The sequence below is a fragment of the Argopecten irradians genome, chromosome 9, assembly GCF_041381155.1.
Source record: "Argopecten irradians isolate NY chromosome 9, Ai_NY, whole genome shotgun sequence".
NCBI classification, from domain to species: Eukaryota; Metazoa; Mollusca; class Bivalvia; order Pectinida; family Pectinidae; genus Argopecten; species Argopecten irradians.
Genome location: NC_091142.1, coordinates 20,517,170 through 20,589,258, shown reverse-complemented (window position 1 = coordinate 20,589,258; position 72,089 = coordinate 20,517,170). Strand labels below are relative to the sequence as shown.

At 35.0% G+C, this 72,089-nt stretch overlaps 2 protein-coding genes across 4 annotated transcripts in view; both read left to right on the top strand.

Annotated features, from left to right (window-relative positions):
* The window catches only part of LOC138331745 (E3 ubiquitin-protein ligase CHFR-like), a 26,885-nt gene extending 3,701 nt beyond the window's left edge, over positions 1–23,184 (top strand). Inside the window, exons 5-21 of one of the 3 annotated variants that reach the window (XM_069279506.1) lie at positions 293–391; positions 1,021–1,079; positions 2,862–3,190; positions 5,139–5,214; positions 8,232–8,310; positions 8,543–8,607; positions 9,757–9,855; positions 10,091–10,158; positions 11,067–11,132; positions 11,342–11,407; positions 11,519–11,584; positions 11,881–11,985; positions 12,586–12,651; positions 13,020–13,085; positions 13,379–13,444; positions 18,400–18,460; positions 20,002–23,184. In XM_069279506.1, coding sequence (XP_069135607.1) covers positions 293–391; positions 1,021–1,079; positions 2,862–3,190; positions 5,139–5,214; positions 8,232–8,310; positions 8,543–8,607; positions 9,757–9,855; positions 10,091–10,158; positions 11,067–11,132; positions 11,342–11,407; positions 11,519–11,584; positions 11,881–11,985; positions 12,586–12,651; positions 13,020–13,085; positions 13,379–13,444; positions 18,400–18,460; positions 20,002–20,022 — 1,457 coding nt within the window. In that variant the 3' untranslated portion in view covers positions 20,023–23,184. The remainder of the gene's footprint in view (positions 1–292; positions 392–1,020; positions 1,080–2,861; positions 3,191–5,138; positions 5,215–8,231; positions 8,311–8,542; positions 8,608–9,756; positions 9,856–10,090; positions 10,159–11,066; positions 11,133–11,341; positions 11,408–11,518; positions 11,585–11,880; positions 11,986–12,585; positions 12,652–13,019; positions 13,086–13,378; positions 13,445–18,399; positions 18,461–20,001) is intronic. The other 2 variants (XM_069279508.1, XM_069279507.1) reach the window with 2 other exon arrangements.
* A 7,201-nt stretch (positions 23,185–30,385) lies between these two features.
* On the top strand, positions 30,386–70,726 carry LOC138331744 (E3 ubiquitin-protein ligase CHFR-like). Its single transcript, XM_069279505.1, has 21 exons — positions 30,386–30,649; positions 30,790–30,886; positions 31,423–31,471; positions 31,859–31,922; positions 32,290–32,388; positions 34,240–34,298; positions 35,942–36,228; positions 37,058–37,133; positions 38,114–38,192; positions 38,684–38,748; positions 39,332–39,426; positions 42,660–42,719; positions 52,441–52,553; positions 52,818–52,907; positions 53,245–53,470; positions 54,359–54,438; positions 55,224–55,294; positions 57,717–57,804; positions 58,239–58,355; positions 69,688–69,763; positions 70,661–70,726. Exons 1-21 carry the CDS (start codon positions 30,541–30,543, stop codon positions 70,698–70,700), a joined length of 2,040 nt encoding a protein of 679 aa, XP_069135606.1. The 5' UTR covers positions 30,386–30,540; the 3' UTR covers positions 70,701–70,726.
* Positions 70,727–72,089: the final 1,363 nt, after the last annotated feature.

Here is a 72,089-nt window from a genome sequence, read left to right as displayed (position 1 = left end):
ATGTTTGCAATGTGTATGCATTCTGATATTATATTTAGTGACCATTCTCTTGTTGGGCAGTTGCCAGGTACGGATCAATGTTTTTTCTACGGGTACTCCAGTTTTCATTCACTTATAAAACTAGCAGTTCCTTAAATAAATGACCCTGGTTGTTAATAGGATGCTACTCAACAAACCAATACAATCACTGGATCTATAAAACATAATGCAATTACCTCCCCTTATCGAAAATACAAGATGAAATAAAATGAACTATATATATACCTACTTAGCTGTTCAATTTTCCTACAAGATATTGGATACATGTACCAGAACCTGGAGGAGCTACAAAAGGAGATGGACGCTACACAGGAATACAGTTCTGGATTTGAAATAGAAGCAACACTTATAGGTCAGCTTAATACACTATATATACATACATGTATATATAGCTAGTTTTAATTATAACTCCTATAGCCTTGATTTATCCAAACAAAAAGCACCAAATGAAATGAAAACTTTAGATTTATTATTCTTTATCATTTTGATTTTATTCGTTATGTAGTCTGCTTTTGGCTTCAGTTTAGTATGTTTCGAGAAATAAGGGGCCATGACTCTCTGAGTTTCTATGACAGTTTCTTGCAGAGGACCATATACATACAAATTAGTATTAATAATTTTGAATAAACATGTACTAGCTGATATCAACTAATCAGAAACTGTTATTGATGGTATATGGTACATACAAACCTGATATTATTGCCAATGTAGATGTCTGCTTATCTAAATGTTTGCTTTGTCTGTCCTTCGGGCCGAGGTGGCCGAGTGGTTTTAAAATGTCCCAACATATTACCACAAGCCCTCCACCTCTAAAACGTGAGTTCAAATCTCAGGTAGGGCAGTTACCAGGTACTGACTGCTGGTCAGTTGTTTTTCTCTGGGTACTCCAGTTTTCCTCCACCATCAAACCCGGCATCATGTCCTTACATGACCCTGGCTGTTGATGTAAAACCTAACCCACTTTGTCTGTCCTTTTTACAGATGATTGTGTTAACATAGCAGATGAAGATGATGATGAGCAGAGTAAGAAGAGGCCTTCTGTAAGTAAAATTCTAAATAAGTAGAAGTATGTCTAAGTAACACACCAGAACCAGGATCTGTGGGAGAAAACACAAAAACAGAAATGTTTGCATTTATGGCCCCTACGTACTATGATACTGGATGAAGATAAAAGTGTTATTATCACCAATTATTTTTCTTTCATTTACCTTCATTGCTGAGACATGTTTATACATGTCTGTATACATACATAATTATGAGTATATGGCTTCTGGATGAGTGTCAGTGACTCTAAGGCCTATATAAAATTCAATTTGTACGGTTTCTTTTTTGAGTCGCTTCCCTTTGCTTCACTCAGTAAGAGAACGGAGGTAACTTCGGAAGGAACAATAGACTGCACATATACTAACATGTGGTCATGGAAATCATGTTTGTAGAATGTACGTCTCAATAGAAAACTAAATAAATAAAACAATGATGGCTCGCTTTACTCTCATTCATTAAACTTCATTGATTAATTTTATGAATAAACTTTCAGTAGTTCAACGATCTATTTTCAGTTACTTATAGTCACGAAAAATAACTTAAATATGAAGAGTATGTATAAAATGTTAGGAATTACCAATATCTAGCATAAATGGTGGGTCTGGTCCCCCAGAGGCCTGAGGGCGGGGCCCAACAGGGGAAATATAGCTAATTCTTTAAAATCCTTCTTCTTCTGTAGGAATGGGATTGATTTCTTAAGTTAGTCTGAAGCCTTCAGAGGTGATGGAAAACCAATTTTGCTTAAACGGTGGATCTGGTCCCCCAGGAGCCAGAGGGGCGGGGCGTATAGGGGAAATAAAGCAAATACATTTAAATCCTTTTGTAGAAATAAAAAACTAAGTTCAAATCCAAAGCCTTATCAAGTTGGTAGCTTGTGTTCTTAGCCTGAAACAGGTGAACGATACAGGCCCTATGGGCCTCTTGTTAGTGAATCAAAATGTATGTTGTGGACAAAAAAAATCATCCATATTGTAACTCTTTCTGTATTGTTGTCACATTAATCTTTTACTGCAAACATGCATGCCTATGTCTTTTAACCTCACAACCATTCAAGGTCACAGGGGTCAAAAAGCTAAAACCTCTAACAACTTCTTCTGAAGAACCAAAAGGCCCAGGGTACTGATATTGGGCCTGCAGCATGCTGGGATGAAGGCCGGGCTATCATGTTTGTTCAAATGAATGTCGACCTTGGCCTTCATTCAACGTCACAGGGGTCAAAACTGCTTCAGAGGACTGTTAAGGGCCATGGGGCCTGACTTGTTACAAATGCTACATTGTAACTAATTTTCGTTATTTCCCAGGACCGTTTCTATACGTATTTATCATGTTTTGCCAAAATAGGCTAAAATCTTTAAACATCTTTTCTGAATAACTAAGAGGTCTACAGACATGATATGGGGCTTGTGACATGCTGGGATGAATGGCTACCAAGTTTGTTCAAATGAATGACTTTGTGACCTTAATTTAAGGTCACAGGCGTCAAATAGGCTGAAATCTTTTAACGACTTCTTATGAATATCTAAGAGGCCTAGAGACTTGATATTGGGCCTGTGACATGTTTGGACGAATTGCTTTTGATTTATTTACTGATTATATACATTCAATATTATATGTAGACAATTTCCACATATTGAGAAATATCCAATTGGAATGTTGTAGCATATCAGAAACCATTCTGGAATTCAAAACAACATCCGCAGTTTCCAGTTTAGTGTCATATGAATTTGCGGAGTTTTCAAATGTATGGACCTACCTTAAAATGTGTGTTTCAATGATAGGGGGAAGCTGACAGTGAACCACCAGCTAAGCGAGTAAAAACAGAAACGGACAGTAGTGAGTTCCACACCTCGAAAACTGAGGCCAATGTCAAAGATATTCAAGGGAGCAAAACTCCTAAGGGTAAAGAGGAATCACAAACTAAAGGTGGCCAGGAGAAGACAACTCCCGAGGATAAAAGTGATCAGAAAGAGACATCTTCAGCAGACAAAGGAATGGAAAGCACTAGTAAATCTGCGGCTGGGTCTGGTGTCTGTCAGGATGGCCCTAATAAAATAGAGGAAGCCCTTATCTGTACCATATGCCAGGAAATTCTATACGACTGTATCAGGTCTGTATAATCATAGAAATAATATTAACAGTGAATCATCCATTTCTTTAATTCCCCCCTCTCCAGGGAAAGAATTGACCGGCTGATTTCTTCTCCTGGGGTGTCAATATGCTTTATGCTAGTTGCCTTCTCCCCTCCCCCATTATATATATTTCAAGGGGGTGGCTGCTACATAAATTTTTGATTACCCATCCCACCACACCCCCACACGGTACTCTATATATTTCTTGGGGAGAATTTATGGGCTAGCTTTTAATTATCTCCCATCTCAATTTATTCATCTTTTATCTTTGTTATCCCCCGCTTTCTCCGAAATGGGGGATATTAATTTGGGTTTTCCGTCTGTCTGTCTGTCACACTTCATTTCCTTGCAATAACTGTAACAAATGTTAACCGATTTTCTTCAAACTTGGTGACAAGTTTAAATGCCTTAAGGGTTCGATCGCAACTGTCAATGGACCTTATTTAGCGGAGTCAATGGCCCTTTGAATGACCAAAAACTTTATTTTCTGCCATTTCCGTGCAATAAGTGTAACAAATGTAAACTGATTTTCTTCATAGTTTGTAACAAGGTTAAATGCCCTAAGGACTCGGCCTAGTTCGATTGCGACTTTCAACGGACCTTAATAATTTAGTGGAGTTATGGCCTTTTGCTTAAAGTGAACAGTCGGGCAAGGATGGCTAAAGTCGGTAAAATGGTGTGAATGTATCCAGTATAATTTCTTATGAAATGGAAAAATAAAATCTCTCGTCAAAATCTGTCTGCGTACAAAGAAATTAATTTAAAGTATAGAAATTCTAAAACGTCCTCCCGGCTCACTATGTCCCTGGTTACATTTCCACGCAGCCTCGCTTTCAATGCTTTCAACTTTTCTTTACTTTAATGGTCAGAACTGGGAAACTAAGCAGAACTTGACCGTCGTATTAATATGTGAGAACTTCTGGAAGGCCAATGAACGCATTTAGACTGGTTTTCTTTGCCCGACTATTCACTTTAAATAAAAAGTCAGTTTCTGCCACTTCTGTACAATAACTCTAATAAATATTAACCAATTTTCTTCAAAATTTGATAACAAGGTTGAATGCCTTAAGTGCCTGGCCAGGTTCGATCAACTCTTTCAGTGGATGTTATTTATCAGAGTTATGGCCCTTTAATTTACCACAAATTTAATTTTTTGCAGTTTCTGTCGCCACTTTTGTGTTGTCATTTTCTGCCTTTCCCTGTGCAATAATTTTAACAAATGTAAGCCGATTTTCTTAAAAGTTAGTATCGAAGTTAAATGCCTTAAGAGCTCAGCCAAGTTTAATAGTCACTTTCAGCGGACATTATTTTACACATCTTACTTCCGAATAAGGCTTCAGTTTATTTTTTCATGTTTCAACCAAGGTTTAACCTAACCTCAATAATGTTTACCTACAATATGTCCTGGAAGCGGGGGATGGAAATTCCACGAATTTGCTTGTTAATGTTAGGCTGTTCTTGATGGTAAATTAAGGTAGCCTTTTTTCCTAAAAAACAACAACAAAAAACAACAAACAAGTATCACTCAATAACCATTATTTTTGCTAATACTGGGATGTGATTAATAAGACAAAACACAAGAGAACAATTACCCCTCGTATAGTATTTTTCATCCCGTCTATAAGGGACGTGGAGATATCATGTTCACCTGGATATAGTCATAGTCAGGGGTTAAATGGTTCAAGTCTTTCAATAACCTCATTTTGCCATCACCAATGGATAAGAAAATCAAGTTATGATACCAAACCTGATTGGAATATAAGTATTTGGGGTAAACTTATAAAAACTAATATTAGCAAAATGATAATCCAAGCATTACAAGAATTGGATGAACTTTAAAGAATGTATTAATGATATTTAACAGATTGAAGGTTATAAAGTGTGAGCTACATAATACCTAATTTAATTGAATTGAATGTTGTGCAGCCTACAGCCCTGTATGCACTCATTCTGTGCTGGATGCTACTCAGATTGGATGGACAAGTCAAACGAATGCCCCACGGTAAGTTGGATGTATGGAGAGGTCAAACGAATGCCCCACAGTAAGTTAGATGTATGGAGAGGTCAAACGAATGCCCCATGGTACTGTAAGTACTAAAATCAGTACAGAAAATATCTCCTAGACAGAACGTCTATTTCATTGCTTCTTTATGTTCACTCATTATCACTTTACTGTAAACATATTTTATTGTAAACACAAAGGATCACACACAAGTTATTCAAACTTAAAAAGTCGTCTCCTAACGTTACATATTCCATTGACATGTTCATGATGACTTAAAGATGCTCCACCGCTGACAAATGGTATTTTTTCACTTTTATAAACAGGAGCAGACGATTTAGTATTTTTCTTCAGTTACAAAAGTTACTTACTTTAGACCATTACCACCATTGAAAAGTTTCAGCTTCTAATTTTACTTCAAGTGAAAGATATAAAAAATAATTAATTGCATCCCGAAAAAATTCCGTGCCACTATATCCTATATGGAATGAAATACTGATTGCCCATGCAACAAAGGCGAAGTAAATTATTTTATATTATTTTTTGTGTTAATCATACATATATATTCACGATTAAATACCAATTATTGTTCAAATGATGAATATCATTTATGCTTTGTCGGCGGTGGAGCATCTTTAAATGTAGATATCTAATACAGATTAAACAATTCAAATAATATTACTTTAATTGAATTGAATGTTGTGCAGTTCGAACTTCGACATTCAACATTCAGATTATATGTATAACTGACAAACGAACAGACTTTTGAATGTTGCGCAGCTCTACATACGACATTCAACATTCAAAACCAATAACTGGCCAACGAGAACAGAAGTTGAATGTTGCGCAGCTCGACATACGACATTCAACATTCAAAACCAATAACTGGCCAACGAGGACAGAATTTGAATGTTGTGCAGCTCGACCTTCGCCATCAACATTTAGAACTTAAATATAACTGACAAACGAACGTTCTTTTGAATGTTATGCAGCTCGACATACGACATTCAACATTCATAACTTAATAATAGTAATATATATGTTCCGAATGATGAATATCGAATGCCGAGCTGCACAACATTCAAAAGTCCGTTCGTTTGTCACGTATACATAAATTCTCAATGTTGAATGTCGTATGTCGAGCTGTACAACATTCAAAAGTCCGTTCATTAGTCAGTAATATATAAGTTATGAATGCTGAATGTCGAATGTCGAGCTGCACAACATTCAAAAGTTCGTTCGTTAGTCAGTTATATATATACATGTAAGTTCTGAATATAAAATGTCGTATGTCGAGCTGCACAACACTCAGATTTCGAATGTTGAATGTCGTATGTAGAGCTGCACAACATTCACATTCTCGTTTGCCAGTTATTGGTTTTGAATGTTGAATGTCGTAATTCGAGCTGCGCAACATTCAAAAGACCGTTCATTAGTTAGTTATAAATAAGTTATGAATGCTGAATGTCGAATGTCGAGCTGCACAACATTCAAAAGTTCGTTCGTTTGTCAGTTGTATATAAGTTCTGAATGTTGAATGTCGAGCAGCACAACATTCAAAAATCCCTTCGTTAGTCAGTTAGATATAAGTTCTGAATGTTGAATGTCGAACTGCACATCATTCAAAAGTCCGTTCGTTAGTCAGTTATATATAAGTTCTGAATGTTGAATGTCGTATCTCGAGCTGCACAACATTCAAAAGTCCGTTCGTTTGTCAGTTATTCATAAGTTCTGAATGTTGAATGTCGTATATCGAGCTGCATAACATTCAGATCTTGAATGTTGAATATCGTATGTCGAGCTGCACAACAACATTCAAATTCTGTACTCGTTGGCCAGTTATTGGTTTTGAATGTTGAATGTCGTACATTGTATGTCGAGCTGCGCAACATTTACATTCTGTCCTCGTTGGTCAGTTATTGGTTTTGAATGTTGAATGTCGTATGTCGAGCAACGCAACATTCAAAATTCCTCTCGGTGGCCAACAATATTTGAATGCTGTATGTCGAATTTCGTATATCGAGCCAACTTCAGAAACCTCTAACAGTAAAGTCGATACAATTTGACATTGTACTATCAGTTCTTTGATGTTTTGTCAAAAATAGGAGGTAGACAACATAAATCTGCTTTGCTGTGTAAACAATTTTGGGGTACTCGAGTAGTGTTACTCGTTCTGGTTCTCAAACGAAAAAATAAGACAATGACTTATTTGCAGTCAAATTTGATATTTACCTTCGATTTGTGATAGAATGATATCTGATACAGTCAAGCGCGATATGGTGTTATAAAAGCAATTTTATGTAGTATTTCAGTCACAACAAAAAGCGATATTAAGTGTTTTTACTATGACTTATGCCCGGTAAAAGGCCTTATAGGCTTTGAATTTACCAGTGTTTACCTATGTGTATTAATGCAATTAACTAACTTAAATTCAAAAGTCGAAACTTTATCGTGGGTGGATTTTCTTCCACTATGCAACACCTCCTTTGCTCTATCTCTAGGACTCTTAGACGTTATTGCTAATTTCCTTAACATGTCTCTTAATTTCATGTTTTTTTTTCTTAACTCAGAGTTCATCCATGGTTTATCATAAGGCCTGATAGTTACTTTTTTATTTGGTATACATCTACTTGCAAATTCAAGACAAAAAATTGTAAAACTAAAACAAGCAAAATGAACTGAATTACAGTTTTAAAAAGAGAGTTCCAATCATAATCCCTAATCAAGTTATTCAGAGATTCAGTGTGGATGGATATACTTCTATATTTATTTTGATGTGTCATTTTAGAATTATAATACTTAAAGTGGTCACTCTGGCCTCAGACTAGCTACTACAGTAGTATTCATTAACAGAGAAATATGTGCTTTGACATCCTTCTTACTCATTAAAAATAAAGATCATTTTTCTCAAACAAATGCAATATCGAGTTGAGCAATACAAGCCTTCTTTGCCTCTTGTTTGACAAATATGTAAATATTTGATTGGTGTCATATTGCTGATTTTGTTTTCTATAAAGTGTCGTATGAAGGTGGAGAGAATCAACAAGAACCACATCGTCAACAATCTCATAGAGGCTTATCTACAGGATAACCCTGGTAAGTCTGTTTGTAAGGATAATCGTTATTTATTTTTCTAAGGACATATATATCTGCATCATTGATTACTCTTTATAGTTATCTTCCTATGTCAGATACAGGTATGTCTGTTCAGGGCAAATCAATACATCATCTTTTTTGTGTAAGTGATTGTGTCATCTATGAAATTTTATAAAGGATGATAAAAACAAACACTCAAATGGAGATGTTCTGTGTTGACTTTTATTTACAGGTAAAAGGAGAGATGAAGAGGATATTAAGGAGTTAGATGCCAAGAACAAAATATCAAGAGACATGGTATGCAAAACTGTATTAATATTTGTCTATTTTCGCTGTATTGTCCACTTTCGTATTATGACATTCTTCAATGAACATCCATTATTTAAATGATCATATACTAATTATATTCGAATACAATATTTTATTAGACAATAGTGTACATGAATCTTTGTTCTTTAAAGATGCAAGTTAGTACATTATTTATATGTATATATTAAAGATGAAATGGTACTGTGGCACTGCCGATAACATCGTTAGAAACCCACGAATCAATGCTTTAACGGTTGTCATGTTAGAGTGGTGACTCGTAGGTTTCCGACGATGTGTAGATAGCTATACAAAGGTATATCATAAAAACTATAGTTGGTCACATCAAAACGCTTAAGTCAAACCAACTAGAATTAGATACATGTATGTGCTGATGATGCTTGAGTTCTGTTAACTTTGAATTTGCTGCTTTCTTAAAGGGACAATTCAGTCTAAAAGTACATTAAAATTTGCTCGTATATCGGAAACAGACCAGTTCTAATGAAGGTCAGATAAGTTGATTTCACTTTGATATGGTAGAAAAGCCGATAGTGGTGAAATACGTGTGGAATGGTCAAACTCGCTCGCTATCCGCCATTACACATTGAGGTCGGACACCTTGTATGTCGAACCCTGGCCAGCGCATGGAATAATTAAAACAATTTTTGTCTAGAAATACTGAAATCGCTCTAACAGTAGTGTGTTTACCTTATCAGGTACATGTTACTGTCTAAAAACAATTTCATCAACTCTTTTGTGGTTATGTATTGCATTTGTTTAACATACCCGGTATTTGACATTGGCTCGGGTGTGGGTACAGCATTCATATTGTACCTGCTGAATCATATTGCTATACCATTTGAAATTTCAACGATACCAATTAAAATAATTAACAATGTCATGGAATTTGTCAATATGTTTTGTTATATATATGTTTCATAAGGAATGTAAAACAATACATTTATGCTATATTTTGCTTCGTGGTTATGTAACAGAATTAGCCTCACTGAATTGGCCCTTTAATTAGGAAACATGTTTTGCTGTACCTTACAACTTTTCATATCATTGACATTATTGTACATGTAAGAAAAGGGTGAGAAGGTGTATAAATGTTTACGAATTAATTTCTGACAATTACAGTTATACCCAGAAAGTAATCGTCATAGGAGGATATTTGACAGCTCCGATAGTGATGGGTCATGGTCAGGTTCCGGTTCCGGTCCTCTCCGTCCAACACAGGTGAATGTTCCTGTCTAAGAAATAATTTCATCAACTCTTCTGTGGTTATGTATTGCATTTGTTTAACTTATTTGACATTGGCTCGGTTGTGGTACAGCGTACATATTGTATATATATATTGCTGTACCATTTGGAGTTTCAACGATATCAATTGAAATAATTAACAATGTCATGGAATTTCGCAATATTTTATGTTATATTCATGTTTCATTATATAAGGAATGTTTTATTGCAGAGCTCCGATAGTGATAGGTCAGGGTCAGGCTCCGGTTCCGGTCCTCTCAGTCCATCGCCTCTATCTAAGTAAAACATTTGTTGTTTTGGCAATATATTAAGTAAAGTGAATATCGATTTTTGACAGCTCCAGTAGTGATTGGGATGGGTCAGTTTCCCGTTCCGGTTGTATCAATCCACCGCCACCTGTCATGTAAGAATATATAGAACAAAAACATGTCAAACAATTTTGTTTTTGCTAATTATTTATAATATATAATAAGTAAAATAAAAGTAAATAATTATATATGTATCAGTATTGATATTTGACTAGTCCGCTAAACCTGCCTATATTATTAGGCTTTTTTAATTTTTTTTTTTTTTTTGCCTAATATATAGTCAGCTCGCGGTACCTCTTAAAAATGTGAAATCGTAGGCCAGATTTGGCCTACGCTACGTCAGCGGCATATTTCTAATATATCGTCCATGCAATGCCGGGAAAACGTACACATACCTTTATATTGGGATCTTATGTACTCCTTTGCCCCCATGTTACATCCCATTTATGAAATTAAACAACTGTGTACAATGAAATACTTCCGAGACCCTTCTATTTCACACATTTGTAATGGCCGCCGTATACACATTTAGTAGAGCAAACGGCAGCCAATCAACTTCGCTTCCGGTTTTATTTTTAAATATCCACGTGTAGTTGAAAGATAAACAAAATTCTACCGTGTATATGCTACATGTATATGCAACGTGAATATCGCGAAAGTTATGCGGTACCAGCAATAGTCGTGTTCAATTTGAATATTTGACAACATGTCGTGTATGTCGACCATGATTTTACTTTAAAAACTCTAACTGGCTAGCATTTTGTTCCCTTATTAGGGGTATAATGCATGTTTTCTGTAGGATATCTGTTTTATTTTGCCAATTATTATATAATAAGTAAATTAAATAATTAGACATTTATTAATATCGATATTTGACAGCTCCGATAGTGATGAGTCAGGTCCAGTTTCCCCTTCCGGCCCTCAAAGATCACCGTTTTTTGTCAGGTAAGTATCGATGGAACTAAAACTCAAAACTTTTATCTTCCATTATATCAATGTTTCATGCAGCTGTATTATAAGTAAAGAAGTGGAATATCATGTTCCCCTTATTAGGGGAATAATGCATGTTTTCTGTAGGATGTCTGTTTTATTTTGCCAATTATTATATATGAAGAAAAAATAATTAGATATGTATGAATATTGATATTTGACAGCTCCGATAGTATTTGGTCAAGGTCAGATTCCCGTTCCGGTTCTCCCAGGTCACCGCCTCTTCTCACGTAAGTATCTATAGAACTTAAACATGTCAAACAAAACTTTTTTGATTTTACCAAGTATATTTTATAAGTAAAGTAAATAATTATACATATATGAATGTCGATATTTGACAGCCCCGGTAGTGATGGGTCAGGGTCAGGTTCCGGTTCCGGTTCTACTAGTTCACCGCATCGTCCTACGTAAGTAACTATAGAACTAAAACATGTCAAACAAAACCTTTTTTAAATTTTGCCAGGTATTATATAATAAGTAAAGTAAATGATTAATTATGTATTATGAATATCGATATTTGACAGCTCCGGTAGTGATTGGGAAGGGTCAGTTTCCTGTTCCGGTTGTATCGGTCCACCACCACCTGTCATGTAAAAATATATAGAACAAAAACATGTCAAAGAAAACTTTTTTTTATTTTGCCAATTATTATATAATAAGTAAAGTTAATAATTAGATATGTATGGATATTGATATTTGACAGCTACGGTAGTGATGGGTCAGGGTCAAGCTCCCGTTCCGGTTTTCCCAGTCCATTGCCAGGGTCAGGCTCCGGTTTCAGTCCTCCCAGTTCGCCGGATCGTCTCACGTGAGTATCTATGGAACTAAAACATATCAAACAAAACTTTGATCTCTCATCATATCAATGTTTCTTGCAGCTGTATTGTAAGTGAAGAAGACTCATTGTAAAGGGATTTCCTGCCCTGGATTGATATGTATGTTCCCCTTACATGTATTAGGGGTTTAGTACATCACATGATAATTACTAGGAATGCGATTGGATAACAGCCATGGTCTCTTTTGCGACAGTTCCCTGTCCTTCTTGACTAAGGGAGACTATACCTGACTACGGGAACTATACCAAAGTATAGTCCCCAAGGAATGAACACGCGACCAAACATATGACGTCATAATGAATGTCATGTGACGTACTAAATCTATTATGGCCCTTTCCCTCGGGAACAGTTCTCCTATAGTGTTGTCAGGCGAGGTATAGTCCCCTCGTCTTCGACTCGGGGACTATACCTGGCCAGACAACACTATAAGAGAACATGTACAGTTCCCTCTGGAAAGGCCCATACTAGAATAATAATGCATGTTTTCTATAAAATATCTGTTTTATTTTGCCAATTATTATATAATAGGTAAAATAAATAATTATATATGTATGAATATCGATATTTGACAGCTCCGATAGTGATGGGTCAGGGCCAGTTTCCCCTTCCGGTTCTCAAAGTCCACCGTTTTTTGTCAGGTAAGTATCTATGGAACTAAAACATGTCAAACTAAACTTTTATCTTCCATCATAAGTATTAAAGAAGTGGAATATTCATGTTCCCCTTATAAGGGGAATAATGCATGTTTTCTGTAAGATATCTGTTTTGTTATGCCAATTCTAACATATGAAGTAAAAAAAATAATTAGATATGTATGAATATTGATATTTGACAGCTCCGATAGTATTTGGTCAAGGTCAGTATCCCGTTCCGGTTCTCCCAGGTCACCGCCTCTTCTCATCTATTGAACTTAAACACGTCAAACAAAACTGTTTTTGATTTTGCCAAGTATTATATAATAAGTAAAGTAAATAATTATACATATATGAATGTCGATATTTGACAGCCCCGGTAGTGATGGGTCAGGGTCAGGTTCCGGTTCCGGTTCTACCAGTTCACAGCATCGTCCCACGTAAGTAACTATAGAACTAAAACATGTCAAACAAAACTTTTTAAATTTTGCCAGGTATTATACAATAAGTAAAGTAAATGATTAATTATGTATTATGAATATCGATATTTGACAGCTCCAGTAGTGATTGGGAAGGGTCAGTTTCCCGTTCCGGTTATATCAGTCCACCACCACCTGTCATATAAGAATATATAGAACAAAATCATGTCAAAGATTTTTTTTTTTATTTTACCAAGTATTATATAATAAGTAAAGTAAATAATTATACATATATGAATGTCGATATTTGACAGCCCCGGTAGTGATGGGTCAGGGTCAGGCTCCCGTTCCGGTTCACCCAGTCCACCGCATCGTCCCACGTAAGTAACTGTAGAACTAAAACATGTCAAACAAAACTTTTTTAATTTTGCCAATTATTATATACCGTAATAGGTAAAGTAAATAATTATATACATGTATGTATGAATATTGATATTTGACAGCTACGTTAATGATGGGTCAGGGTCAGGCTCCCGTTCTGGTTCTTCCAGTCCACCGCATCTTCTCACGTAAATATATATAGAACTAAAACATGTCAAACAAAACTTTGATCTTTCATCATATCAATGTTTCTTGCAGCTGTATTGAAGTAAAAAAGACTCATTGTAAAGGGATTTGCTCCCCTGAAGATAGATATTTACGCTTCCCTGATTAGGGGTATCATGCATGATTTCTGTAGGATACCTGTTTTATTTTGCCAATTACTATATAATAAGTAAAGTAAATAGTTACATATGAATGAATTCCGTTTTGCATATTACATATTTAGCTCACTTGTGGAAAAGTATCCATTGTGACATCATTATTCTGTGGGCGCAACTCACGTTGTTTTTTTTCGAAAAAGTATGATGCTACGCTCGCAAACACATGACGTCACAATCAATACCTGCGCACAAGGCAGATAACTCTGTAATATGCAAATACAGAATAGAAAAGCAAAGTGTATGTGTGTCAATGGGATAAATAGAGGAGTGCAATAGCTTCTTGTTTGGTGTCTGCTGTCGTTTCTATATGGAGGGAATCAGAGGGCATGCTACAAGATATGCCTAATTGTTGGGTTTTATTTGGAACGCCATAGCTGTCTCATATGGTGCAAATATACAATATGAGTTTGGGATTCTCTTTATATTATATGGTTTTATCATTATATGATCTGATCTTATCAATACATGGTATCATTTGATCAATATTTGATTTGATCTAACCAATATATCATTTGTTTTTACCATTATTTTATTTTCATTTGTCATGTTATTGTGTTCTTTTATCATTATATCAATCAATTTCATAATTATTTGATTTGGTGACATATATATGTTATTTACATCTACATGTATCATTGTTTATTTGGTGTTATCTTTATATTATTTTCATTCATTGTTATAATATTAGATTCCATCGTTATTTGATTCTCTTTTACCAACTTATGATTCTACTTAACATTATTCTCAAACATCATTATTTTATTCCATAGATACTTTATATGGTTATACTTTTCCATAATATGGTTATACTTTTCCATTGCATGGTGATACTTTTTAGCCCACCATGGTGATGGTGGACTATTAAAATCGCTTTTCGTCCGTGGTCCGTCCTTCCGTCCGTCCATCCGTCCGTTAACATTTCTTGTTACCGCTATTTCTTGGAAAGGGCTGAAGGGATCTTTCTCAAATTTCATATGTAGGTTCCCCTAGGGCCCTAGTTGTGCATATTGCATTTTAGGACCGATCGGTTAACACGATGGCAAGCCAGGCCGCCATCTTGGATTTTGATAATTAAAGTTTGTTACCGCTATTTCTCAGAAAGTACTGAAGGGATCTCTCTCAGATTTCACATGTAGGTTCCCCTAGGGCCCTAGTTGTGCATATTGCATTTTGGAACGGATCGGTTTGCAAGATGGCCACTAGGCCGCCATCTTGGATTTTGATAGTTAAAATTTGTTACCGCTATTTCTCAGAAAGTACTGAAGGGATCACTCTCAAATTTCACATGTAGGTTCCCCTAGGGCCCTAGTTGTGCATATGGCATTTTTTGACCGATCGGTCAACAAGATGGCCGCCAGGCCCCCATCTTGGATTTTCATAGTTGAAGTTTGTTAACGCTATTTCTCAGAACGTACTGAAGGGATCTGTCTCAAATTTCATGTGCAGGTTCCCTTAGGTCCCTAGTTATGCGTGTTACATTTTGGGATCGATCAGTCAACAAGATGGCCGACAGGCCACCATTTTGAATTTTGATAATTGAAGTTCGTTACCGCTATATCTCAGAAAGTACTGCAGCGATCTGTCTCAAATCTTATATGTAGGTTCTCCTAGGACCTGCATATTGCAGTTTGGGACCGATCGGTCAACAAGATGGCCAACAGGTAGCCATCTTGGATTTTGATATTTGAAGTTTGTTAGTGTTATATATCTCAGAAAGTACTGAAAAGATCTTTCTCAAATTTCATATATAGTAATATGTAGCAAAGTTTGAAAAGCAGAGGAAAGATCCTTCTTTCTATTGTCAGACGTAGATCATATTCTTTGGTGGGCGCCAAGATCCCTCTGGGATCTCTTGTCTATTATATGGTTATACTTTTCCATTATATGGTTATACTTTTCCATTGCATGCTTGTACTTTTCCATTGCATGTTTGCACTTTTCCATTGTATGGTTATACTTTTCCATTAAATGGTTATACTTTTCCATTGCATGTTTGTAATTTTCCATTGTATGGTTATACTTTTCCATAATATGGTTATACTTTTCCATTGCATGTTTGTACTTTTTCCATTATATGGTTATACTTTTCCATTGTATGGTTATACTTTTCCATTATATGGTTATACTTTTCCATTGCATGTTTGTACTTTTCCATTGTATGGTTATACTTTTCCATTATATGATTATACTTTTCCATTATATGGTTATACTTTCCATTGTATGGTTATACTTACGCATTGAAGTCAATATTTTTAAATTTCATCTGGGTATGAAAGAAAGTTTGTTTGCAAACTGTGTGAATCCGCGTAGCGGATTCTTACCAAAGTTTGCAAACAAAATTTATTTCATAACCCGATGAAATTAAAAAATAGTGACTTCAATGCTTATAATTAATTTTCTATGCTACTTTATAAAATGAAATACGTACGATTCCATTGTATTTTTTTCGAATGGATTATTTTTTGCCAAATCAATACGCAACGTTAAGTTTCTATTGTGACGTCACGATAACGTCGGATTTCCACGCCATTCCCGGATTTTATTTTCATAGTGGAATGCAAAAAATGAATAGGCCAATCAGAAAGCCAGAAACAAAGAAAAAATAATTATTTGTCTTTTATATGGTTATATTTTAGTTCACCTGGCCCGAAGGGCCGGTGAGCTTATGTCATGGCGCGGCGTCCGTCCGTCCGTCCGTCGTCCGTCCGTCAACATTTCCTTTAAATCGCTACTAGTCCTAGAGTTCTGCGTGGATTGTTACCAAATTTGGCCAGAAACATTCTTGGGGGAAGGGGAACAGAACTTGTATTAATTTTGGCTCTGACCCCCCGGGGGCAGGAGGGGCGGGGCCCAATAGGGGTAATGGAGGTAAAACATATAAATCGCTACTTGTCCTAGAGTTCTGCATGGATTGTAAACAAATTTGGCCAGAAACATTCTTGGGGAAGGGGAACAGAACATGTATAAATTTTGGCTCTGACCCCCCGGGGGCAGGGGGGGGGCGGGGCCCAATAGGGGTAATGGAGGTAAAACATATAAATCGCTACTTGTCCTAGAGTTCTGCATGGATTGTAAACAAATTTGGCCAGAAACATTCTTGGGGAAGGGGAACAGAACATGTATAAATTTTGGCTCAGACCCCTCGGGGGCAGGAGGGGCGGGGGGTAATAGAGGTAAATCCTATAAATCGCTACTTGTCCTAGAGTTCTGCATGGATTGTAACCAAATTTGGCCAGAAACATCTTTGTGGGAAGGGGAACAGAACTTGTATAAATTTTGGCTCAGACCCCCCGGGGGCAGGAAGGGCGGGGCCCAATAAGGGAAATAGAGGTAAATCCTAAAAATTGCTACTTGTTCTAGAGTTCTGCATGGATTGTAACCAAATTTGGCCAAAAACATCCTTGGAGTTAACAGAATTCGTATAAATTTTGGCTTTGACCCCCTGGAGCAGAAAGAGTGGGGCTAAATAGGGGAATTAGAAGTTAATATACAAATTCCTTCAGAAAAGAAACAATGAACTTATATTCAGAACATTTTACTTGGCATTACAAACCAGGTGAGCGATACTGGCCCTCTGGGCCTCTTGTTCTATTATATGGTCATACTTTTCCATTGTATGGTTGTACTTTTCCATTACATGGATTTGTATTTTCATTCACTCATACATACAATGAAACAGTACAATTATACAATGAAAATGCACATCCATACAATGATAAAGTACAATTATATAATGGAAAAGTATAGCCATATAAAGTGTATATGCAATAAGATAATGATGTTTGGAAATAATGTAAAGTAGAATCATACAATGGTAAAATCAAAATAAATAAAGATGAAATCAAATAGAATAAAGATGAAATGAAAATAATACAATGATAATACCAAATAAAACAATGATAGGTGTAAATCATATAAATATGTCACCAAATCAAATAATGGTGAAATCGATTGATATAATGATACAAGCAAATAATCCCATGACAAATGAAAATAAAACAATAGTAAAAGCAAATGACACATTGGTCATATCAAATTAAATATAGATAAAAGTATACAATATAATAATAAGATCAAATCATATATAAAATCGTATAATATAATGAAAACACAAATTCATATAGTATATTTGAATCATACGAGACATCTATGGCGTTCCATAGTTTTAAGTAGGATAAGGAGTTATACTTTGTCCATTTACAAATGTATTGTCGTATAGGGATTAGGGAATATTTCAATTCCTTTTTAAGACAGTTGTACCGAATTGGCTGAAGATAGTAAATGATAACTGAGAATAGGTCCCGTTCAGAATTATTGCCACAAAGTCTTTTAAATTGAATACAAGTTATGCCAATTGGGAACTGAGAACTTCTTACACATAGTAGTACTTTTTTATTCGTATGATATTTATTTTGCTTTCACAGAACTATTACAGGGTAGATGAATTTAATTATAATCATAGTATCAAATGTATTATCGTTAGAAGTTTCGATTCATATCTTTCATAAAATTAAAATTTCTTTAAATATGATTATGACCAGAGTATTCAGCTGATTAAATCTTTTCTCCAGACCAGCTAAGACAGTGTGCAGACAATGCCCCGATAATAAGGAGCCGGGTAGATCATGTACAGTAAGTTATTGCCAGACTCCCCAAATGTACTGAATATAGTGAAATTTATTGTAAATTAAAATTATCAAACGAAACACATGTCACGTGTACTAAATGTAGAAACCGTTAAAACTAAAATGTACTGGAAATTGAAGTTATCTAACAAAATGTCACAAAATGCGTTGTGTATAATAAGCTATGGAAAATATGAATACTGAAATGTAATCGAGACTGCAATTGTTTAGAACAATGCGTTTAAATGGGTCACGTGCATTAAGTTACAAATGTACTTAATAGGGAGACTGCTCCAATGTACTGAAGTAAAAACTTAGCACTTTGTAAAAATCTTTCAGATTCATGTGGTAAATACTGTCCCATTTGTTTTTTCTCAAGAAATATCGAATAATGAGGCTCAATATACTGTAAATGTTTAGTACCTTCAAGAAATATAGCATGAGATATGGCTGCGCTAAATTAATTTTATTTTCTGTTTATATACTAGCCATGATGATAATTCGGCGATTCATCCTTGCGTTTACCTGTTCATGATCGACTTTGCGCTAAAATTTCCGCCACACTATTAACGTTTACAATACCCTATCCTCATTATGATCATGAACGCTCGTTGATTTTAAATGTGCTTTATATACTGTAAACCAACTTTCTTTCGCGGATATTAAAATTCGCGATTTACATTTCAAAATAAGTTCGCGTATTCGCGGATATAACAACTGAATGATAATTCCTATACAACACAGATGATGTAGGAGATAAATTTTCGCGAATTTACGTAGATACGGAAATTCGCGAAAGTAAATCGCACGCAATAAAAGTTGAGTTACACTATCCGCTATCTGTATGATACGTAGGTGTATGTGTTTTCTGTCTATCTTTAGAAAAGTTCGAAGGATGTATCTCCTACTGTGAATGTTTATATTTTACCGGTAATACTGTTTTAATTATTTTCCTGCCAAACTTTTGCGCACTAAAAGTCACGAATGCACGGATTTGTTCAAAATATTTTTGTGCCAAACTTTGATTGTGGCAAGCGTTTACAGTACTCCATCCTTCATCTCCATTTACATTATAGAACAAATTCAAAAATTTAAAGGCACACTACCTTTCCGAAACGGCTTTTGATATTTAAATGGGAATGTAAAACGAGATCACAATTTTGTGGAGTCGCAAAATTTCTTAACTTAGCGTTAACACTACACATATGGTCACCTTCTGAACAATTCGATTAAAATAAATAGAATGTTAATTTTCATAACGCGGGTCGTCTTATGTTCCCCGTTTTCGTCCTAAATACTTCGCGGTAGTTGAATGTTTATACGCCAGACGGCAAAACAAGGAAATTAATCTCCACCTTTATCGTATATTACGCAGGTAATCTTGCATATGTTTGGTGTTATAACCTCATCTTAGGCCATCGATATATATTTTCTTTTGTTATTAATGTTTTAAAGAAACCTTTAAATTTTGTTCCGGAAAGGTAGTGGGGCTTTAATCTCACGAAAATCTTACTATATATAATAACATGTATTTATCTTATATTTCAGGAGGTTCAATCACATCTGTGACCAGACGAGATAGACTTGATAGCTTTAATGAACTAAATTATTTTGATAAAGCGTGAAAATCAGAGTATGTGTTAAAGAGGGCCAGTGTTTGTATAGAGTGTGATAATGGTAGTTAGTGACATAGAGTATGTGAAGAAGTATGGTCATGCTGAGATATACATGAACAAATAAATCGTCTTTTATAACAAATCTCAACAATCTGAACATTCTCATAAAAATCAATTGTTTACCGCTCAATTCAATACAGAATCATGCAATGTCATGTACAATGTTCATTTCTTCCCGTTTCTACATACATGTACATTCACAAATGTACTTTTTAGACAAGTGTCCTTTATTCAAATTATGTAACCCCGGCGATGCCGGATTACATAAAATTTACACGGGCTCCATTATCATTACACCCTCATAACCTCAACAAAATAAAAATATATTCCTTATATTTACAGTTTTTCACGTAAATGAATATTATTTATTCTCGCGACAGTTGAATAATTTTTATTAAAAGTCCCATATTTTTACTCTCCCGTGGTCGTCAACGAATTCGATTGAACAGCTGATTGGAATCGAGTCATTTCTATGATCCCTCCAAAAGTGGGATCTTGACCCCACGTTACTACGCCAGCGACTATTCCCGTAACAATAGAATCGCCGCACGTGTTATACTATCATTATACACTGATAATGATACAATGTTATACTAGAAAGCATTGCTATTGAGCCCATGTCTGTTCAAACTGTAAATATTTATGAAGTAAATCGCACCGAATATGGTTGACACTTTTATTTATTTTAAGCAGTTTTACGTACGTTGTTAGAAAATTGGTTTTGTCTTTCTGTCTTCGTGCAAGGCCCATATAGACATGTGTCCTTTATACAGAAATCAATTATGTAGTAAATCGCACGGACTGGGGTCTTCTAATCTGTCCCATATATACAGGTGTCCGTTATTCAGAGCTCAATTATGTAGTAAATCGCACGGACTAGTGCCATCTAATCTGTCCCATATGGACAGGTGTCCGGTATACAGAGATCAATTATGTAGTAAATCGCACTGACTGGGGTCTTCTAATCTGTTCCATATATACAGGTGTCCGGTATACAGAGGTCAAGTATGTAGTAAATCGCAATGACTAGGGTCTTCTAATCTAGCCCATATATACAGGTGTCCGGTATACAGAGGTCAATTATGTAGTAAATCTCACTGGGGTCTACTAATCTGCCCCCATATAGACAGGTGTCCGGTATACAGAGGTCAATTATGTAGTAAAACGCACGGACTGGGTTCTTCTAACCTGCCGCATATAGAGAGGTGTCCGGTATACAGAGGTCAATTATGTAGTAAAACGCACGGACTGGGTTCTTCTAATCTGCCGCATATAGAGAGGTGTCCGGTATACAGAGGTCAATTATGTAGTAAATCTCACTGGGGTCTACTAATCTGCCCTATATAGACAGGTGTCCGGTATATAGACATATCCTTTATAGGAAAGTGTTCTTTACAGCAGGTTTTACTGTATGTGGCAGCTTTTATTGTTTGTACCTGTTAAGGTTGTGGCATAAAAAAAAAGATTTTTTAGTTATCGTTTTGTCTTTGTACAGGGAAACAATCAAACACCAACCTTTGAAGGCGTATCACTGATGTTATGTTTTATGCCCATGTATTACATTGAAAGTATATTTATTTTATGTACGTTAATATTCATTAAGAATATTTGCTAGTTTACCTTGGCTGTAACGATCATTTACATTGGTTTAAAACTTTATCATCTCATAATGGAAAACTGATATCGCCAATCAGATTGGTCAATACAACGGCTTAGCGATATCTTAGCGAATTTTAATTCTCAGTAAATTAGATTGAAATATAGGAATTTACTTGATTTATGTTATAGAGCTATACAACAAAGACATTCGTTTTATTCTTAACGTAAATTGCTTGAGTTGTATCCCTATAACATTAAAATATATTCAAGTCAAGTTATATGTGCCGTAAATTTCATATTCACGAATCTAGAAGTGCTTTTGATGTTTTATTTACCAGCAAAATTTACCACCATTTTGAAAATCACATTACCTGCAATGCATAGGTTTTCATTTTAAAAGTACGAATATGAGCTAAAATTGATTTTTGGCAGTACTGTCAACCATTATGAGTACATACGATCAGATCATGAAGCGAAGCCAGTTGTGGTCTAAAATTTTATTTAACATTATTACAATGTAGTAAGTAATTGTTAAGTGATTTTTTCAGGCATATTTCTATCTAAACATACATAAGGCATAAACATAAAGAATTTTACAGTGTTTAAGATATGTCTTGTAAATAACGTTTAAAATGCGTCATACATGTTTGTCTGTCAATTTGAATGATTTTCAAAGCTTAATTCATCAAACCTAATGGTTTTCAGTAGATTACTGAAGTAAAAATAACATGTCAAAATCCTCGCCCAGTTACGGCACACATAACTTTTAAATATAACATTTATGAGAAAATATCTGTGAAAGCCTCAAATAAAAGTAGTCTATTTTAGAAATAAAACAATTTATTAGTGTTTTGAATGTTTTCTAGCTTGATGTTTATTAACCAAAACTTTAAAGTTTTTATTATGTAGATAAAAACAATCAATTTGTATTTATTATTATTTTTTATTATTAAGATTACAGGGGAAAGTTTTATGACCCTTTCTTAACTTTAAGGAATCCCTAAACTTTAAATATTCTCCGTAGGAAAGCATTACGGATTTTAAGGAGGGTCCATAAGTTAAGTTTTCCCCCTTAACTTCTGTAATGCTTTCTAATAGGGAATTTTAAGTTAAGGAATTCATTAAAGTTAAAGAGTGTTCATGAAACTTGGTCCTGATTGTATATGGCGATGCCATATATTTTTGTTATTATGCTTAACGCACAGAATTATAGCGTGTTACGACCTCATGTCCATATGTCTCTGTATTTCCCACTGTGATACTGTATGTGTATTTTGAATAACATAAAATAAAGGCTGTGAATGAAACAAAACTGAGAAGATATATATGTTTTGTTGTTTATAAAATCCTTCGCACGTTTGATAAGCCCACTCCGACCTCTTTTGGTGTAAGTTCGACATGTAAATCTATCCATCGTTCGATTACATTTATCTATTGCAAAATATCGATTTCTGTGGTAATTTGCCCATAATAAATATAAACACATGAACTAAAAGCTTCAATGAAATCGCCCCTGTGTGGAAGGCTCTGGGTTCTGTCCCCTGGCCGAGACACACCATCATTTATAAAAGTGATAAATGTCTGCTTCTGCTTAGTACAAAGGTAGTGGGACGACTGGTTTACCCGTATATATATTACGACCGGATGAGATGAAGTGCTGTTTGATGGCTTATGCTTCAGTGAGATTGAGATAGTTAGGTTAAGAGTACAACTACTGCAAAGGGACACAAAACGAATATGACACAGCCTTCCAAAACATACTTGACTTCCATACAGGAGAGCTCGTCCGTTAATGAACCTAATCAGCCAAACAAACAACCAGTCGACGGGTAAAATATGTACAAAACGGGTTGCGCTAACTACGGTAATACAAATATACACAGAAAAGTCGTTTGGAAAAGAGCGGCACAAAGGGTGTTTTCCACTCCCATAGTAATAGTTTTGGATACTAAGCTTTGTTATGCCTTCGTCTCGAGATGGAGGCATATAGTATAGTGTTAACCCGCCTCTGACAAATTACTCGGACTTTGATTGGTCCAGATAGACATGACATACATGTAGTCTTGTATTGGATAGTTATCTACATAATACACAGGCATAATGTATTCAGGAAATTTCAGGTGAAAATTTTCAGGTCAAATTTACCTGAAAAGAACAAAAAATAGTCATATCACGTCAAAACCTTAACCTTGACCTGAACTTAACCTGAAATGCACATAGATTGACCTGTATTCAGGTGAAGAATTTGACCTGAATTCCACATGAAGATTTTTTCATGTCAATTCAAGGTCAAGTTCAGGTCAATTTCACCTGAATTTCAGGTGAAGATACGAATGTGAACAGAAAATGGTGTGGTAAATGTATTCATGTCACTGATGATTATGTTGAAGAATGGTAATGACGATGACTATTATGAATGTTGCTGCTGAAGATGATGATGATGATGATGATGATGATGATGATGATGATGAATGGTGATTGTGATGATGAATGGTGATAATGATGATGATGGAGATGATGATGATGATGATAATGATGATGATGATGATGATGATGATGATGATGATGAATGGTGATGATGATGATGATGATGATGATGATGATGATGATGATGATGATGATGATGATGATGATGATGATGATGATGATGATGATGATGATGATGATGATGATGATGATGATGATGATGATGATGATGATGATGATGATGAATGGTGATGATGATATCATGATGATGATGATGATGATGATGATGATGATGATGATGATGATGATGGTGATGATGATGATGATGATGATGATGATGATGAATGGTGATTGTGATAATGATGATGATGATGATGATGATGATGATGAATGGTGATGGTGATAATGATGATGATGATGATGATGATGATGATGATGATGATGATGATGATGATGATGATGATGATGATGATGATGATGATGATGATGATGATGATGATGATGATGATGATGATGATGATGATGATGATGATGATGATGATGATGATGATGATGATCATGATGATGATGATGATGATGATGATGATGATGATGATGGTGATGATGATGATGATGATGATGATGATGATGATGATGATGATGATGATGATGATGATGATGATGATGAATGGTGATGGTGATGATGATGATGACGATGAATGATGATGGTGATGATGATGAGATGATGATGATGATGATGAATGAAGCTCATGCAGCAGATCATGATGATGATGAATGAAACTACTGTGGTAGATGACGATTGCTGATAATCTTTTGTTTTGTAAAAATGCTTTGGAAAAATGAATTAATTATAAAAAGAAATGTATTCCTGTAATTTGTGTCTGTTGTTTACGTGTATCGGACTATCAATACACTCTTCATGATAGGAAATGAATACACTGTCTGGCACAATAAAGGATGCCTGCAGAATAATTAAAAGAAAGAAAACATTAAATCAGTGTCAAATTTATTAATACTCACCAAATGTATTCCAATCGAGTTTTTATCCCATATACTGTACCAAAATCATTCCGTGATTATACATATACAAATTACACGTACACCACTCACAATTAAAATTGTATAGTATGTACATATATATTGTCTGGACTAAAATTTGTTTATCATCTTATAAGCCAACGGAACTGAACACCGTCTCACTTATAAATCCTTGATTACAGATATCAAATTAATTTTGTTTGCTGAATGATTTAATACAGACATCGCGATATCGTCATCACGCACTTTTGGTGATCCCAGGCTAGGTATTTTTTTAATTGCACAACGGAAATTGATTCTTCAGCAAATCAAAATGTAAATGTTTCATAACTGCATTCAGGTATCCAATATCCATAGCTAAAGCAGCCAATTTTAAGTACACAATTCTTGCTTCTCTGGTCAGCATTTTGTACCTGTAAAAAGGATTTACAGGCTGTAAAAGTGCAGGATAAAACTTAACTGTATGTATCAGTTACATACATATGCTAGATTGTTAACTGAAGTAATTAATTAAGTTTAGTTTAAGTTATACACTAGTGAATGCGTCTAGTGGGTCCACCAAGTAATTACCAACTCTAATATTTGGTTATTCACCACAAATGTGACATGTGTGTTAGAAAAATACAAATAATCATTTCATTATTTATATTATTGCATGTACATGTTATGTATAATTTTCATGTCAAAGATTTAATTTATCATATTTTCCGAATAAAAAACCAAAATAATTTTCAATGTGATACCACATGCGTTATGTAGTAACTAATCATTGTATAATATGTTCATCACCTCCTCCACTAACTTTCACATTTCAGGGTATCTTACATATTGTTTACATGAACATAAATTACCTTCTGGGTTCTTAGTATTCATATTGTCCTGTTGACTGCAATGTATTTATATGAGTTGGGACATGTATAGTCGCCCTTTTTAGGGTCTGAACTTCACAAGCACCAGATCCATCCCAGTGTAAACAAGCCAAGGGTGATACGGAAATATCTTGGGTCCATGAAAAAGCTGAATGGGGTCTCGGTTTCGCCTCGCCATTTTATGGACCCAATTTATTTCCGGATTTATCGTTTTATATTGTTTTAAAATACATGTATAGGACAAGTTTTAATATATCGTTATTAAATCTAAAATGTTTCTCCTCTGTTATGGCTTTGTGTCATGCCTTACTTTCGAAGACGCCATTTTATTAATTTATTTTTGTATTTTAGGCAGTAAATGTCGGGTTGATATTGCCGTTGTGGTACTCATCTAGCAGTATATGGGAGGTTGACTCTAGGGCCGTTTTCGTTAATTCGGAACAACCGGTTCGACCGTTTGTAAAAGTCATTATTTCAAGTTTAAATCCTGACGGACCAGCAGTTTATGATACAGGCCTGTGAGGGCTTTGTCAAGGCTCGTCTGAAAACAATATAAAAAAACCATGTCAGTCTTTAATTCATAAACGAAGAACTACACGTAGGTCCAACCATATATCCTCGATACTACAGGGGTTCCGATCACTTACGATCTCTACAACCCTGGACTACATCTCATAGTAATAATGGAGGAACAGAACGGGTAATTTAGTCGCTTGATGCATATCAAAAGAGCCGTATTTGAACGGTACACTGTGGTTGATGTTAAGCGTCGCCCTCTCTGTAGCCTTCAAGATGAGTGGCATCAAACAATTAACTGAGCTGTCCCTCACTTGGACCGGGGCTGACTGGGACCGGCGCTGGTGGGGCCCATAAAGATGGATAACTCGTCTATGCTTAGAGCAATACTTTATGTCTATATGTCTACTGTATACGAGCGCTGTATTCAGATATTATACACATGTGTTAAAATATATCGAGGTTAATCTGATTTTTAAAATAAACGATTAAGTGTATATTGATATTATGTATTTTATATTTTGTAGCTTTATCTGAATGTTACTGATATAGTTGTTTCTAAATTGATATTTGGTTCATAGCTAATTTGACCTATTGCTACGTTTACAAGTATTTATCCACTTCACTTTTTGTAAATGTTAAAAATGTCAAATTGCTTGTATATGTATATACATATGTATATATATAGAAAGTTCAAAAAAATGTTCTTTGTACATATATCATATATTTCTTCAAGAAGAAAGATTCATGACAAAGGTATTTCGCCTTTGTCATGAAAGTGTTTTTCTTGAAGAAATATATATATACATTGTATTTTTATATATCCTTCTTTTTTGTTTACGTTTCTTATACATTGATTTTCCACTTTTATTTGTTTTCTTCTTTGTCTTGTTAAATTTTGTAACAAGCGTACACATGTACATGTATGTCTGAGATATATATGAACGATTAAAGGGAGGAAAATGCTGTCAAAAATATATCAAAATTCTCAGTTATTTTGGTTTATAATTAGGTAAACCACCTATCACGGCATATATCTCAGGCAAATATTGCTACAAAGTTAAGACATAATGCTGAGGAAAATTGTTTTAAGCGAAATACAATCAATCAATCAATCAATCAATAATATTTTATTTAAAGCCGCACATGTTAATATGTACATAAAACGATCAAGCATATGATACACAAATGCATAATAAAACTAATATCAACATCCAGCCTTATAAGACTTACGAGACACAATTAAGCATAAAACTGATTCTATCAAAAATATAAATTTTATCACGATAAAAATTACTTAACATAAAATAGTCGTAATAGATTGGCTGGAAAGGTATAAATATGGCCGGTTCACCCTTGGGACGATCCCTATACCGACAATTCACACCATCCCTAGTCCTGGAATAAAAAATTTGAAAGTTGGTTATTACATTAAAATAATAATTGAAGCACTATAAAAAAATATTGGTAATATATTACGGTCCTAGTCAGCACCGGGCCCAGTCAGCTCCGGTCCTGGTGAGCGCCAGCTCAGCTGTTTGACACTGTTGTTCAAGATCGTAAGTGATCGGAACCCCTGGAGTATCGAGGATGGTCCAACCAGTCAAACCGCATAATAGAAAACTCCCTAATACTCAAAAAAGGTTCATTGAAGACGTCGTTATGACAGACTTTCCTCCAGAACGGTTAAGGCTGAAATGAGAAATATATATACATATGTATATATGTTTCTGCTGAAATGCATTTAACTCAACTTGAATCGCTTCAAGTTGTTGCAAATGGCAAACCATTTTAAAACTACATTATGAAACCTACAATTAATTTCAATTAAATCCAATTTTCCTTTTAAAGGCCCACCACCTTTCCGAAACGGCTTTTAATTTTTGAAATGGGAATGTAAAATGTGATTAATAATTTTGTAGAGTCGCAAAAGTTATTAACTTACCGTTAATACTACACCTATCATCACCTTCTGAACAATTTGATTGAAATAAATAAAACGTTAATTTTCATAACGCGGGTCGTCTTATGTTTCCCGCCGTCGTCCCAAATACCGCGCGGTAGTTGACAATCACTGCGCCAGACGGCAAAACAGCGAAATAACTCTCAGCTGTTGTCATATATTACGCAGAAATCTTGCATATGTTTGGTGTTGTAACCTCATCTTAGGCCATAGATATGTATTTTCTGATGTTATGTTTTTAATAAACGTTTATATTTTGCTCTAGCCCGAGATACTCCGGCCTTGACACCAGACTTAGACATTATGACAGATAACGTTAGATGTCTGGTTTAGGGCCAGAGTGCAGTAGTACTCGAAAACCTGGAATAAGCCGACACCGTTTGGTATCGGGCCAGGTACTCTCTAGAACGAATAATCATACCCTGCCTCCACTCCGGTTCCCGGCAGGGTATGAATTCCACCCCGTTGCCGCTAGTGTTGCAAGCCCCGATGTGATCCACATCGGGCACTTTGAGACTGATAAAAATATATTTTTCGGGTATTATCCTTATGTAACTGTATTGTTGTGACAACTATGATCAATATTCAATTCACAAACCTTTCTATTATAATCTTTCATCAACTATTAGTGGTAAAATCCAAGGCAAACACAACACATGTATAATTCTGTTCAAATACGCCGCCATGTTTGATTAACCGGAAACCGTGACGAAATGAAACACTCAACAGGTAAAATATGTTTAAAAGTTTCAAAAAGCCAACAAACTAAGAATAAATATGGTGAAACTGAACAAATGTAAGTATTATTAAGAATTAAGCAAAAAAAGAATTTTTAAAGTTCATGTTAAAAACTTTGTAACATTTATTTCTTTCGTAGCGAAAATTTGTAGGTCATTCCATATATGGTACTAGGTGCCATATTTGGAGCGTGAGACTTTCTAACGAGAAGCATCATGGCGGCCAAGTGAGCCGTGTCGGAGATGTGAGCCATTCAAAAGTGCTTCAAAACATAATTTAAGCTTAGACATGGAGGTGGGTAAATAAATAATCATTTTATGTTAAAAATGTTTGATATTGTTGAATTTAATTAAAAAATTACATGACACACATGAAATGCAACATTTTCACCGCTGGATGTTTTGCAACACTACGGGCAATGGGACGGAATCGTAGCTCTGACGACGACCATCTGTCAGAAATCTTCCGTCCGTCGTTCAGAGCTACGTCATCGCAGCTAGGTACTCTCCGATTCAGACAACTTACAAAATATTACCACCGAGAATCGCCACTTACTTTGGTCTTTTCAACAAATGAATAATTTATCTACTCATAGCCATCCATTTCATCACGCATGCACGTTCTATTATGTCAACACAGTGGTTTCTTTTCCGCAACTTTAAATTTCCCTCGTCGTCGTCGTCATTTTCTCGTAGTATGCAAATCATCTTTAATCTCGACGGATTACGATATTTGGGTAGATATGATATTCATTTGTTGTATAGACTAAGGTTAGTGGTGCTTCTCGGTGGTCAGTCTGAATCGGAGAGTACCTGGCCCGATACCAAACGGTGTCGGCTTATTCCAGGTTTTCGAGTACTACTGCGCTCTGGCCCTAAACCAGACATCTATCTGTCATAAATGTCCAAGTCTGGTGTAAGGGCCAGAATATCTCGGGCTAATTTTGCTCCGGAAAGGTAGTGGGCCTTTAAATGGATAAATTTTCGCTTAATTGAATTTTATATGAATGTGAATACAAGGTTAAGTAGCTACAATGTATATGTATATTCATTTTTCTACATGTACATTTTACATTATTGGTTCGGTTGATGATCTGTTGTAACTATAGTTTTGACGCGCAGGTAACGTAAAATGTATAGCACTTCCGGTTTTCAACATATCAACAAACTTGACTGATTGAATCTGAAAACTAGGGGTCTTTGGAGTAAAACTTGTTTAAAGTATGGAGGATGCAGTGGAGGGGTCGTGGGGGCAGCTTGTCAGTGTCACAGATGTTGACAGTTCGCCATACCCGTTAGTAGAAGACAAGTTTACAATCGGACGAGCCAGAGGTGAGAATCTTGCTGATCGTGCAAAACGTAAGCGGCCTCATTTCGACATAAGTTAACTCGACCACATTCTTTAAATTATATATACCTATACGCATAATGTACTCTTTATCTAACAAAGATTTGGAAATGTTTTATTTCAGATTGTGATATATCCTTGTCAAACAACAAACTTGTATCCGGGAGACACTGTCACATAGAAAAAGATGCTGAAGGAAAAGTGTGGTTATGCGATACAAGGTATATAAAACTATGGTAAAATGAAACTAGAAAATAGGATGTACTTATTTTAAATCATCTCGAATTATATCATGAAATTGTAACAAATTGGTTTCAAATAAACGAGTTACATTTAAATCAATGAAAAATACATGTGTAGGCATATAAGTATTGTTACATTTTTCAAGAAATATAATATACGTACAGTTGCTACATATTATCATATTTATATTTATGTGCTTCTTTTTTACATGTAGGTTAGTTATTGTCATAATGTATATATCTGTATAGCTATAGATTAGAACTCCATTAGTTATATATTAAAAACGAATTGATTTAAAATAAACGAATGAAAAATACATGTGTATACGATGTAATTATTGTTACATTTTTCAGGAAATATAATATACAGTTACATACATGTATTTAAGTACAATGCAATATATTTAAGTGTGTCTTGTAAGATTTTTAAACTTGTGGTTTAAATTTAGTTAAGACTGAGAATTTTCACGAATGTGACTTTAACAAATACAAATTGTATAAATGCATTTTTTTAGTACAAATGGCACCCTGCTGAATGTGACTGTCAAAATAACAAAAGGAAATGTAAGTGCGATATAGGTCATAACAAATAAATGGAAGTAAAAACTTAAAACGTTTAGATACTGTAAAAAAAATGAAAAGAATCATAGTCAGAAAATTTAGTTTTAAATCATTGCATGTTCTTTTTGTTAATTTTTAATGTCATTTAAAACGAATCATTTGGGTCATTACTAACTGATGAAAAGTTTTAACAATTTTTAAACTATGATTTAATATTTGATTTTTTTTTTAATTTTATGTTTGATTAAAGTAATTAAATAAGGCAAAATGCAGTTATAAGTAATGGTTGAGCAACCTCAATTCAAAGCAATGGTATATGCATTGATATGCAATAATAAGATGTACCTATTAAATCCTATTTACTACCATAAGTTTTGTTTTTGTTGACAGAAGAGAGAGCTAAATCATGGAGATGAATTCTTTGTTGTTTATAAGAGGGATGAAGATGATTTTAGTAAGTTTTTAAGCCTATGCTTCATTTTCAACTTTTAGATTTGCCATTTGATATACATGTAATTCATTTATAAGACAGATGAAGTGAAATTTAGATTACCATATTTGCTACATGTATACTTTCTGGTATTACATTTAGTAACCATTCTCTTGAAGGGCAATTGCTACAGGTACTGACCGTTGGTCAATATTTTTTCTCCAGATACTATCACTTTTATTCACCAATAGACTTGTCAGGAATAGGATGTTATACTTTAAAAAAAAACACACAATGCAATTATAACCATCCCTTGTTGAAAATACCAGATAAAGTTAAATACATGACATGCACCAAGGTATATATATCTAAACTGTGTTTTTCCTGCCAGATGTTGGATACATGTACCAGAACCTGGAGGAGCTACAAAAGGAGATGGACACCACACAGGATTACAGTTCTGGATACGAAATGGATGCAACACTTCTAGGTCAGCTTGTAATATTCCGTCTTTGTATATTAAAGAGTTACCTCCCATGTGGATAGGTATGCCATTGTGACGTCATGATTTTATCATACATGCCATACCTCCCGGCGTGAGACAAAACCTCCCGTATTTTAAAGCCTTTTATTGTCTCCCGGCAGGAGAGTCTAAATTCCCGATTTCTATAAACCCCTCCGTTTTATTTTCGTTGCCACATTTGTGTACATGCTAGGTTAATTTTAGCACGAGAGTAACAACTCCCTGACCCCCTGACCAACACCCAAGTGGCCCTAATTAGCAGCCTTGGGCTATTTCCACCTTGGCTTGTGGTGTCACTTTCACTCACGTCTGTGTATTACGTAAACTGAAGTCAAGCAGCCGATCGGCCGCCTAGAAAACAATCAGCTGGCCTTTCAATAAATTTTATGACTACAGCTAGTGAGCATTACAACAAAACAAATACTGCTTACAACTGTGAATGATTTACTTACGTTTTTAATGTTAAATAGGCCTATCTGTATTTGATGGATGTCACAAACTTTGCAATCGTAATGGCCGCCATTTTGGGTAATTGTAATAGATGATCCGGATTTTATAGAATTTCCGGATTTCCTAATAACCACGTTTTTAAAAATGGAAAAAGTATTATTTTCTTAGAATTCCTGTGTGAATTTATTTTTAGAAAAAAATATATTAATAATAAAAAATTATCAGTAGTAACTGAATCTAAATAAATAAAATTAAAAAGAAATTTACTTTTTTTCTCTCTCAGATTAAATTACATTTTGAATATTACTGTAACGATTCTGTTTTTTTTTTTAATTTAGTGCTTGTAAATTTAGAACTTAATCTAAGTTAATTATCCGTTATTGTGAAAGATTATTAAAAAGCCAAGTCTAATATTTCGAACAATAAAACTGCTCCAGAACTGGGTGTATATAGGGATGTGACTACTTTTGCAAAACCACACATTCCTTTATTTCAGTTAAATTCAATATGAATTCAGAATTTCATCATAAAAAAGCAGATATTTAATTTATTCATATATGTCGCGCGTATACCTCCCTCTTTTGAGACCAAAATCCCTCTAAATGGTTATCAATCTCCCTCTCCACCCCTAGAAAAATATGGCATGTATGTATGGTGATTTTATCAGTGAAACTCATGTCATTTTCTCTGAAATGTATGATGTTATACTCACCAACAAATGTTGACACAATCAAATCCTACCTGCAAGGGCAGATAACTCTGTAATATTCAAATACAGAAAATATATTTACGGTTAGTTTTAAATGAGAACTCCTAGCCATGATTTCTCCAATGAAACAAAAAGCATCAACTGAAATCAAAACTTCATTATCTTTTTTATGTTTTTAATTTTATTCATGATTTGGTCTGTTTTTGACTTCCGTTTGTTTTGAAAAATAAGGGGCGATGACTCTTTGAATTACTATCACAGTTTCTTCCAAGGACCATATATGTACAAGTTAGTACATGTGTTACTAATTTTGAATAAACTGATATCAACTAATCAGAAACTGTTATTGATGGTATATGGTACATACAAAACTTATAGTATTGTCAGTGTAGATGTCTGCTTATTTAGATACTTGCTTTGTCTGTCCTTGGGGCTGTGGTGGCCAAGTAGTTAAAATGTGCCGACATATAACTGCAAGCCCTCCACTTCTGAAATGCAAGTTCAAATTTCTCAGATGGGGCAGTTGCCAGGTACTGACTGCTCGTCAGTTGTTTTTCTCTTGGTACTCCAGTTTTCCTCCACCTGAAAACCTGGCATGTCCTTACGTGACCCTGGCTGATGATGTAAAACCTAACCAACTTTGTCTGTCCTTTTTACAGATGATTGTGTTAACATAGCAGATGAAGATGATGATGAGCAGAGTAAGAAGAGACCTTCTGTAAGGAAAATTCTAACTTAGTTTAGTGGACCCTCGATAATCTGGACACCTTCGTTCCCAGCCTAAACTGTCCGGATTACAAATTTTCTTGAGTGCTGAATTCAGTGTTCTTCGTCAATTACATTGTCATACATGAGTTACTGCCCTTGACCTTGTTATCGATGATAGGCTTTTATGTAATATATAGGTATAGTACTACATGTATAATAAATACTTCATTTATTAAGTTTTATAGGTGTTTTTTTTTTTTTCATATTTTAACGTTAGGAATATGAAATTAATGTATTTTTATTTTAAATGAAGAAACTGAAAGCCATTGTTAATTGTGTATGGTGTATGCATATAGCTAGGTACCCCACTCTTGATTTGTCGTATGGCAAATTATGTTTCAAAATGTCTAACCAAGGATCTACATGTATGTCTACATCCTTGGCAGAGGAAAACTATGATAGTAAATAGTTGTGAACCTTTTTTATGGGCTAATATAATTGTTTTTTTGTTTATTGTGTGTTTATATTCACCATTTCCACAAATCTTTGCTTTCTGACTTACAGACGTGTATAACAGTCACGTGCACATTCACGTATAACTTCGTGCACAATGTCACACACGTGTATATGGGATGTGCAGTAGCCTTTACATCATATACCATAGACGATAAATTCGAATAGATTCACATACATCTAAAATACTTAAAAAGTATTATTAATTTTTTGAGTATTATCTCACTTTATTGTACATGAAATGCAGAGCAATATATTCTGCATGTGAAACCAGTAATGTATCTACGGCATACGTACCCAAGCTCAAACTGAATGGTTAAAAATATATTGTGTACCTCAATTACCACACTGAAGTTTGATCTCCTATAGAAAACAGATGAACCGTTACATGACTGCATGTACCCGTGACAAAGGTGTTCAGGTAAACGCCCATGGTTATGACCTGGCAGCCATTGTTATCACAACACATACAGTGTCAAGTGGTAGTGTGTATTTTACACATGACTGTAGCTGGCCTTGGATTTTCTCGGCAAGTGGCGACAGAAAGTTGTCCCAATTGTTGCGGAAATTTATTAATGAAAATATCATTCCGTTCCCAAAATGGAGTTCCTGATTCGGAATCTGAATTTCCGGACTAATCATTTTAAATAAAATTACAGAAATCCATTCCCTGACATTTCTGTCAGGATTGTGTATTTTCTGGACTATCAGTGTCCAGATTATTGCGGGTCCATTATAGAAGAATTTCTAAGTAACACATTAGAGTCAGGGTCTGTGCGAGAAAACAAAAACAGAAATATTTATAGCATTTATGACTTATTCCATACTTTTCTTTCATTTACCTTCATTGCTGATAGATGTTTGTACAGGTCTGTACGTATACATATATGTTATATGGATGAGTGTCGGTGATGCTAAGACCTAAATGACACTCAATTTACCCTCTTCTACAAATCTAAAATATAATGTCCAATTAATCGAATTGTAGCCTCTGCTTTTAGAACAAAGCTCTTCAATCTATCAGCTAGATGATTGTCTAAGAAAATTTCTGTTAGAAAAGTGGAAATTGAGTTGTCCTCAAGTATTAAGTAAAACACTACATATGTGAAAATGACTTTAGTTGTTTTTTTCCAATGATAGGGGGAAGCAGAAATGTCTACCAATGAACCACCAGCTAAGCGAGTAAAAAAAGATATTCAAGAGGAGAAAACTCTTAAGGGGAAAGAGGAATCAGAAACTAAAGGAAGCCAGGAGAAGACAACTCTCGAGGATAAAAGTGATCAGAAAGAGACATCTTCAGCAGACAAAGGAAAGGAAAGCACCAGTAAATCTGCCGCTGGGTCTGGTGCCTGTTCGGATGGCCCTGACGAAATAGAGGAAGCCCTCATCTGTACAATATGTCAGGAACTTCTACACGACTGTATCAGGTCTGTGTAACACATAATACATTGTAATAGCTTTTGATTGATTGATTGATGGGGTTTAATGTATTTGTTCCGGTTATAACCAAACCTAGGACACCTGCAGTAATAACTTATTACATGTATTAATAACCAATGGGAACAGCACTAGCTTTCAAGTGACGAGGCTATTTCTTTCTCCCTCTGAAAACTTTTTCACAGAAAGAATTGCCTAGCTCATTTATTCTGATAGGAAAGAATTTCAAGCTTATTTTTATCTCTATGGTAATTTCACCCCAGAGAATAATTATGCTGGCTGGTTTATTCCGGTAGAGAGACAATTTACCAAGTTCTTTGGTTCTTTTCCCTCCTTTATAAATAATTATATATTTATAGAGGAATTTATGTGTTAGATGATTGTGTCTCCCCTTAATGAATGAGTTTTCTTTCTCTGTCAATGTTAGGCAGTTATGGACATAAGCTATTGTTTTTTCTCTACAAAGAAAGCAAAATAACCCCAACCCCCTCTCTGTTTCAGCAATTTTCACAGTTTATACACCATTTAGCCAAAAATACCTTAAATGATTGTAAATTCTAAATTCTTTTAGATATAACCTCATTTTGCTGTCACCAGTTATAAAGAAAATCAATTCATGAGACAGAAACGTTTTAAAAATTCAGTATTTTGGACTAAATATAAAAAAAGATATGTTGATAACAAACGAAAGTTCAAATATTACAGGAATTGAATGAACTTTCAATATCAATTTTAATCTAAATTGATAAATTGAAGGTTAAAACCAGCCATTGCATTTACATTTTTGTATATTTAATACATAACATGTTTGATTAACAGCCTACAGCCCTGCATGCACTCATTCTGTGCCGGATGCTACTCAGATTGGATGGACAGGTCAAACGAATGCCCCACGGTAAGTATTACTGTTATCAAATATCTTCCAGGCAGAATGTCAATTTCATTGCTTGTTTATGTTCACACATAATCGTACCTCTACAGTTATTCAGGAATGCAGTGTGGGTGGATATACTTCTATATTTATTTTCATGTTTTATTTTTAGAATTGAGATTCACAGCGGTCAACAGGCATGAAGGTCACTCTGATCTCAGACTAGCTACTAGAGTAGTATTCATTAACAGAGAGAGATAAATGCTTTGAAACCCTTCTTCTCTATAAATATAAGAGCTGTAACAGGTACAAAATGTTCACCCCAGATACCCATCTGTTGTAACCTGATCCATACTCGATTATCTGTACATGTAGCTTATAAGAGTAAAGTATCAGAACATTAAACATTGATAGTAAGATCAACAAATAACACCATTCTTCTTCTTACACAAAATATCAAAGGAAATGAATTATGGTTTACACAAAGTGTTAAATTTTTGTATACACATATATTATTACTTACAATATCTACATTTCAAATTAATATTTTTCTGTTGTCCATTCAATGTTTCTCGTAAGTAAGTATTTACTGTACATTGATGTAAGCCAAACTTACTTTGTGGATTCTTGCAATCGACAATCAGGCAAGAGTAAATGTTAACAGCATGTGAAACATGGCAACAATAAATCACTGAAACACTGTTACACTATAGAAAGGTGTGTCTAGAAAAAGGTACTTTGTAAAATAATTTATGTGTACTTGTCAGTCGGTAGTTGTTGCTAAAATAAAAAAATTTGGGTTCACTTTTTCCATCTCGGGTATGACTAAAACCCAACCCGTAATGGGTTACCCGGGTACTATTACAGCCCTAATAAAAATTAAGACCATTTTTCAAAAATAACTGCAATATTCAGGTGAGCAATACAGGCCGTCTTTGCCTCTTATTTGACAAATTTGTTAGTATCTGATTGGTGTCATATTGATGATTTTGTTTTCTATGAAGTGTCGTATGAAGGTGGACAGAATCAACAAGAACCACATCGTCAACAATCTGATAGAGGCTTATCTAAAGGAGAACCCTGGTAAGTCTGTTTAGAGTGATGATCATTACTTTTTTCTCCATGCAGGGACGTAGGTCTACATCCTTGATAACTCTTCATAATTATCTTGCTGAGTCATATTTGTCTGTTCTAGGCAAATAAATTAGGGTTGGCAACAGTTAACCGGTTACTGAGTCAGAAGTTCAAAAAAAAAAAAAAAAAAAAAAAACCTATATTATATATATACATATATAAACATTTGGCCCATTGCAGTAATTATTGTCCAACAAGAAACCCCATGTCTGCTTAATTTTGACACATGTACAGTATATATATCTATTGAATAGATGAAAACTTACCCCTTCATTATAATGATTTTTAGAACTTGCATGAACATATACTTGTACTCGTATGACAAATGCATGAAATCCTGCAGTTTGATATGTTGCACAAAATTTATGTGCCATTATTGAGATTTAGTAAAGGATAATAAAAACAAATGCAAATGGAGATGTTCTGTTTTAATTTTACAGGTAAAAAGAGAGATGAAGAAGATATAAAGGAGTTAGATGCTAAGAATAAAATATCAAGAGACATGGTATACAAAATTGTATTGTCTAGTTTTGTTGCATTGTCCATTTTCGTATTATGACATTTTTCAGTTATTTTGTATTACCTATTATTCAAATGATCAAATACTTATTATATTCAAATACAACATTAGACTGAAGTGCACATGAATTGTTGTTCTTGAAAGATGTAATGAAATAGTATTGTGGCACTGCATGTAGATACATATGTAGCATCGTCAGAAGCCCATAAGTCAACACTTTATCGGTTGTCTAGTTAGAGAAGTGACTCGTGGGTTTCCGCCGATGTGTAGATAGCTATATATCATAGAAAAAAAATAACTAATGTGGTATTGATATTTTGGCAAGTTCACATCAAGACACTTTGAAGTCTAACAACAAGACACAATGTACAGTTATGTATGTGTTGATGATGGCTGATTTCTGTTACACATTCATAATTAGGAAATACATTTGGTACAACTGTAAAATACAGCATTTGTTAAGCTGTAAATACAGCATTTCATATCTGCATTGACATTATTGTGAGCACATGTACGAAAATGTGAGAAGGTTTAGAGGTTTTTACGAATTTATTTCTGACAATTACAGTTATACCCAGGACATACTAATCGTCCGACAATATTTGACAGCTCAGATAGTGATTCGTCACGTTCGCGTTCCCCCAGTCCATCGCCTCTTTTCACGTAAGTATCTATAGAACTAAAACATGTTGCACAAAAACTCATCATAATGCTTCTTGCGGCTGTATTATATATTGTAAGTAAAGACTACTCATTATAAAGGGATTAGCTCCCCTGAAAATGGATATTTATGCATGTTCTCCTTATTAGGGGTATAGTGTATGTTTTCTGTAGGATATCTGTTGTGTTTTTCCAATTAGTATATATGAGTAAAGGAAATAAATATGTATTGTATGACTTCCATCTTTGCATATTACAGAGTTAACTCCCTTCCGGGTTTGTATCCATTGTGACGTCATTTCTTTGTGAGTGCAACTCACATTGTTTTTTCCAAAAAAGTATGATGCTACGCTCGAAAACACATGATGTCACAATCAATACCTGCCTGCAAGGGAAGATAACTCTGTAATATGCAAATACAGAAAAGATAAGCAAAATACATGAGTGTCAATAGATAAATGTAGGAGTGCGGAAATCAGAGGACATGCTACAAGTGCTGCCTAGTTGTGGGTTTTAACCATGATAAAGAGCTATACTTTGTCCATATATTTGTATAGGGAATATATTTTAATTCCTTTTTAAGACAGTTGTACCAAATTGGCTGAAGATAGTAAATGATAACTGCAAATGGGTCCCATTCAGAATTATTGCCACAAAGTTTTTAAATTGAGTACAAGTTATGATACCAATTGAGAATTCACATTTTCTTACATATAGTATTTTTAAGCTTACCTGGCCTAAAGGGCCGGTGAGCTTATGTCATGGCGCGGCGTCCGCCGTCCGTCGTCCGTCCGTCCGTCCGTCCGTCCGTCCCGTCCGTCCATCAACATTTCCTTTAAATCGCTACTAGTCATAGAGTTCTGCATGGATTGTAACCAAATTTGGCCACAAGGGGAAATAGAGGTTAATTCTTTAAATTGCTACTTGTCCTAGAGTTCTGCATGGATTGTAACCAAAATTAGCCACAAACATCCTTGGGGGAGGGGGAACAGAACTTGTATATATTTTGGCTCTGACCCCCCGGGGGCAGGAGGGGCGGGGCCCAATAGGGGAAATAGAGGTAAATTCTTTAAATCGCTACTTGTCCTAGAGTTCTGCATGGATTGTAACCAAAATTAGCCACAAACATCCTTGGGGGAAGGGGAACAGAACTTGTATAAATTTTGGCTCTGATCCCCCGGGGGCAGGAGGGGCGGGGCCCAATAGGGGAAATAGAGGTAAATCCTTTAAATCGCTATAAGTCATAGAGTGTTGAATGGAATGTAACCAAATTTTTGCCACAAACATCCTTGGGGGAAGGGGAACAGAACTTGTATAAATTTTGGCTCTGGTCCCCCGGGGGCAGGAGGGGCGGGGCCCAATAGGGGAAATAGAGGTAAATCCTTTAAATCGCTACTAGTCATAGAGTTCTACATGAATTGTAACCAAATTTGGCCACAAACATCCTTTTTGGAAGTGGAACAGAACTTGTATAAATTTTGGCTCTGACCCCCCGGGGGCAGGAGGGGCGGGGCCCAATAGGGGAAATAGAGGTAAATCCTTTAAATCGCTACTAGTCATAGAGTTCTGCATGGATTGTAACCAAATTTGGCCACAAACATCCTTGGGGGAAGGGGAACAGAACTTGTATAAATTTTGGCTCTGACCCCCCGGGGGCAGGAGATGTGGGGCCCAATAGGGGAAATAGAGGTAAATCCTATAAATCGCTACTTGTCCTAGAGTTCTGCATGGAATGTAACCAAATTTGGCCACAAACATTGTTGGGGGAAGGGAACAGAACTTGTATAAATTTTGGCTCTGACCCCCGGGGGCAGGAGGGGCGGGGCCTAATAGGGGAAATAGAGGTAAATCCTTTAAATCGCTACTTGTCCTAGAGTTCTGCATGGATTGTAACCAAATTTGGCCACAAATATCCTTGGGGGAGGGGGAACAGAACTTGTATAAATTTTGGCTCTGACCCCCCGGGGGCAGGAGGGGCAGGGCCCAATAGGGGAAATAGAGGTCAATCCTTTAAATCGCTTCTTGTCCTAAAGTGTTGCATTGATTGTAACCAAAATTAGCCACAAAATCCTTGGGGGAAGGGGAACAGAAATTGTATAAATTTTGGCTCTGACCCTCCTGGGGCAGGAGGAGCGGGGCCCAATAGGGTTAATAGAGCTAAATCCTTTAAATCGCTACTTGTCATAGAGTTCTACATGGATTGTAGCCAAATTTGGCCACAAACAACTTTTTTGGAAGGGGAACAGGACTTGTATAAATTTTGGCTCTGTTCCCGGGAGGCTGGAGAGGTGGAGCCCAATAGGGGAAATAGAGGTAAATCCTTTAAATCGCTACTAGTCATAGAGTTCTGCATGGAATATAACCAAATTTCGCCAGAAATATCCTTGGGGGAAGGGGAACAGAACTTGAATAAATTTTGACTCTGACCCCCCGGGGCAGGAGGGGCGGGGCTGCGGGGCCCAATAGGGGAAATAGAGGTAAATCCTTTAAATCGCTACTAGTCATAGAGTTCTACATGGATTGTAGCCAAATTTGGCCACAAACAACTTTTTTGGAAGGGGAACAGGACTTGTATAAATTTTGGCTCTGGCCCCCAGGGGCTGGAGGGGTGGGGCCCAATAGGGGAAATAGAGGTAAATCCTTTAAATCGCTACTAGTCATAGAGTTCTGCATGGAATGTAACCAAATTTGGCCAGAAATATCCTTGGGAGAATAAGAACTGAGTTTATATAAATTTTGGCTCTGGTCCCCGGGGGCAGGAGGGGCAGGGCCCAATAGGGGAATTATAGGTAAATCCTATAAATTGATACTTGTCCAAGAGTTCTGCATGGATTGTAACCAAATTTGGCCACAAACATCCTTTTTGGAAGGGGAACAGAACTTGTATAAATTTTGGCTCTGACCCCCCAGGGGCAGGACGGATTGGGCCCAATAGGGGAAGTAGAGGTAAATCCTATAAATCGCTACTTGTCCTAGAGTTTTGCTTGAATTGTGACCAAATTTGGCCATAAACATCCTTGGGGGAAGGGGAACAATACTTGTATAAATTTTGGCTCTGACCCCCTGGGGGCAGGAGGGGTGGGGGCCCAATAGGGGATTTAGAGGTTAATATTAAAATTCCTTTACAAAAGAAACAATGAACCTTATTCAGAACATTACTTGGCATTTCAAACCAGGTGAGCGATACAGGCCCTCTGGGCCTCTTGTTTATTTATATAATTATTTTTGTGTACTAGGCACAACCCAGCTCCTGCCCCTCTTCATGGATTTGGCACCCCTTTCTTCGGAACTATCAGGTATTTGTCTACAAATAGATTTAAGGCAGATAAATAGCAATAAAATTATCACCATATTCTACGTAACAAGCAGATAGATAGGATACTTAAATATGGAGAGGGTGAAGAATGACACCAAACATATTAGAGCTTTCACAGAACTATGAGATGAATTGTAATTTAATTATCAGAAGTTTAGAAATTTGATAATATATTATACCAAATTATAACTTATATGATATAATTTATAACATGGCGACGAATGTTATAAAATTAATTCACAAATCAATTTGCAAAAATCACATCCAAATATCATAATAGTAAGCTTCACTGGTAACCCAAAATGTGTTAATCTTGCCGAAACTTGTTAGAATAACGGCAGAATACTAATTTTTAACAAGTTTTGGCAGGATTAACATATGTGCTTTTTTATTCAGTATTAACCCTTTATATTAAGACTTTTCCTCCGAATTCCAATTCGATCAATAAAATTAAGTATTTCTGCCGTAAAATTAAGTATTTTTCTGTCCGCCGTGGATCGTGACGGCTGACGGCCGAATAACAGAGGGTATCAGTCACAATATACCCAACTTCGTTACGTGCACGGCTATTTATTGCTACATTGTCGGAGGTTGGGAATCGACAAACTTTTCCGATGCGACGGTGAAATTAACAGATTCGGCGATAGAATTAAGAGTTTCTGCGTTTATATTCAGTGTTTCTGCGTTTATATTCAATGTTTCTGCGCTAATATTAACACATTTCGTCGCTTACATCGAGCGGGGCGCGCCCGAGCCGTGACGGCCGAGCACACGGCTTACACAGGTAAACTTTACCTTGTGAAACGAGACTTACAGTACGTACAGCCGATTGTACCTGTAAAATAATTATGTTTACAATTCTCTTTTCCCCTTTAAAAATACATATATCCTCATTATCCTATTCTACTATCTTTTGTTGTTTTCTTTCCCGCGTCTCGTCATTTGAGCTATGCATTTTGCACCTTTTTTTCGGAAGAGTTCCGATACGAGCGGTAACAAATGAATAACTGTCTAGGTTATGTGTAAAATATGTGTATATACACGGGGATTAACTATGACAAACAAATTATGTGTTTGATTATGTGCAATTACATGTATGTATATTCTTCTCACAAATTTGAATTGTTGACGATATTAAAGATAGTTTTTTCATTAAGATCATCATTTTTTTCATGATCTTTCATTAAAAAATATTTTTGATGAATCTGGTCAGTCAAATATCTTCCTCAATGAAATACAAATGATTAATAGTTTTTATAAAAGTTTTATGAAACAGCGCCTTCAAGATCAGTTCACACAAAAATGGTTCTCAGATGTGGAAAATTCCTCAAGAGGGCAAACTTATCTAATATATAAAAAAAAATTTAGATTTGAAAAGTATCTTATAAAATTATCGGAAATGTATATATAACTAAATTCCGTACATCAAATTTAAAAATTCCAATTGAGACTGGAAGATGGTGTAATGTTGAGAAACGTGAAAGAATATGCCATTTATGCAATGAAAATATCGGGGATGAATTTCACTATCTTTTTGTATGTAAACACGAAGAAATAAAAAATATACGTATTAAATATATCCCACAGCATTATTATAGTAATCCCAGTCTTCATAAAATGGGTGGCCTTATAGGTATTTGTAATATCCAATTATTGAAGAAGGTGTCTCTATTCATTAGAAAAATGATGGTATTTTTGTAGATGTGAATAAAAGCTATGATAGTAGTACGGTATAAGTATTAATTTCCAAATTAATTGTCCATATTTTAGTAATTGGTAATGATATATATTGTCCATCCTGCCACGTGCAGTTAAAAATGTAACTTGTATTTTTATAATCCACGTAACACATTTAAATGTGTCTGGGAGACTATAATAAAATTTTTGAAAGATATTTTGCTGTTGCCTTTAATTGTAAAATGCTGATTAAGTGTTATACATAATGATCTGCTTTTCAGGTTTGCTGAATTGATTTGATATACATAAAACGACTGATATCATATTCTGGTAATATTTGATGTACTTTGTTGCATGTAATTCCAGTATTTATTTATTTCTGCGTTTATATTCAATGTTTCTCCGTTTATATTCAATGTTTCTGCGTTTATATCAACACATTTCGTCGCTTACATCGAGCGGGCGCGCGGCCGAGCCGTGACGCAAGGTAAGCCTAGTACTATACATGTATACAGCATATATACGTATACGTTAGATCTACAATTTGAGTAGCTAGAAATTGAATAAGTAATCAGGGAATCGAATAAGTAATAGGGAATCGAATAAGTAATGGGCCCTTAATGAGCAATTAAAAGGTCAACTAGATTATTGTGATGCATAATAATGCATTTTGAACCATTTCTGATGGTAATTAGTAGCTAGGAATTGAATAAGTAATCAGGGAATCGAATAAGTAATCAGGGAATCGAATAAGTAATGGGCCCTTAATGAGCAATTAAAAGGTCAACTAGATTATTGTGATGCATAATAATGCATTTTGAACCATTTCTGATGGTAATTAGTAGCTAGGAATTGAATAAGTAATCAGGGAATCGAATAAGTAATCAGGGAATCGAATAAGTAATGGGCCCTTAATGAGCAATTAAAAGGTCAACTAGATTATTGTGATGCATAATAATGCATTTTGAACCATTTCTGATGGTAATTAGTAGCTAGGAATTGAATAAGTAATCAGGGAATCGAATAAGTAATCAGGGAATCGAATAAGTAATGGGCCCTTAATGAGCAATTAAAAGATCAACTAGATTATTGTGATGCATAATAATGCATTTTGAACCATTTCTGATGGTAATTAGTAGCTAGGAATTGAATAAGTAATCAGGGAATCGAATAAGTAATCAGGGAATCGAATAAGTAATGGGCCCTTAATGAGCAATTAAAAGGTCAACTAGATTATTGTGATGCATAATAATGCATTTTGAACCATTTCTGATGGTAATTAGTAGCTAGGAATTGAATAAGTAATCAGGGAATCGAATAAGTAATCAGGGAATCGAATAAGTAATGGGCCCTTAATGAGCAATTAAAAGGTCAACTAGATTATTGTGATGCATAATAATGCATTTTGAACCATTTCTGATGGTAATTAGTAGCTAGAAATTGAATAAGTAATCAGGGAATCGAATAAGTAATCAGGGAATCGAATAAGTAATGGGCCCTTATTGAGCAATTAAAAGGTCAACTAGATTATTGTGATGCATAATAATGCATTTTGAACCATTTCTGATGGTAATTAGTAGCTAGAAATTGAATAAGTAATCAGGGAATCGAATAAGTAATCAGGGAATCGAATAAGTAATGGGCCCTTAATGAGCAATTAAAAGGTCAACTAGATTATTGTGATGCATAATAATGCATTTTGAACCATTTCTGATGGTAATTAGTAGCTAGGAATTGAATAAGTAATCAGGGAATCGAATAAGTAATCAGGGAATCGAATAAGTAATGGGCCCTTAATGAGCAATTAAAAGGTCAACTAGATTATTGTGATGCATAATAATGCATTTTGAACCATTTCTGATGGTAATTAGTAGCTAGGAATTGAATAAGTAATCAGGGAATCGAATAAGTAATCAGGGAATCGAATAAGTAATGGGCCCTTAATGAGCAATTAAAAGGTCAACTAGGTTATTGTGATGCATAATAATGCATTTTGAACCATTTCTGATGGTAATTAGTAGCTAGAAATTGAATAAGTAATCAGTGAATCGAATAAGTAATCAGGGAATCGAATAAAGTAATGGAATAAGGAACTGGGAACTAGGAATCAACTTCACGGAGGTTCTAATAAAGCCATTTCCAGCATAAACTAAAAAATTATCATTTTTGACTACACAAATCCTTTAAATATATCACGGAATTATAAATGCTTATAAATCCTTGTATATATGTAATTGTGTTCCGTATTTTATTAACACTTTTTGAACTTGATTTAGGCCTAATAGTTATCGGACTAACGCACCATTTTATCATAATAAAAATGTAAATGTGTACAGATTACCGAGTACCCGGATGTACTGTTACATGAATCTCCTAAAAGTGCTGACTTGCAATATGGCGTGTGTGTCAATGATTATATATATATAAAGTCAAGGGAATGTATTATATATGCCGATTCATAAATAATTGGTACTGAAACCGCCCCCATTTTGTATCCCAACATCGTCAAAAGTATCATCAAGGATTTATAAGTGAGAACTGTCTCTTTACCCTACTAAACACCACGCGTAACGCTAGACCAAGGACGTATGTGAGTCTCACTTATAAATCCTTGGCTAGACGAACCGGGAAATCGAGTCCAACGAAACACCAATGTAAAGTTAATAAAATTTCACAACGTTTAGTACTTGCTTTAAGGACGGAAGATTTAGAAGATATGTCTTAAATTTTTGTTTAAAAAAAAAACAACTCATGAAATGACGCTTCAGAAAGTAAGACGGTAACCCTCGCACCCACAAGCTACATCAAAGGCTGCGCCGGCGGATATTAACGGAAAATCAGTCGTCGCCCAACGTCACGGTCAGTACACAAACGCAAAAGCTCCTACGTCGTACTTGCCCAAAACCCAGCGTGACTTATTCACCTCACATACGTCCTTGGTATCATCAAGGATGTATTTTAGACAAAAATCCTTAGTATAATATTATCATCTTATTATAAGCGACCGCGGTGTGAAAAAGTGCTCACAGAAATTAGACATACACTACATATGACACTATATATACTATGGTCTCATTAAATTATTAGGTAGCTGTATGACTGTGTTTCTGGTGTTAAAAATCATACACATATGATCGCATTGAAAAAGTGTATACAACTATCGTCGGCCATTTTTCTCACTTCGAGCTCCCCAAAATGCATACGCATCCCCTTCGTAACCCCGCCGCAGGGTACCGCTAGCTAGCTCCTACCCGTGGTGTCAGGATGGCCCCAAGCAATATAGCTAAATTTGTCCACGGCGTCCGTTATCTGTGGAGTTAATTAGTCGGATGACACGTGTGCGGTACACAGTACACCTGAGAGGTGTATCTATAGCGACAACATATAAGTAAATGTACAGGTAATATAATGCACCTGACAGAGAGAGAAGAACATATACTGGCAATAAGTTTTTTTTTTTTTTTGTAAAGTTCATTCTTTGTAAACCCCCATTAAAGTGTACTGGGTTAAAAAGGGTCTTCCCGAACTTCACTGACAATCTAGTCTCTGTCTTTCGTTGATTAGCATTTTGAGTATATAATTTTTAACAAATGTATAGCACAGTGATCGTTCATATGATATTTTATGTTTATCATAGTGACGTTGTGTATCGATTACATCACGCACTAAATATAGCCTTGAAAAAATTGCTAGCCGTTGGTCGGTTTGTGTTGACACAATATTCCATGTAAATGTGTATTTTATGGTGTAATAAATAACATGCCAGCTATGATAACTCCCAATAACTGGGTTTCGAAAGGTGTGCTCTTAAACTGTAAATTGTATGAAAATTCTGTTATTATGTGACCTTCTTATTAGTGCTTTATTCGATTCTTGCCATGACGGTTCATCAGGATATCTATTCAAACCAATATTATTTTCACTTTTGTGTCTCATTTTTAGAAATAAGATATGATGATTAATACAGACACCGGTATATCCCGATGTCATTTCCTATAACGAGTTGTACATAGATCTAACAAATATCCCCAGCTAACCAGTTGCTTTTAAAGACGTTTTTAATATTGTCCAGTGATAGTAATATTAGGAAAAAACCCTTTTAAAGATATTTTTAGGTGTAACGACGTCACGAGTATAAAAATGCATACTGAATCAGAAACGTATAAAAAATTAATGTATGTCGTTAAGTTTCAGATTCAATAAGTTAATCGACAAAGAAATAATGATTTTAAAAAATTCGTTGAAACCTCACTACCATTATGTGTAAACTGGAATATGAAGAAATGTACACGTTTTATCATTTAACCAATCGATGAATACAGCTCCCTATACTACTCTCCTTATGGTCGTATCCAGAGTACCTCTCTTTGACGACACAAAAGAAATCATACATGACCAAGCTAAGTTCGCTTCGTTGTAATAACATAGGCCTGGGCATGGCCTCGTAATTAGGGTAGTAGTAAAAACCTTTACCATAACACTGACTAATTAGCAAAGACAGTATATCACCATTGTTTATTTAAGTCAAACATGTAATTATGTAATATCAAATAAAAAAAAAAACAATTGTGAGAAAGAGTGATCCTTTTAATGACCAATTAAACTTCCTAATTGCCGGAATCTTGTTTTGATTTTATAGTCTTTGTCATTCCGACAAAAATATCAGTGGCCAAGGCTATAAATACTCCCTCACACAATCCTTATAGTATCATACAACATGAATACCTTTTAAGAAGCAACCTACCGATACCTGTCCAGCGACACTAAGAAGACCTGCATCCTCGGTCACAGCTTTATCAGACGCCTCATCGCCCGATGGAGAAAAGAAGAAATACCACTACCCAATTGGTCATTCCATGCCTTCGGACGAGGTGGTTTGAAGCTTCGACAGCTGAGAGACATCGTACTAGCCGAAGATTTTTCCATCTATCACTCCGTCTTTGTACAGATAGGCGAAAATGACATCGCTGACCAGTCAACGGCCCGTACAATTGGACTTCTTCAAGAAATCCATCAACTGTTTATCGCCCAGGGTGTAGAAGTGGTGATGTTCGGCGAGCTTTTTCCGAGACACGATCGCAAATTCAACAAGCCGCATCACTTATCAACAGAATGATGAAGAAACAACACCCTGACATCATTTGCCAACACGACAGAGACTTGTTGAAGACAACCTCAATCCGAGCTAAAGATGGTACACACCTGAAACCGTCGGCGGAAGTTGCTTTCTCCAACAGCATTGACCGGGCCATCAGACACATGAGGGCTTGATCTTATAATCAGCCAATCCTTTATAAAAAAAAAGCCATTTTCATGGCTACCCAAATATCACAAAAAGACCCATGAACACTCGAAAATACGCATTTATATATTACGAATTATATATCTTTAGCATGAATAAAAACAACTGAAAATTGACACGTGTATACTATTTATAATTTTATGATAAATAATTGACGAATACTTCTTAAAACAAAACATGTATTTAATCAGAAACATATATGTATAATTGTTTCTGACAATATGAATTAAATTTTATCGTATTAGTTCACCAGTTAAGTTTGGCCTCTATACTGGCATTACGTGCAACAAAGTACATCAAATAATTACCAGAATATGATATCGGTCGTTTAATGTATATCAAATCAATTCAGCAAACCTGAAAAGCAGATCATTATGTATAACACTTAATCAGCATTTTACAATTAAAGGCAACAGCAAAACGTCTGTAAATAACAAATATTTATTCATTTTATGGAAAACGATCTTATTTTAATATCGTCAACAATTCAAATTTGTGAGAAGAATATATACATACATGTAATTGCACATAATCAAACACATAGTTTGTTTGTCATAGTTAATCTCCGTGTACATTTGTTACCGCTCATATCGGAACTCTTCCGAAAAAAAGATGCAAAATGCATAGCTCAAATGACGAGACGCGGGAAAGAAAACAACAAAATATACATGTAGACTGGTTCCCGCCTCAGTTACCTCCCTTGCGTACGCTTCACTGAGGACCGGTAGCGAGTAGCCATCTTGAGTGGGAATTCCAACTCCAGAGTAGTGCGCATCATTTCTGCGCATGATATGTCATCATGGAGACGGCTACTTCCGTTAAGAGAAAATAACGTCATTAACGTCGTTCCTATGAACACTCTAAACTCTGTTAGCACGAAATGATTTCAAAACTTAAGGTCTTATTTACTTTTGTTTATATATCGTTCAAATAAATTATTTATTCTTTACGTTAAGATCCGTCGCTTCGTGCGTAAAGGGGTTTCCCAAAGTGATGCCAGCGAACCGGATATGTAGATTGACCAATCAAAAAAATCATCATGGTTACCCGCTACCGGTCCCTAGTGAGCGGAGCGCAGCCTAGCGGAGAGTAGAGAACTAAGGGAAGGGAACCAGTCTAGGCGTAAGTCCGATGTAGGAGAATATGATAATTATGGTATATGTATTTTGAAAGGGGAAAAGAGAATTGTAAACATAATTGTTTTTCAGGTACAATCGGCTGGCGGCTGTACGTACTGTAAGTCTCGTTTCACAAGGTAAAGTTTACCCGTGTAAGCCGTGTGCTCGGCCGTCACGGCTCGGCGCGCCCGCTCGATGTAAGCGACGAAATGTGTTAATATTAGCGCAGAAACATTGAATATAAACGCAGAAACATTGAATATAAACGCAGAAATAAATAAATACTGGAATTACGTGCCACAAAGTACATCAAATATTACCAGAATATGATATCGGTCGTTTAATGTATATCAAATCAATTCAGCAAACCTGAAAAGCAGATCATTATGTATAACACTTAATCAGCATTTTACAATTAAAGGCAACAGCAAAATATCTTTCAAAACGTCTGTAAATAACAAATATTTATTTATTTTATGGAAAACGATCTTATTTTAATATCGTCAACAATTCAAATTTGTGAGAAGAATATACATACATGTAATTGCACATAATCAAACACATAATTTGTTTGTCATAGTTAATCCCCGTGTATATAACACATATTTTACACATAACCTAGACAGTAATTCATTTGTTACCGCTCGTATCGGAACTCTTCCGAAAAAAGGTGCAAAATGCATAGCTCAAATGACGAGACGCGGGAAAGAAAACAACAAAAGATAGGAGAATAGGATAATGAGGATATATGTATTTTTAAAGGAGAAAAGAGAATTGTAAACATAATTATTTTACAGGTACAATCGGCTGGCAGCTGTACGTACTGTAAGTCTCGTTTCACAAGGTAAAGTTTACCTGTGTAAGCCGTGTGCTCGGCCGTCACGGCTCGGCGCGCCCGCTCGATGTAAGCGACGAAATGTGTTAATATTAGCGCAGAAACATTGAATATAAACGCAGAAACACTGAATATAAACGCAGAAACTCTTAATTCTATCGCCGAATCTGTTAATTTTACCGTCGCATCGGAAAAGTTTGTCGATTCCCAACCTCCGACAATGTAGCAATAAATAGCCGTGCACGTAACGAAGTTGGGTAATTGTGACTGATACCCTCTGTTATTCGGCCGTCAGCCGTCACGATCCACGGCGGACAGAAAAATACTTAATTTTACGGCAGAAATACTTAATTTTATTGATCGAATTGGAATTCTGAGGAAAAGTCTTAATATAAAGGGTTAATACTGAATAAAAAAGCACATATGTTAATCCTGCCGAAACTTGTTAAAAATTAAGTATTCTGCCGTTATTCTAACAAGTTTCGGCAAGATTAAACACATTTTGGGTTACCAGTGCTTTCATTCATGGATACAAAATTTCACGATTTCCATTTCAAAATATTTTTGCGGAGATTAAGTTTCTGGATTTAAAATTGAATAAAGGTATCTTAAAGTTTGAATTTGCACAAATGTGCAAGAATTGTCTATTAAAGATACCAATATGCAGAGATAAGCTCTTGCGAATTTACCTTAAATTGATCTGAAAATTGCAGTTTTTTCTTAATATGATTTTGACCAGAATATTTCACTGATTGAATCTTTTCTCCAGACCAACTAAGACAGTGTGCAGACAATGCCCTGACTACAAAGAGTCGGATACCTGTAGTACACAGACCACTACTGGTACAACTGCAACAGTCCTCGGCGCCATAGGAAACTTTGGTAGTTAATCAAATATCATATTAATCTTAAAATTGTGTCATAATGAATGGAGTTTTACATTTAAGAGAGTCAAGTGTTTAAAACTTTATCATTTTTTACTAAAATTAGGTTTGTAATGAAAACATTGTTAATATTTTACATGACACAGATAGTCTAACTATTACAAGATTTCAAAACAAATATATACTGCAGCCTCTCAAAATACACAGACATTCATTCACATAACATCAAACTTCATTTGTTTTGCTCTTTTATTTGTTTTACCAATGAATATCCTTGGGCAAAATACAACAGGAGCAGGTGGTGGGACTGGAAATACTGACAGTGAGGCTACAGTTCCGACTGGAGATGATGGTGAGTTATCTCCCTTACTGGTGGTTGTGAAATATTCTGATGTTTTGATTTAAGATTTCTATCCAACAATTCTTTGTGAATTTGTGTATTTGATGTTATTACTATATAGAATTTGGCTCATAAAAGGTGTGATAACTTGTCATATAATATAAGAGAAAAAATCTTTACTGGACAATTTGTTTCGAGGTATTTGACTCATTGAAGTTCAACTTGTATGGTAACTAGTTATAGAATATAAGAGAAAAAGTCTTGACTGAACAATATGTTTGACACATCGAGGTATTTGACTCATTGAAGTTCAACTCATCAAAGTTCTACTGTTACTTGCATATCGCAGCTGAAGCTGGTCCCAGTGGTGAACAGCCGAACCCAGACGGATCACAAGAGCCTGGACCGAGCGGAGAACAACCAGATCCTGATGTGAAGACGATGCCGACAGCACCACATTACAGATGTGTGGTGAACCAGACCCACGTGATGTGTCAGTGTTGTCTACAACCCATGCCAGATAGAAGGCCAGAACACAGTGCTGACCCCACATCTGTTCCTCCACAGCAATGTAGGTTTCGTCCCATCATTCTTTCAATCCACAATTGTTTCCTCGTATTCTTCTATTTATTCATCAGACAAATAGAATCTTAAACCTGAGGCTTGATTTTGGCAGGTCAACCCAAGGCTTCCCTGTCCACTTCACAGACCCATATTTGATTCCTTAGTAGAAAAAATAATAAACTTAGTAGAAAAAAATGATAAAATTCCACTTGGTTTCCAGTTTTTTTATCGCGCCATTATCCCAGGAACGTTGTTATGCGTCAAAATTGATGACGTCATCAGGTATTGATGGGCCTTTGGCTTTCTGGTTGAGGGAGGTCGTGAATCCTCTCTTCAATAAGTCATACCAGGCCCAAAAATCATAAAACAGACATAAAGATTCTAATTTTACTTCAAGACAAAAATATTGGAAATAATTAATTGCATCCTGAAAAAATTCTGTGGCATTATGTCCTATATGGAATGAAGTATTGATTGTGCATGCACCAAAAGCAAAATAAATTATTTCATATTATTTTTGTGTTAATTAGACATATATATACACGATTAAACATCAACTATTGTTAAATTGATGAATATCGTCTATACTCTGTCGCCGATGGAGCATCTTTAAGTTTAGACTTAGCCTATCACAGAAGATTACAAAAGGACGTGATTTGTTATTGGCTAAGCAAAAACTTCGTCTTAGACTGTTTTATGATTCTGGGGCTATATCTCTAAGATCGTTTGGGAGACATGATTGTGCTTTCTGGTGTGGGGTACCTGCTGCGGCATGGGTAGATCAGGTCTTATTCTCTGGGGGATTTGGCGAACTGGTGGCGCAGTAACTGGGCTACGATGGGGACTTTTTATATTCATAATTATATTTTAATGGATTTGGATGTATTTGTTGCAGGTAGACTATGCTATAGATCATACTGTCATGCCTATTGGGGATGTAAAAAGGTCGACTGTAATGGCTGTATTGGAAACTTTAAAGGTAAATAATAACTAGTTAGAGTTGATATATAGCTGCACTAACAGTAGAAAGAATATACGTACTTGGCCTAATAAGCTTATACCTTTCGGCCGGGTACGAATTGGTCCCTATGTGTCGTAGTGGAGCACTGCCTCCGAAAATCACTTGGGCACAGTTTTCTATACTTTTTTGTAGGGTTCCAATTATTTTATGTGCATACATGCATTTACATTGTATTTTTGTCCAAAACAAACATAACTACCATTCTTGATATCTACCGTACCGCTCACAAGACGTCAAATTCACAATTTGTGGACTTGCTGTATAAATTTGTTTCAGAAAGACCTTCATGTGTATTATGTAAAAAAATAATGCCTCGATGAGAATTTTGTATTTTATGCGGTTCAGTTTTATTTCCTAGTAGGTAAGCGATATCAAACAAGTATATAATGATAAAATGCAAAGAAACGTTTTGTAATGGTTTGCATAATCATTACTTTGCTCCATTAGCAGTAATAGGCACCAATTGTAGCTCTAAAGACGACACCATTTTCTGTCTAAAAGTTTTTTGAGCTACAATATTGCAGCTACACTAACAGCTGAAAATGATTACATTGTTTTAATAATTAATCATCAAATACAGATTAGCTGTTAAGTATGGAAAAAAAACTAATTTTAAAATTTAGAGAAAATATCAAAAATTTTAGAATAGATTATCTGATAAAGATACAATCATTTAATGTACATAACAACTAAACAAAACCTTAATCAAGTTTTGATATGTTTCTTTAAATTTATTTTTCTAGATATCAGATTTGGGAAGAAGTGTTTACCGTCACTTATCCTTGAAAATCAGCACGAATCAGACGTTTTTAAAGTAAGACTTGTTAATTTCTAAAAATTGCTCTTGTGTAATTACGTTATTTTTCTCTTGTTAATGCATTATAAGTTTTATCTTTTACAGTCATATATTTAAGAAAGAAAGAATTGTGAATAAGAGCATTGTAAAAGAAAGCAAAAAGTCATAAAACTCTTGCTTCCAGATATTTAATATATATTTTTTATTCATCTGACCGAAGGTCAGGATGACCTATTGTCATCGTGTTTTGTCCGTCGTCGTGCGCCGTCCGCCGTCCGCCGTCCACTGTCCGCCGTGCGTCGTGCGTAAAACTATTTATACAAAAGCCTACTCCTCCTAAACCCTTGAGTGAATTACATCCATATTTGGTATGAAACATCCTTGGGGAAGGACAATCATATTTTATATAAATGAGATAGGTCCGACCCCTAGGGGCAGAGGGGCAGGGCCCCAAAAGGGCAAATTTTCTTAATTTTAGCTTTAAAATCCTACTCCTCCTTCATCCTTGAATAGATTTCATCTATATTTGGTGTGAAACATCATTGGGGAAGGACAATCATATTTTATATAAATGAGCCTGGTCGGACCCATAGGGGCTGAGGGGTGGGGTCCCAAATGGGGAAATTTTCTTAATTTTAGCTTTAAAATCCTACTCCTCCTTCATCCTTAGATGGATTTCTTCCATATTTGGTGTGAAACATCGTTGGGGACAGACAATCATATTTTATATAAATGAGCCTGGTCCGACCCCTAGGGGCTGAGGGGTGGGGCCCCAAAAGGGCAAATTTTCTTAATTTTAGTTTAAAATCCTACTCCTCCTTCATCCTTAGATGGATTTCTTCCATATTTGGTGTGAAACATCATTGGGGACGGACAATCATATTTCATATAAATGAGTCTGGTCCGACCCCTAGGGGCTGAGGGGTGGGGTCCCAAATGGGGAAATTTTCTTAATTTTAGCTTTAAAATCCTACTCCTCCTTCATCCTTAGATGGATTTCTTCCATATTTGGTGTGAAACATCATTGGGGACAGACAATCATATTTTATATAAATGAGCCTGGTCCGACCCCTAGGGGCTGAGGGGTGGGGCCCCAAAAGGGCAAATTTTCTTAATTTTAGCTTTAAAATCCTACTCCTCCTTCATCCTTAGATGGATTTCTTCCATATTTGGTGTGAAACATCATTGGGGACGGACAATCATATTTCATATAAATGAGTCTGGTCCGACCCCTAGGGGCTGAGGGATGGGGCCCCAAAAGGGCAAATTTTCTTAATTTTAGTTTTAAAATCCTACTCCTCCTTCATCCTTTGCATATTTGGTGTGAAACATCATTGGGGACGGACAATCATAATTTATATAAATGAGTCTGGTCCGACCCCTAGGGGCTGAGGGATGGGGCCCCAAAAGGGCAAATTTTCTTAATATTAGCTTTAAAATCCTACTCCTCCTTCATCCTTGGATGGATTTCATCTATATTTGGTGTAAAACATCATTGGGGAAGGACAATCATATTTTATATAAATGAGCCTGGTCCAACCCCTAGGGGCTGAGGCCCCAAATGGGGAATGTTCTTAATTTTAGCTTTAAAATCCTACTCCTCCTTCGTCCTTGGATGAATTTCATCCATATTTGGTGTGAAACATCATTGGGGAAGGACAATAATATTTTATATAAATGAGTCTTGTCCGACCCCTAGGGGCTGAGGGGTGGGGTCCCAAAAGGGCAAATTTTCTTAATTTTAGCTGGCCCACTTCCTGTTTTCAGGTTTTGGTCTCCGATCTCAATCAAAATTGGTCTATAGGGGTTTTAATTGATGCCGAACAACATGCAAACATTTTCGTAAAGATTTTGGTATTCCAAGATGGTTGCTGGCCCACTTCCTGTTTTAAGGTTTCAGTCTCCGATCTCAATGAAAATTGGTATATAGGGGTTTTAATTGATGCTGAACAACATGCAGACATTTTCGTAAAGATTTTGGTATTCCAAAATGGCTGCTGGCCCACTTCCTGTTTTCAGGTTTCAGTCTCCGATCTCAATGAAAATTGATCTATAGGGGTTTTAATTGATTCAGAAGGGGGAACTTTAGGTGAGGACAATCATATTTTATAAAGAACCGAGCTAAGACCCATTGGGATAGTACGGCGGAGGTTCAAAATGGGAGCTTTGCTGAAATTTGGCTTTAAAATCTGACTCCTCCTTATATTAATCCTTGAATGGGTTACAACTATAAATGGATGAAGGACTACCAAGTTTGTTCAACAAATGACATTTACCTATTTCAGAAACTTACATATTCAACTAAGGAGTTCCTTGTATTGTTTATATTAATCGTTAACCAATACTTTATACTGTGACTTTGTTGTTTTGTACCATGAGTCAGATGACCGTTAAGGCCCATGGGCCTCTTGTTTGTCTATATTTTTCATTATTTTTACAGAATTATTTAGAGAAGAACAAGTTAAGTGTGAAGTATATCCTTGAACAGTGCCTTGCTAAAGTTGCTAAAGGAGAATTTTCTTTTAAAAGTAAGCCTTTGAATATATTTCACTATGACTCAAACTATTTAAGATATTCACAATCAATGAAAGTGAACAATTGTGATTAAAATTGGTTCAGAGGAGAAAAATGGATTATGGGTAAGATTAAAATCAATGTGATCTGTCATCTAGAGATGGCGTTGATTTTCTTGCCTGATGTATACAGGAAAAATCTCTTCATTTAGTTTACGTATATCTACCTGTGATTTTTTTTTTTAACTGACATAGTTTACCTCTAAAATGACCAAAGTGAAAAGTGAAAGTAGAAAACTCAATTTGCTTTCTTTCCAGGTATGGTTTTCACATGATATCAAAAATGTACTCATTTCAAGTGATAATGAGGACATTTTCTCTAAAAATTCACCTGAAAGATCTGAGAATAACATAAAGATAATTTACCTGTGTAATATCCCTTGCTACAGATGCTGCCACATTCCCGATAGATGGTAATACAGCCCTTTGTTATGCCTGTGGACTAAGGAAGTTTAAGGATTTAGCGTACCTGTACAGGTTTAGCATTCCAAATAAAGATTTACCTGGTGAGTTATAGTTTCTATTGAAGGCTATAGTTCCTTGTGGCCTCTAAAAAGGAATGGAATTTTAGAATGACAATTGTGTTATTCCGTCATTGCATGATACAGAGTTAGCTACAGTACCTGAACCGTTTAACGTTCCCAGCCTAACGCAAACGCAACGCAAAAAAATCGTCCGTTAGCTAACGCTAACGATTGCTAACGCTAACGATTAACGATTAACGATAAACGATTAACGCAATACCGGCTAACGATTAACGATTAACGCAAAACGCAAAACGATCGGCTATGATTAACCGGAAATACCGTTGTTATAATCACGGACACGGCTTGACGGTAAATGAATTACGGATCTTGATGTTTTGAAATACAAACGAAAGTACAAGAAAAACTGGAGTATGTTCGGGATTAAAGTTTCTGTATATCATATAAACATTTGCCTATGAAAACTATATGGACACGATGAAGTCAAAGACGACAGTACTCGATGTACAAAATGTACGTTTACAAAATGAATGACATGTGTAACTGTATGTGTGGAGAAAGAATGGTATTATTCTAAAGTGTCATATTTACCCGGTATTTTAAGAAATAACAAATTGTTACAGCATCTCTTTAGTGATAATCACACAATGAAGTCAAACACGACTGTACTCGATACGAAGTTTCCACTTCACACGTACGTTTACAAATTACTTGTACAACCGTATGTATTAAGAGAGAATTGTATTATTCTAAGTGTCATATTTGTCCGACATTTTAAGAAATAACAAACAAATTGTTACAACAACACTTTATTGATAATATTACCGTCACAATGTCATAACTTTAGTGAAGCGATCAGGCGTATACTGGTACATGTACTTTAAATGGAAACATTTTCACACATTTAAAATGCTGTAAATCAAATTTCCATCTATATGTTTGATTTATATTATCGATGTGTCATAACTCAACAATGGTAATAATTAACATCTTATAGTGTTTCTCGCATCAATCACAAGTTTCAGGGTTTTTTCCAGATTGTCGAAAGGCTCTTCCGCTTATCATGGAAAATTGTATTCTCGGAATATTTGTTTCATAACGGATTACACGCTGTATATAATTAGGGTGTGCATTCATAAAAGCTCATTGCTTACAATTGACTAGGCATCGATTTTAGGGTCGCACATGTACATTTACAAATACACGTACATACGCCATAGCTAGTGTAATAAAGATTGAACATTTGAATTCGTGTTTCGCCATTTGCAGTTCTCTCATTTTATAGTTCATGCATATAATTAAGATATAAAGAACGGAAATATTTCACTTCCAGTTATCTATATTCAAATTAAGTCAAATTATGCATAATCATTGATGACAACAACGATGAAGATAGTGATGCACATGCATACATGTATGTACTGAAGATAACTGTAAAAATTGCATTGCGACAATTTTCTACGTATATTTGTAACTGGTGTAAGAAATATAGTTATTTGATCACATTTCACACCAAGCAACTCTTCAATTTACAGTTTAAACAAATTAAATATTCATACAATGTATAAGTGTAAGCTAATTCATTCCAACGTAATCTATAGGAAAGCATATTGCCCACATCAAAACTTTGAAATACGACAGTATATATATGTCCGTGAAATGTACTGTCACAGTGTATATTTTTGTACGGGGCACAGGTAAGTTGGGTATAAAGTTAATCTCCCTCCCAAGAAGGGAAAGTGTTAATTACAGGTGAACTCCCAAGAAGGGAAAGTGTTAATTACAGGTGAACTCCGCCCGTGGCCAGCTACAGGGGGTCGACACAAGGTAACACCAGTCGTGACCTATATACCTGTACAGGTAAAATACCCGTGCGCGTCACGCTGGGAATTGAAAAGATTCCAGGTACAAATAACAACGAACACATGTGAGAAGGTGCCCGTGACTGTCCAGTTTTTATTGATATGAGCTTAAAGGTATACCCGTGCCTGATTTGACACGCGTACAGTACGTGTGAAGGCTTTAATACAATGTAACGTACCCCTGCACAGTTCGAATTCTCTACACGTGTTAACATGTAGTTGTAGGTATACTCGTACATTACAAACATTTACATCATTTTATTCCATTTTCATATATATATGTAGATACAAGTACTAATTAATAGCGTTTAAAAATATGTACATGTAAATGCCAAATCTCACCTATTCCCCGTGTTCAAACTCGTCATGATTTTTAAATTTCACGAATTTATTTACAAATCTCCCGAGTCTTTTTTAGCGTTCTTCATACATTGATGAAATTTAACATAACAAGAAGAATATGATGCAGCGTGTCTGTAATAACATTTTTATATTTTTTATTATCTGTTTTAGCTATATTCTTGTGTAATCTTTCAGCTGTCGTGGATTCTTTCTAAAATAATGCTTTTGACATTAATATTCTGTAAGACAGTTTCGTTAATATTTGAATTGCTTTCGCAGAAATCATAGTAACTACAAACATATATATGATATATGTTTCTGATAATAATAATAAGAAGTTTTGAAATGTCATTTAAATACGAGTATTTCAGAACGTTTTCACGGATACATATGTAGGAGCGTACGTCATGTATATGCGATCTTGTTACTGTACATATTTTTATTTCAACCACATCTAACAAACATATATACATCCAAAAGAGATATAAAATGCAATACAATACACTTTATTCATATTTATTTTTTTTTCATAGATGTTATGATAATCGCTTCTTCACGAAGCGGTAAACGTAATATCATATCCGGATCGTCAAAGCATCTCACCGGCATTTGGTTCTATTTTTAGTGGCTAACGTTAGCGGAAGTGGGTCCTGCTAACGATTAACGCAAACGATTTCAAACGCAAACGATTGTAAACGCAACTAACGATTAACGATTGCTAACGCAAACGATAACGATTAACGATAAACGATTGCTAACGCTAACGATTGCTAACGGAAATAACGCAAACGCAAACGAAACGCAAATTTGGGAACGTTAAACGGTTCAGGTACTGTAGCTCCCTTCCCTTTAGATATGACTTGGATGACGTCATTACTCAGCGAGCTTAATTTATGTATTTTTTTCCGGAAAGATATGAAATTGAATTGAATTAAGTTAAATTTATAACACTTTGAGGTAATGATCAAAGCCTACACAAGGGGCAGGACACTTGGTAATATCACAGCTATATTATATAATAATTGTTTTGTTAAAGCGTTGAATTGCATATACTGTAGCAAACAGTGTTGGGATGCGCATATCTTGATATTGTTTTTATATCTTTTAAACATATTTTGCTGAAATGATTATTAGAAAAATAAAAAATTCTATACATGTATTTCCCTGTATCAAATTTTAGACTTTTTCATAAACAAATCCTGGTTTGGATATTATTTTACACCCATGAAATATACAAAATAATTATTATATATTAAATAACTTACATGTATACTTTAAACTAGCTTTAATTATAAATGTACATGAGAACTCATCATTAATATTTCAAACCAAATCTATGAAAACCCAGTTCTGTTAATGACTCTGCTACCATAAGATTAGAATAAAATTTCGTATAAATTTGGCCCCAGTTAGATTTTTAGCCCACCATCATCAGATGGTGGGCTATTCAAATCGCTTTTAGTCTGTGGTCCGTCCTTCCGTCCATCGTTCAGTCCGTCCTTATGTTCTTCTGTCCGTCCGTCCGTTAACAATTCTTGTAATCACTATTTCTCAGAAAGTACTAAAGGGATCGATCTGTCTCAAAATTCGTATATAGGTTCCTCTAGGGCCCTAGTTGTACATATTGCTTTTTGCGGACAGATCAGTCAACAAGATGGCCGCCAGGCAGCCAACTTGGATTTTGATAATAAAAGTTTGTTATCACTATTTCTCAGAAAGTTCAGAAGCGATATGTCTCAAATTTCACATGTGGGTTCCCCTAGGGACCTAGTTGAGCATATTGCATTTAGGGACTAATCAGTCAGCAAGATGGCTACCAGGCAGCCATCTTGGATTTTGATAGTTAATGTTTGTTATCACTCTTTCTCAGAAAGTGCTGAAGGGATATGTCTCATATTTCATATGTAGGCTCCCCTTGGGACCTAGTTATGCATATTGCGTTTTTGGACTGATCAGTCAACAAGATGGCTGCCAGGCAGCCAACTTGGATTTTGTTAGTTATCGCTATTTCTCAGAAAGAACTGAAGGGATCCGTCTCAAATTTCATATTGGATTTTGATAGTGAAAGTTTGTTATCGCTATTTCTCAGAAAGTACTGAAGGGATCTTTCTCAAATTTCATATGTAGGTTTCCCTAGGGACCTAGTTATGCATATTGCGTCTTGGGACCGATCGGTTCACAAGAAGGCCGGCAGACAGCCATCTTGGATTTCGATAGCTAAAGTTTGTTAATGCTATTTCTCAGAAAGTACTGAAGGGATCTGTATCAAATTGCATATGTAGGTTTCCCTAGGGACCTAGCTACATATTTTGTATACATATTGCGTCTTGGGACCGATCGGTTCACAAGATGGCCGCCAGATAGCCATCTTGGATTTTGATAGTTGAAGTTTGGTACTGCTATTTCTCAGAAAGTACTGAAGCGATCTGTCTTGTTGCAGCTACTTTTTGGGCTGGAAATGCTGAAAAATAGTTCTACCTGTTTAATTACGCATCAATAACAAGGGCAAAATTGATATCCAGGAAAAAAATGAAAATTATTTGCAAATAAAATGTAACTGATTCAAAAAATATTTAAAAAAAAATAGATATTACTATGAAATGTTAAAGCGACACTATACGTAACTATCAACAAAAAGTCAAGTTAGATTCCACACCGATATTGTTAGGATTAGTAGATGTAGTTGAAATTAAACTATATCATAGAATGCTATAATGATTTCAAAATAGATTTGGAACAGAAGTTGTTAAAAGTCGATACTTGTAAACATGCCTTCGTTTAATTAAACTGGTCGCCATAGGCGTTACAATTACTGTCGAACGGAAGTTGTAACGTTAATGACCCGTTCTCGGAAGAGTTCGGACAGACGTTACGTAGTTACAGTAATCACATGACGTTCTCGGCAACGATGTTACAATGTCGGCTGAATTTGGTTTGTTTGACTTAATGCTACCCACAAAGCGATGTTCAATATTTATTTGATTTTTATCAAAAGTTTCCGAATCATTATCGGTCATCTTGACTTCGTTTCAGTACTGTCTCTGCATGATTTACAAAAGGATATTTTTCCAACATTCTTCTAAATCATGAAAAAATAAGACAGAAAAGTTTTATAGAGACAAATACCATGTAAGAACTCAAAATGAATGTTTATGTTAACAACATAGAACATCAGAATTAAGCGTTTTTACATCGTTACTAGTAATTACAAGCGTCATACAATCATTGGTTTTTAATAATTTCTACGAGTTCATTCAACATTTGTGAGTGTCAATAGGCTTCTGACGAAAAAAATATCAGGTTAAAATGTGCGACTAGAATCAGATGTAGATTCTCACGAATTCGCAAACAAATCAAGCAATTTTTTCTATTTGAGTTAAAAGTTGGATAATCCATGAAGCAGTATTTGGTCTACCAACAAACTCATAAATTACCAATAATTACCAAATCATTTAATAAAGCAGGCTTCAATATATGTAAATAACTCCAATACATATCGTCTAATAGAACAAATCTTTACATTAAGATTCGTATATCGTGGAAGAACTACAATGTAGTTCAACCACAGTAACTGATAGAAAAGAGCCATACAAAATATTCACCTTTACCATACTTCATCTGGTCTTCATATTCGTACAATAGTACGATAATTCAGCACGCTGGACATATAGTTACACGTATACATACCTATTAAGATTAAGATAAACAAACTCTTCGAGAATCCTCTTCTGTTAAAGATGCTCCACCGCCGACAGAGCATGAAGGATATTCATCATTTGAACAATAATTGGTGTTTAAATCCTAATTAACACAAAATATAATATGAAATAGTTTATTTCGCCTTTGGTGCATACGCAATCAGTTATTCATTCCATATAGGATATAGTGCCACGGATTTTTTTCGGGATGCAATTAATTATTTTTCATATTTTAAACTTTAAGTAAAATTAGAAGCTCTAACTTTTCAATGGTGGTAATGGTGTAAAGTAAGTAACTTTTGTAACTGAAGAAAAATACTAAATCGTCTGCTCTTGTTTTTGAAAGTGAAAAAATACCGTTTGTCAGCGGTGGATCCTCTTCTGTTAACGTAAACATTACATTCATTCACAAATACAAAATGGTACCACAAAGAAACACTAATTTTTTATGTTTCTGCTTCAAACAATGCTCACTAGTAAGTATGAAATGAATAGCCTTGGTACATGTAGCGTTTCCTACGTTGTGTATGTATGTTCAGAGGGTACCCTTAGGCAATATTTATGACATTTTTTTGCTTACATTTTTTTTTGGCGTTGCACTTTACCTTAAGAGTGAACATTAGAAAAACATAAAATACAATTGTACCATCAGATACATGTCAATCTCTTGTTGCATCATCATATGAAATCAGCTTACATAGAAGTTTTATGTGATGCATTTTTTTTTAAATTTATTTCGGACGAGTAAATTGTTTCTATCATATTGTTCAATCAATAGAAACATACTTCACCATGCTATTTTGAAAGTTATGAATTTCTTCAATATTGGAAAACTGAAATAAATATATGTAAAAAATGGTAGATTTCTTAAATATCTATGCAAGTAAATAATTATTTTTGACCAAAGAGCATTTTACAATGCATTAGTTTTGAGTTAAAAACAACTATTGTTTCTAAAAATGGACATTTTAAAACCCAAAAGGGGATAACTCAAATGTTTCGTGGATACTATGGTCTGTCCCATCGTGCTTCAACAAATATGGGAGGTCACTGTAAACATTAAAAGTAACCATGCATTAGATTGAAACTCGTTGCCCTGAAGTGTAACTGTATAACTCGGGCAGTGGTACACTTTACTTTCATTAAGATTTAAAATTAAAATATTATCGGACTTTTTCTGACTAATGTGTTTCACACGTTCACATTTGTTATTGACGCGTATGACATCAAACTTTATTACAAGTTTCAATTTTATGTTACCACCCATCGCGACTTACACTATGCTTGGCTCCTAACATCATTTACAAGGAAAAACAGCTGTTTAAACTGATGTAGACTCAAATGGTAATAACATGTACGATCTCAGATGTGTCAAATTTCAAACTGACCAATCAAGAAGAAATTTTGATATGCTATTCACCTCCATTTTGAAAAGTACAAAAAGGAGCCCAAAATCCTAAAAACCTAAAACTACATTGTCTTATGTTTACGTTTACATTCAACGCAGAAGTACATACGGCCAGACGGAAATCAAGTTGTGGCCCTCAATTTCATTTCACATTTTTATTTGTAATTCTTCAATGGTGTCTATAATAGATGTTTTCATCTGAACATACATGAGGCATAAAAACAAGAACTTTGCACTGAATAAATTCTGTAACTAATGTTTATATTACATTTTACGTACTTATCTGTCCATGTGAACGAATTTCAAAGCTGAATTTATCAAACCTTATGGTTTCCAAAAGATTACTGAAGTGATAATAACATATTTTTTTAAATCCGCCTAATTATGGCACATATAACTTTAACGTAGCCTGGCAGTAATGGAGGATAACTATCATTCATAACAATTATCCATTGTTAACATTTAGCCTACAGACTTTGATAAGAATCACCATATTATGCTTACCTTGATTTCACACCGTTTTCCTGCACATCTTTCTTAATGAGCAGTCAGCATGGAATGTGCTGCTTAGAGAAAGCATTGTGTTATAAAGAAAGCAATGTGTTATATAACTGCACATTTGCTTACGATGGCCAAGAGCCTCAACTGTGGGATAAATACGCCATAGTTAGCTCAATGGTGAAAAAACTATGACATTTATTTATTAATTTACATAATGCATGTTACAAAATGCCAGTTGTGAGGGAAAAACGTAAACAAATCAGAAAGTAAATCGAATACTAGTATATTCTTTTAACACAATTTGGCATTTTAACTTATGCTACACCTAGAAAAACCCGAAGTATATATATATTTCTAAACTGGTAGAAATGCAATAGAGTTGACACAAATATATGTTATTAATTTAAAAACAATGAATCAAAATGTTATATATATTTATCAAAATTGGGTACTTTAAAGGGACAATTCAGGCTAAAAGAACATTAAAAATTGTACATATATCGAAAAAAAACCAGTTCTAATGGAAATTAGATCAGTCGGTTTTACTGTGATATGCCAGAAAAGCCCATGGTGGCGAAATGCGTGTGGAGTGTTCAAACTCGCTCGCTGTCCGCCATTACACATTGTGGTCGAACATTTTGTATGCCGAACCCCATCCCTTGCTCGTAGAGTAATGCTACTTTTGTCTAGAACTGCTCAAATCGCTCTGACAATAGTGTGTTTACCTTATTAGGTGAATTGGCTCGTCTAAAACAACATTTTATCACCTCCTCAGTGGTTATGCAGTTCATTTGTTTAACGTGCGTGACGTTGGCTCGGATATAGATACAGCGTACATATTTTACCTGCTGAATCGTATTGATCAACGATTTATAATTACAACGGTATAGATTAAAATACTAAACAATGACGTGGAAGTTGTCAATATTTTATGTTTTATGTTTCATAAGAAATGTAGAACAATACATTTATGCTATATTTTGCTTCTTGGTTATGTAAAAGAATTAGCCTGAGTGAATTTTCTCTTTAAACGGTCAATGCAAATACAAATCTTTGCAGTGTTTTTAGATTGTAACGCACATCAGTTACACACTATAAAGGAAAACTATCTAATGTATTTTTAAAACGCTATTCGTAACAAAACAACGCCTGTTATAAAACCAATCAAAAGTTCCTCGTATTGCGGTCGGTTTACTTTATCGACGAGAATTCATATGAATCCACGGGCTATCAAACTGTAATGTTTCGATACTGAATTTCGATTTGCACTGATTGAGGAATTGAAACTTGTATGTTACATTAAATATATTCCTTTGGACGTGTGTCGTTGTAATTTACTACCAGTTCTAATTGCATCATTAGATTTAATGAACCGCAATTAGGGCTGTGTTTTACTAGCCATTTTATGATAAGCTATATAATAATATCCTTTTAATAACACATCGTCATGATTACCCTATTATGCCTAATGATGTAATTAAGGTTTTGTTTATATGATATAGATATTTGATGGATAGATTACACTTTGATTGACAGCTTGTGAAATGAGTTTGTTGATTATCATTAGGAACACTTGGTTTGATTATCTCGGATACAGGAGCATGTTTGACATTTGAAAATATATGACGCTCGTAGGCTATTTGTAGTAATTAATTTATGGAAATGTGTTTATAAAAAATTATGTATAAACGGTTTTGTATAAATGTGTAGTACATGTACCTAACAAGGATCAGTTCGCACGAAGCCTCCAGATAAGTAAAACAATAAATTTTCAATTTAAGTCTTGGTTTTATTCTAGAATATCATGAATGATTACGCTATCAAAGGTTAGTGTAAGACTATTTGGTTTAGTCTGTAATGTACATACCAAACTGTTAGTCGATTTTTGGCTGTTAAAAATATTAATAACCGTGAGAAAACGTCGTTAATGTATATATATACATAATCCTATAGAACTGATTCTTATGAGTCTGATTGATTTGGACTGCGGTGGTTCAGTGTTTAAGATGTCCCGATAAATTTTCACAAGCTCAGCTATCCAACTCTGCAGGCGCGTAGCTACCATAGACTCCGGTACTTCCGTGCATCCGCAGCATTTTCAAGTGCATTTTAAAATTAATACGTTTTTACACAACATTTATAAGAGGCAAGATTGCTCTTTACATGTATTGTAAGCTATAATCCTATAATCTTGCTAAAATAACTCCAACGAGTATCTATACTCCCCATCAGATTAATTGATATATTTAAAGTAACAAGCGTTACTATGATGACATTCTATTGTTGGAAATCAAAATATATTGTTAGTAATCATATATAAATTAGATAAAATTTTCAACTAATCTTATGGCAACGTGGAGGTTGATACATTGTATGACATAGCATATGGACTTGGGTTTTCCTCTTATAGAAACATTCACTAATATTAGTTTCAGTGACGTCATAGACGCATTGATATTGCACTTTTGAACTCCACTGTGCAAACGTTTAGTTCACTGGGGTAGATTTCTATAACCTTTTTTTGTTAGCATACAAGGAAATCTCTACAGAGATTTCTATAACCTTTTTTTGTTAGCATACAAGGAAATCTCTACAGAGAGGATTTTGCATCCACATTATCTTAACTCTGTCTACGCCCCAGCTCTGGATCGCGAGTGCGAATTCCATGTTATGCAATTGCCACATACTGACCGCTGATTGGTGTTTTTTTTTTCTTTTGCTTTTAATTCGGTTTTCCTCCACCAATAAACATGGCATGTCCTTAAATGACCCTGACTGTTTATAGGACGTTTAGCTCAACCAACAAATCAACAGTTATCGTGACAGTTCCTGTATTTATAGTATAAATCGCCAATAAACACTCGGCAGGAATGATCTACGTTCAACTTAAACTGTAAAATATGCATTACACACTCGGTCAGAGAGATATCTTAGGTCGGTAGAGCTTAATAATTAATACCATCACTAGAAATTCCTTATCGGATTTATAGTGATGTTAGTTTTACAACTTTGTCATTGGTAGTATTTTGATACATTTCTTTAAAATGTCTTATTTTTTAAGACAATCATTTATTAATTAATGCAAACAAATCTTACTGCTCTTACAGTTACCGAAACCTACATCATAATTTTTTTTTTGTGTGACACATTTTAAATTGTTTCACATATACACCCATTTACAGATCCTGCTTATACACTTAAACAATAATGAAAAACAGAAAAGTTCACACACTAGCTAGCACCTACTTGCCCATACAGTTAGAATGACATGATAATCAAATATTTACCACTACATGTACATTATGCTCATATATATACTTTATATATACCACATGCTATGAACCTCCACATTCACTCATACATCTACTAAACTCTTACTTACTTGTATTGCATTGCATTGTATACAAAAAGGAATGCATATGCATGCACTCTCTTGCACACACAGAAAAATGAAGAAGAAATAGGATTGAAATGGAATTAAAGGGTGATGGAGTATTTGGATGCATCTGTACATATTGGAATAATATCTTTACTTGTTCCAGCGGAAGTAACTTCCCGACCAAACTGCCACTGGGGAAAGAATTGTCGAACACAGCGCCACAATATGGGTCATGCACAGTAAGTATTCAGAAATCAAGTTCTCAAATATATCTGTAGATAAAAAATAAACGTGACACAACGCTTATACTAAATACTGACATATATTGTAAATTAAAATTATCAAACCAAACATAAGTCACATATAGTAAATATAAAAACCGTTAGAATTAAAATGTACTTGGAAATCTTTCTAACAAACGGCCAATACACCTTTTTTGTATGATAACCTATGGAAAATGAATATGAATACTGAAAAGTATTGGATATTGAAATCGTTTATAACCATGCTTATACATGGGTCATGTACATTTAGTTATTATAGATAATTACAAATAGCATAGTTATTTGTTATAGTTATATATGTATGAGGCTGGTGCATGTAAATAGCATAACTAGATGGTGTACTGATATTATTTTCTGAAAATATGATACGAACATTTGTCAGAATGCTTATCTTAAATGTCTGGCAAGCACAGTTTGTTATTTGTTTCAAGTAAAGAGAGCGGTACTAAACAACACTGTTTTTATTAAAGCGATAGAATAAAGTTGTGAGGTTAATCAATTGCACAATGATACATACTTGCTATAGAATAATTGCTCCTAAATCTGTATCAAATGGCGATATTGATCATATGGTACACTTATGCTGCCCCTTTTGTTTTTTCTCAATATACAAATATTATCGGTAAATTCATTTTTAATGCTTTACCTAAACTATTAGAAATATTGCTCAAAAATGTGGCTGCGCAGTTAATTAAATCATCTGTTAATATACTAGCCATGATGATAATTGATCGAAATCATTACTGCGTCTGCCTGTTCAAGATCGATTTTGCACTAACATTTCCGCCACTTTATTTACACTTAATACAATACACTATCCTTTATAATGATCGATGTTTTCTCATATTTCAGGAGGTTTAATCATATCTGCGACCAGACGAGACAGTTTTGATAGCTTAAATGAACTAAATTATTTTTTAATAAAGCGTGAAAGTGGAGAGCACGTGTGTTAAAGAGGACCAATGTTTGTATTGAGTGTGGGAATGAAGTTTGTGGCATTGAGTATGTGAAGAAGTATGACCATACTGAGATATACATGAACAAAAGTATCATTTTTAATAACAGTCACTGCGTCATTCTCATAAAATCAGTTGTTTACCCCGCAAATGAATACAGGATCGGGCTAATTCATGTAAAATTTCTACTTAAAGTGAAACCTGTCTATAAAGGACACCAAAGGGAAATAGCAAAATGTCATTGATAGTCACTTGTCTATTTAGAGGTCAATTATGTAGTAAATCGCACCAAATATGGTTGTCATATTTATTTATTTTGGTTTTTTTTTGTGTGTACGTCCATCCTTTATAGGCAAGTACCCTTTATGCAGAGTTTAATTATGTAATAAATCGCTCTGAATGGGGTCGATGAATCTGTCCCATACAGACAGTTGTCCTTTATATAGAGATGCTCTTTATAGACAGATGTCCTTTATTAACCACTGTCCTTTATAGAGATGTCCTTCATTGACCGGTGTCCTTATAAGAAGTGTCCATTAGAACAGGTTTTGATATATAGGGATTTTTTTGGGGGGATACTTACAATAAGCGGTATACGTATACGGATATTCATTTAAAGGGGAGCGACCATTATTCATAAAACGTTCCATATTTATTATTTTGTGTCAAATTTATTCATATGTAATATAACACATAGTAATTCTCTCCTGTTCTGATCTCATAATGTTATTCAATCATTGTACAATGAAACAAACTATAACGCCAATCGTATCCTATCTGTTACCCAGGTATCACACAGAACATACTGTGACACAGGTACAATATACACGGCAGTAACGCAATGATCGTGCGTATTCGATTGAGCGGGTAACCTTCCAGAAGCTATGTTATGTTTATTGACACGCTAAAGAGTATAACTGTACTTCTAGCCTGCGATTTACGATAGTATGAGTTTATTTTAAATTCAATATTCAAAACACGAAATAAAAAAGAATAATGGTCGCTCCCCTTCTAATACGTACATATCCGTATTTGTATATCGCTTATCGTAAGTATCCCTTTTAGCAGGGTTTACTGAATGCGGAAACTTTCATTGTTTGTACTTAATGAGGTTGTTGCATTAAATAAATAGAGGATCTTATTTGAGTGACTATGGGATATGGAATTTATCAAACAAGTTCAATCATTTGTTATGCCACGAGCCTTAGGCGAGTGACATATCAAATTATTTAACGAGTTTGATAAATTTCATATAACATAGTCACGATGGTAAGATTTTATTTTTCACATAACTTTTATTAATAAAAATAAAAGCATAACTTAAA

Coding starts and splice junctions, on each gene's coding strand:
- LOC138331744 (XM_069279505.1), top strand. CDS start 30,541: ATGGAGGATGCAGTGGAGGGGTCGTGGGGGCAGCTTGTCAGTGTCACA. Junction 31,472..31,858: donor TCAAAATAACAAAAGGAAAT/GTAAGTGCGATA, acceptor TTTTGTTGACAG/AAGAGAGAGCTAAATCATGG. Junction 36,229..37,057: donor CTTCTACACGACTGTATCAG/GTCTGTGTAACA, acceptor TTTGATTAACAG/CCTACAGCCCTGCATGCACT.